Genomic DNA, 69,674 nt, shown 5'->3' on the forward strand with positions numbered 1-69,674 from the left:
GTTAGAAATGGGTCAAGTAAAAATTAAATATGGGTCTAAATGAATTATTAGGAAACCACTTTAAATTTTAAATCCATGACCTTTTTTAACTTTATAAAAATATTTTTATAAAAAATTGAAATTATAATTGTTTTTCATATTTTAATTTTCTTTTTCTTTTTCTTTTTTCTTTCTTCCTTCCTTAGCCGATGGCGGTAGGGCGGCAGTGGGCTGGCCGCCGCCGATGACAAGCGAGGCGAGGCTCGAGCTCGCCGGTGTCGGGCGGGCCTCGGCCTCACTGGATCGGTGAGATCGAGCCCCTCCCGATGCCGGCGAGCTCGATCTTGCCCGTGGCTAGTCATCGGCCGTCGTTGTGGCCGGCGGCCGGCCGAAGAAGAAGAAAAAAGAAAAGAGAAAAAGAAAATAAAAAAGTAATTATTAAAGATTTAAAAATATATTTTTAAAAAATAAAATAATTAAAAATTATATTTTTAAAAATGATTAAAAATTATATTTAAAAATAATTAAAAATTCAATTTTTTAAAAGATATTATTTATTTATTTTTATTTTATTTACTATTTTTTTAATCCAATTATATAGTAGAAGTGAGTTTTCTTAGAATATTAATAGGTTTTAGCAATATGGGTTGGGTTGGGTTAGGTATGGGTTGGGTACGGATCGGGTCGGGTCGGGTATAGATCACTAGATTTACATTACAAGAATATGGATCAAAACGGGTTAAATGGGTTAACTATGGGTTAACCCATTTTTGACCCGACTCATACCAGACCCGACCCACCCATTTGCCACCCTAGATCTCATCATGTACGATGATTTATGTCCATTTTGTTTTGATACGTATTAAGTTCATCGAACGGGTTTTGTCGTTTTCCGGCATTTTCATGCGGTGAAGGAGTTTTCCGACTCCCTCCACTGATATTGCGTAGAGCCGAGGCGCATGCATCGGCCCGCAAAGAGGGAATTGCGATGGAGACAAAGCGCATGCACCGCGTGCGAACGGAAAGTTGATCCTTAGACGAATTTTGACTCAAACTTCGTGGACTCGTCGGCGATGAGTGCGAAGGGAATATATGCGACGAATTCAAAGTCCGATTCCTCCTCTACGGGCCAGAAAAGTTGTAAGAGTCGATTCAATCTACTTTTCTGGTAAAACAATCACACGTCAAACTAAAAAAGGAGTTGTTGAGTACATCTAACTCAAAACATCAAAAGACCGGTCGAAATAGAGATTACGCCAGGCTTCACCATCTCTGAGGCGAGGCTTGAGCCTCGTCGGTCGTCGGCGACCTGCCGACATGAGCTCGAGCCTCGCCTGGCCTGTCGCCGGCTAAGGAAGGAAGAAAAAGAAAAAAAAAGAAAAATTAAAATTAAAATATGAAAAATAATTATAATTTCAATTTTTTATAAAAAAATATTTTTATAAAGTTAAAAAGGTCATGGATTTAAAATTTAAAGTGGTTTCCTAATAACTCATTTAGGCCCATATTTAATTTTCACTTAACCCATTTCTAATCCATATTTAACTTTCACTTGACCTATTTTTAACTCATATTTAACTTCACTTGATCTATATATGACCCATTTAACTAAAAATGGGTCATAATATGGGTTTATGACCCATTTTGCTGGCTCTAACTAAGAGAGAAGGAATGGAGCGGAATAATAAACTTCATACAGCATTAATAAAAAAAAACTATCACTAAATAAGAACCTATTTTGGAATTGCACACAAATGTTCAAAAACAGAACCGCAACAGAACCGCACACAAACATGCAAAAGACTTGTTCCACTTCCTAGAAAATAGCTAACAAACCAACTGCCTAACAAATAAACTTGACTGAATAAATAAAAAAATAAATAAATAAAAAAAAAAAAAACAAGATATCAGCAGCACACTGAAGACACATCAACAACTTGAGCAAGTATCCACCAAGAACGGTGTCTTCCTCACTGGTGGGGTGGCTTAGCCTCGTGCCTTGATCTGGCTCTAGACCATCGCTGGGACGAACACCAACTTCCCGACCTACTCATCGCAGCTCAAGCAAGTCTTCTCCATCTGACATGTCCAGCTCAACAACCTCGCCTTCACCTCCGACGCCGGCAAGCTCCTGGGGTGGTTCTCGGGCGTCACCGCGGCGCACCTCAGAGGTCGTCCTCCTGGTCGGGGGAGGGAACGCCCAAAGCTGGCCCATGATTAGGCGCAGGCTCTCCCAAGCCCATACCTCGCGTGACGTTAGGATATTCTTCATGAATTTTGCACAAAAGGAGTCGCCACTAGCCTATTGGGGTCGGCTAGAAACCAAGTGAGACATGGGAGCGTGCCTCACGTTCTACGCAACCAGAGAATTTAGGTTCGGGGACTTGATTACACTAATTAACCAATTAGTGCCCTTTCGGTACCTAATCTTGTTCATTTTAACAAAATGATTTTTGGCATGCAGTTTGAATTGATTTTATACTTATCCACTAACATATGAGGTGATCATGCGGGTGCGCAATCATTAAAGTAATATTCATAACTATCAAGATCTTAATTGCCATAAAATTAAACACATGCAATCAAACATAATTAGATATTCAAATTAAACATGCAACATAATTAATATACGAGCACATAAAGGTTTAACTACGCTAAAATGGCAATACATGGCAAGTCCTAATCAAACTCCATCATTTTTGGATTTTCGAATTTTTAATTAATTTTAATTTTTTTAAAAAAATTAAAGAAAATTAATTTTTTTAAAAAAATTTAAAAGAAAATTAATTTTTTTAAAAAAATTTAAAATTTTTTTAAAATTTTTAAATTTTAATATTTTTGGATTTTCTAAATTATTTATAAAAAATATTAAAATATATATATATTTTTTTTGACCGATCGGTCCGGGTCCTCCCACCCGACCCGGTTCAGTCCGGTTAGGAGCGAGTGGGCCGAATCACGAGCCCAACCCAAGAGGTCCCCTCCTCTCTTTTCAAAAGAAATTAAACTTATAAGCCCACACTAAACGGCCCAAACCCACAAGTCCCTAAGCCCACTACCTAAAACAACCTAAACCAAACCCTAAGTATAGCCGGCCCGATGTGAGCAAAACCCTACCCGATTCATGACTTTCGCCCGACCCGGTTTTGGAGCGGCATTGATGACGGCGGCGACCGGCTTGACGAGAGGCGGACGCGGCGGAGCGAGATGGAGTAAGGCGGCTTCGGCGCGTGCCGGGAGGCAGACGGCGACGCAGCCCGGGTAGAGGCGGCGGGCGGTGGTGGCGCAATGCTCGCGGTGCAGTGCTCGAGCAGGAGGGTGCAACGAGGAGGTTGAGCAAATGGCATCGTGGTGTGATCGGTGGTGGCACGGCTTGAGGGAGCAACATGGGCGAGGGGGGTTCCGGTGCGTCAGTGTTCGGCGGAGGAGCTTCGGACAGCTGCAGGACGGCCGCTGCGTCGCGACCGGTTCAGATCTGCTGGTGTCAGGGGACAGTATGAGCTCGCGGGCAAGGGGAATCCCTGTGGTGGCGCGGCACGAGCAGCAGAGGAGGCGCAAGCCGGTGCAGGGCTCGCTCAGTGGTGGAGCGAAGACTGGCTCAGATCTGCTGTTGTTGGGGCGCTCGAGTGGGAAGGTGATGACAGCGGTGCTGTCGCGGCACGAGCGACGGAGGAGGTGCGGACCGGCAGAGTAGAAGCAGCAGCGTCGACACTCACGGACGATGGAGATGCAGCGCGGATGCGCGGCAGCTGCAGGTCGCAGCAAAGACCGACGGATGAGCAGCGGCAGGGGCTAGTGACGCAACAATAGCGGTCGTCGGGGGGTTGCGGACGGACGGTTGCGGAGTCGCGTGGCGAGGGGGCTCGGTGACCCTCTGCCACCGGCGTCGGGATGCAGCGGTGGTGAGACCGGGAGGTCACGAGCAGCGGGCTCGGGGTCGGCGTTCCCGACGCGGTAGAACGGGCGGAGGCGAGGCGGTCTAGCCGGGACGGAGGCGGCGCGCGTAGGGGTTCGCCCCCGACAACGGAGGGGCTCCTCTCCCCGCCTCTCTTTTTGGCTCCCGGTTCTCCCCCTTTTTTCTCCTGCTTTTTTCGGTTTCTCCCCGTTGCTCTGCTCTATAGTTTTTTTTCTCTCCACCAGCTCCTCTTCTGTCTTCCTCCCTCTGTTTTCTGCCCTTTTTTTTTTAACAAAGAAGGAGGCGAGAGCAGCGAGTCACGGGTGTGGCCGGCGGAACAACGATGCAAATAAGGCGTTCGGGCAATAGAAGTAGCGGCACGTTGGGGGCTCGGCTCTGCGAGTCGTGGGCAAAAAAGAGGTAGAGCGAGACCAGCAGAGGTGGTGTCGCGACTTCAGGGGCGCAAAGCGGTGGTGAGGTTCGGTGGATTGGCTGTCGACGTTAGTTGCAGGCGGTGGGTCGTTGCGGGCAGAGGCGCAGGAGCGGCGGCGTCTGGCTTCGGAGCGGGGTGCGGCGGTGATGGCGGATGTCTGGTGCTTCGGTAGCAACGGCGCGAAGGATGGTGTCGGGCAGGAGGGCGGCGGCCGAGACGACGTCAGAGTTGAGGCGACGAGGCCTCCTCGCTCCTTGGCCGCCGTCCTCCTCTCCCCCTCGAGCTCTCTTTCTCTCTCTGTGTTTTTTCTTTTTTTTCTTCCTTCAAACTCTCTCTCTCTCTCTCTCTCTCTCTCTCTCTTGAGCTCTCTGTGCTCCGTCTCCTCTTTTCCTCTTTGCTTCCCTGTTTCTTTTAAAACCGCTGTTGGTTCCTTTTTCTTTGCCTCTGTCCGAAATGCCTTTTGCTAGTCCACGAAGCCAGCTCTCCTTCTTTTCCATCTTCAGCTCTAATTTTCCTCAGTCAGTCCAGCCTCCTTGCCTCTATGTATGCCTGCAGCGGGTTTTCTCCTTGGGACCGAGTTCGGTCTATTTTCAGCTACAACGGTTGCAGGTTTTCTTGGGCTTCATCAACTGCAGACGCTGCCACGCTGCAGCCAAGCTTTCATTACTTCCTTTTTTCTATTTTTTTTTGTTGTTTTTGTTTTCTTTTTCTTTTTTGTTCTTTTTTGTTTGTGTTTTCATTTTTTTTTTTAACGACTAGTTCCTAATTCTATAGACAATTAAATCCTAAATAAAAAAATGGGAAAATTTAGGTGTCAACAGGCGCGCTGCTGGGGCTCGTCAAGAACGGCGTCCAAGACCTCTTCGTGGCCGGCAAGGTCGCCTCGGTCTTGTACCTGGGGATGTTTCTCCTCTCCTTCCTCGCCGGGAACAGCGTCTGTTGGATCAACACAGTCTGCTATGTTGTGGCGATCAACAACTTCCCGCTCCACCTCCAGGTTGCCATTAGGCTCACCACCAGCTACCAAGGGCTAAGCGTCGGAGTCTACACGGATATTGTTGACGCCGCACTCGATAGGCGAGGCAGGACTGGGGCTAGAGCTCAAGCATATCTACGTCTCAGTTCAGTCCTGCCAATGGCCGTCTCACTAGCGACCGCGCCTTTTGTTCGTGTCATCGGTGCGGACAGTCCAGGGGTAGGCAAAAATGCACATGCCGGGTTCATAATCCTATTCATCATAACAATCGCAACAGGAGTTTATGCGGTGGTGAGTAGTAAGGGGATGGGTATCTTCCTCCTGAGCCCCATCGTTGTACCGCTTGCCGTATGCCTCAAGCATGTCCTCGCCCACACCGAGATGAAGGTACACGACGTGGTGACCGAGCAAAAGCACAGCGAACCTAGCCTAGACGAGTGGGATCAAGTGGGAGGACCATCCCCAGGTTGGCAACCAAGAAGAGGAGGTGGTTGTTGTGGTTCCCTCAAGCGAGGAAGCGACAACTAATGGTGTTAGAGAGGAGGTTGGAGCCTAAGAGATGGTGAAGTGAGTCGAGTTCTGACTCTACTTCTTCGTGTACCTGCTCGAGGCGATGCTCGGGCTCGTGTTCCTCAACAACCTGGGGCAGATCGCCAAGTCCGGGGGAGCTCAAAGACGCCGTCACTGGTCTCTCTTTCGTCATTGTTCGGGTTCTTAGGGCGGCTGATCCCGTCTTTCTTCGACTACCTCTTCGAAAGGTAATTACGACCGCCATTTCCTCCTTTTGTCAATGTTTCGATTAGTGCCGTTAGATTGATAGCTAAGCATGGAGTTCAATAATTAGTCCAGAGTTTGAAGTGGACGAACCATGGCATTTGCACGTAAATGTCTTCAGCATTAATTGTCCTTATTCCCTAACTAGTCAAAACATTGACAATGGAGCGCCGTCTCCAGACTCTCTACGCTCACGTTCTAGATAGGAGACTTCTATGCATTTGCATATAAGATATATGTTTAGTGCATTGTCGATTATAAGAAATGGGTATGGTGCGGCACTGCTCTACCGCAGCCGGCGAGGTGGCGATGGGAGGTGCATAAGGATGGAGTGCTACAGCACAACGTTCATCATCTGGGGATGTCTTTGCTTACTCGAGACTGTCCTAGCTCTAGCCTTGTACGCACGTAAACAGACATCGCGTAGAGAGTCTGGAGACGGCGCTCCCCAGAGTAAGCAAAGACATCCCCAGATGACGAACATTGTGCTATAGCACTCCATCCTCATGCACCTCCCATCGCCACCTTGTCGGCTGCGGTAGAGCAGCGCCGCACCATACCCATTTCTTATAATCGACAATGCATTAAACAGATATCTTATATGCAAATGCATAGAAGTCTCCTATCTAGAACGTGCCTAACATCGCGTAGAGAGTCTGGAGACGATGCTCCATTGTCAGTGTTTTGACTAGTTAGGGAATAAGGACAATTAATGCTGAAGACATTTACCTGCAAATGCCATGGTTCATCCACTTCAAACTCTGGACTAATTATTGAACTCCACGCTTAGCTATCAATCTAACGACACTAACCAAAACATTGACAAAAGGAGGAAATGGCGGTCGTAATTACCTTTCGAAGAGGTAGTCGAAGAGAGACGGGATCAGCCGCCCGAAGAACCCGAACGATGACGAAAGAGAGACCAGCGACGACGTCTTTGAGCTCCTCCGGACTCGGCATCTGCCCCAGGTTGTTGAGGAACACAAGCCCGAGCATCACCCTGAGCACGTACACGAAGAAGTAGAGCCAGAACTCGACTCGCTTCACCATCTCTTTGGCTCCAACCTCCTCTCTAACACCATTAATTGTCGCTTCCTCGCTTGAGGGAACCACAGCAACCACCTCTTCTTGGTCGCAAACCTGTGGATGGTCCTCCCACTTGATCCTACTCTTGTTTAGGCCAGGTTCGCCGTGCTCTTGCTCGGTCACCATGTCGTGTAACTTCATCTCGGTGTGGGCGAGGACGTGCTTGAGGCATACGGCGAGCGGTACAACGATGGGGCTCAGGAGGAAGATGCCCATCCCCATTGCATTGTACACCACCGGTAAGGCACCCGACACCGACCCCTTACTACTCACCATCGCATAAACTCCGATTGCGATTGTTATGATGAATAGGATTATGAACATGGCATGCGCATTCTTGTCTGCCCCTGGACTGTCCACACCGACGACGCGAACAAAAGGCGCGATCGCTAGTGAGACAACCATTGGCAGGACTGAACTGAGAAGTAGATATGCTTGAGCTCTAGCCCCAGTCTCGTCGCGCCTATCAAGCGCGGCGTCAACAATATCCGTGTAGACACCGGCGCTTAGCCTTGGTAACTAGTGGTGAGCCCAATGGCAACCTGGCGGTGGAGCGGGAAGTTGTTGATCGCCACAACATATCAGACCGTGTTGATCCAACAGATGCTGTTCTCGGCGAGGAAGGCGAGGAGAAACATCCCCGGGTACAAGACCGAGGCAACCTTGTCAGCCACAAAGAGGTACTGGATGCCGTTCCTGAGGAGCCCGAGCAGTGTGGCAACTAGGAGGACCACCCCAGGAGCTTGTCAGCGTCGGAGGCGAAGGCGAGGTTGTTAAGCTAGACCTGGGAGATGGAGAGGACTTGCTTGAGCTGCAACGAGTAGGCTGGGAAGTTGGTGTTCGTCCCAGCAATGGTCTGGAGCCAGATCAAGGCCACGAGGCTAAGCCACCTCACCAGTGATGATGGCACCGTTCTTGGTGGATACTTGCTCTAAGTTGTTGGAGATGTGTCTTAGTGTGCCGCTAATATTCTGTTGTTTTTTTTATTCAGTCAAGTTTATTTGTTAGACAGTTGGTTTGTTAGCTATTTTGTAGGAAGTGGAACAAGTCTTTTGCACCTTTGTGTGCGGTTCTGTTTTGGTTCTGTTTTTGCATGTTTATGTGCAATTTTGTTTTGCACGTTTGTGTGCAGTTTTGTTGCAATTCTGTTTTTGCATGTTTGTGTGCAATTCTGTTTTGCACGTTTTTGTGACAGTTTTTTTATTAATGTTGTATGAAGTTTATTATTCTGCTCCATTCATTTTCTCTCAGTTAGAGCCGGCAAAATGGGTCATAAACCCATATTATGACCCATTTTTAGTTAAATAGGTCATATATGAGTCAAGTGAAGTTAAATATGAGTTAAAAATGGGTCAAATGAAAGTTAAATATGAATTAGAAATGGATCAAGTGAAAATTAAATATGGGTCTAAATGAGTTATTAGGAAACCACTTTAAATTTTAAATCCATGACATTTTTTAACTTTATAAAAATATTTTTATAAAAAATCGAAATTATAATTATTTATCATATTTTAATTTTTCTTTTCTTTTTCTTTTTCTTTCTTCTTTCTTCTTTCTTTTTTCTTCCTTCCTTAGTTGGTGGCCAACCGGCGACAGGCTAGGCGAGGCTCGAGCTCACCGGTAGGTCGCCAACAACCGCCGGCCGAGCCTCGCCGGCGACTTGCGAGGCTCAAGGCCTCGCCCGACGTTGGCAAGCTCGAGCCTCGCCGATCAAGCGAGATCGAGCCCCTCCCAACATCGTGAGCTCGATCTCGCTCGTGGTCGGTTGCCACCGTTGTCGTGGCCGGCGGCCAATCGAAGAAGGAGAAAAGAGAAAAGAAAAAGAAAAGTAATTATTAAAGATTAAAAATATATTTTTAAAAATAAAAAATAATTAAAAATATATTTTAAAAAATAAAAAAATTAAATATATATTTTTAAAATAAAAATAATAATTAAAAATAAATTTTAAAAAATATTTTTAAAATAAAAATAATAATTAAAAATATTTTTTAAAAATAAAAATAATTAAAATTATATTTTAAAAAATAATTAAAAATTTGATTTTCTAAAAAAAAATTTTTAAATATTTTTATTTTATTTACTATTTTTTAAATCCAATTAGCATATAGTAGAAGTGAGTTTTCCTAGAATATTAATAGGTTTTAGCAATACGGGTCGGGTCGGTACGGGTCGGGTTGGGTCGGGTATGGGTCACTAGATTTACACTACAATAATATTGGTCAAAACGAGGTTAAATGAGTCAAATATGGGTCGACCAATTTTCGACCCGACCCAACCCACCCATTCGCCACCCCTAGCTCGAAGGAAGATTAAGAGATTTAAGATAATGGTTCTTGAAGAAGCACGGGCCGCAGGTCTAATGTAGATAATTACAATACTGAATTTTAAGGTACATTTGATTCAGTTTTTTCAAGAAACTTTTAGTCTTTAAATCCTTTTAGGGAAATATTGAGGTATTTGGCGAGTATTTTAAAGTAACTTTCGACCAAATTCTGACTCCTACCTAGCATCTAAAATAACATTTGTGAAATGCTGAAACTAAAATTAAAATATTTTTTCCTTTCAAAATTATCCTCACTAATTCTTTGGTTTTCTAATTTTGCCATTCTATTACTATTCATCTTCTTGTTAAGATTCTTTAGTTTGGCCAATGGTGAGGAACTAGTGAAGCCAAATCTGGCTAGCGAAAGGCTGACTAGGGTTGCGCAACCTAATCGACCGCCACCAAAGGTTGCCTAACCTCGGACCACCGTCACCAAAGGACGCCCTGACCTCGAACGACTATTGCCTAAGGTCAGGCAACCCTAGGAGGCGGTTGTCGAAGGTCAAGCAACCTCTAGTGGAGTTCGGGCGACCCTAGGTGGTAGTTGCCTAGGGTCACATGACCCTTGCAAGATCCAGCGTGTCGCCTTGGTTGTGTGACCTTAGGCAACCCTCGCCTAGATCTCACGACCTCAACCCATGGCCGCCAACACTAGATCTAGCTCACTAGTGGCCTACGCCCTTCATTGGCTCTAGCAAAGGGTTTTGAGTTTTTAATAACAAATATATAAATGATTTTTTTAAATAAAAATATAAAAATATATATAGTCAAAGCCCATTGCAAAATATTTTTACTAAACACTACGTGAACCCAAAATGGCTTTGTAAAAAGTTTTTACCAAACATAGTTTGCATTTCTCCAAAGGGCTTTAGCTTTCGGTATTTGTATTATAACAAAGCTGAACCAATCCCAACGTTCTTCAAGTGGATGTGCACATGAGAGTAGCCATACAAAAGGAGATGACAAGATCGAAGAGTTTCTACATTGAAGGTCACGGAATCTCTCTTTGTGTGCTTGCGTGCGCGATTTTAAGAGTTTCTTATCGCCATAGTCAAGCATTGCGGAGGTGCTGCGGGGTTCACTCAATGTGGGTGGAGCTCGTGCTTTGCGAGGCGAGGATTTTGGCTCAAATCGAGCATTTGATAGTCATAACTTAAAACGTATTGTCACGACCTAAATTTCGGGTGAACCACCTAAAATTTGGCTAATAAATTATTAAGCCTAGACTTAACTCGGGTTCTTCCAAACCCATACCATTCGCGACTTATGTTCAAGTTCTTAACATGCAGATAGATTTTATCTATGAGTCGCCACTAATCTATTTTTTAGTGAGTCGATTAGAAACCCAAGTAAAGTAACAAGAGTTTACTTTACTCCTACGAACCAGAAACTATGGGTACGGGAACTTGGTTACATTAGATTTCTCTAATGCCCTTTCGGTACCATTCTTTTATTTTCAAAATTTTTTTTTGGCAAGCAGCTTAAATTGATTTTAAATATATTTTCCTAACACGTGAGGCGATCATGCGGGTACGCAAACCACCAATTTAACACCCAGATAAGCAATGAATAAATTGTAAAAACTTACCTCAAAGCAGCCAAAGCATTTGCAATGTTAAATTAGAATCCACATCAACGACCTTGGACATGATTTCTAATTAACACGCAATTTCTTTTTTGTTTTCACTTGATTAATGAAAGTCATGCAATATGCAATGCAGTATTAACTAAACGACCTAATTCTAATGACATGCAATTTCTAACTAAACGGACCTAGCAATAATCATTAAATGGCATGCATTTCATGAATCTAATTCTAAATGACATGCAATGACATTTTTATTTCTTATAAAAATTCGTAATTAAAAATTACTAACAATAAAAATCTAACTAAAGTGAGATATTATCTATTTTTAAGTTAGGAAATAGACTAATCTAAATCCTATCTTAAACTTAGAAATTTGTCTCAACATGCAATTTAATTCCAAGATATTATCTAACCTAGATATCATCTAAACATGCATTCTAATATAATTAAAAAGGTATCTAACTATTTTATCATGCAATTCTATATAGGAAATCAAATATAATCTATATGATATGCAAATGCAATCTTTTTGCATTTTCGGGATAAATAAAACAATTAAAAGATAAGCACAAAATCATTCAGAATCATCACAGATATCGCACATCGTCCGAATTAGGAAACAATAACTAAATCAGACTTGATTATTTCACTAATAAAATCGATAAATTGATCTTAAGCCTTAAAGATCAAGATATCAATTTTATTCATGCATAATTAATTATTCCATCTAAAGCCTTATAGATTGAATAAAAAATCGGTATGTGGTTGCGAACTAGGAAATATATCCTAATTGAAAGTTATGTCTATTACTCATGGATATGAAACTAGATATAAATGGACATATGTTAGGCAATAAAATATCCAAATATACTAGAGATGTGCATCTTACCTAATTTGATGATATTCTTCCCAAATTTGGACCAAATGCAATCGGACCGGGATCGCAACCTGCTCCTCGAAGGGATGACGAGTGGCAAGAGGTGGCTAATGGTGGCCCGCGACTGGCACCACAGTCAGCGGGTTGTCATGCAATGCAGGGGTGAACACTTAGGAAATGCTTCTCATGTCTTTCTCCAAAAGACGAGGGGATGACCTGCAACACAAAAATTACGAGGAAAGAAAGTCTTCGTTGAAAGCCTAGCAGCAAGACTTCACCAGCCAACGTGAATAGTCTGCAAAGAAAAAGAAAGTGATCTTTTTATTCCTTTTTTATTTGCTCTTTATGTGCCCCTCTTTCTCTTCGTTGGTGGACTTCAGAAGAACGGTGATTCGCCGATACTGCAACTTCTCGGTTTGGAATGGTCAGGCTCGAGCTTGGACAGCAGCACGCCGTTATTGCTGGGGACTCCGCGGATGGCTTAACAGGCCGTATGGGTGTGGCTCACGTCGGGTAATGACAGCTCGGACTTGGAGGAACGTTACAGCTGCAACAGGATCGCCATGGCTCATGGGGGTGGAACTCAGCGTCAGGGCAACGCGGGCAACGGCTCCATGACAGTGAGCGGCAGCAACGGGTCAACAACGAAGGGTTCGGCCGCAGTGCAGAGGGCGACGATATGGCAATGGCACGGCGTCGGCAAGGGTGGCGCGTCTTGGTGCACCCGGAATAAAGAACGATGAAGTGCAACAAGCTTGGACGTTTGCGACTCCAGTATCTTCGTAGAGTGGTGGCCAGCAAGCAATTTGGACGATCACAGCAAAGTCATGGGTTGAGGTAGGTCAAGCACCGAAGAAGAAGACCACCTCTCGTGCTTTTTCTCTCTCTCTCGTCTCTCACTCACAATTTTTATATTGTGGCTGACCTAAATTCTATCGCTCTCTGTCATGAAAAATGAGCCTCTCTTTTATATTGATTCGAAACGATCTCTTTACATAACATTTCCCGAATTACCATTTCTTGTCACATTAAATCAAATCTGTATGATTTGACAATCAGCTCAATTCTTACCCATTTTTCACTTAATTTCAAAATTGTTGCTGCATTTAACAAAATCCGGACATCCATCATAATTTCATATTTCCTTGCATAATTCAATCAAATCAATTTCCCCCATTTTCATTTTTTTCTTTTTATTTGTTCAAAATGTAATTTTATTTTTCCAAAATTAGGTGTCAACACGTATATTTTTTTATGTAATATAAAATGTACATCTAGAAAGTAAACTGTTTAGAGAAGAAATAAAATAAATAATAAAAGAGAAAATCCCACCAAAAAGCTTGAACTTTATCTAGAGAGCCACAAAAGTATCTTCCTTTATGATTGCTTTGTAAAATGACTGTTAGAAATCAGATGTGGCAAATGAAGCTCCATAAATTAATTCCATAAAAAATAAAAATAAAAATCTAAATTTGTCTAGTGTGACACCACTATGGAAATTCCCTTTTCTAAGTGATCAATACCTCTGAAATCGTGTTGATGACCTGAAAGTACATTTTCCTCCAAGACGGTCAATGATTCGCGTCTTGTGTGGACAACGATAGGCAAACGAAATTAACGTAGCTTTAGTTAAGTCAAAAGTTACATGACGTGTGAATTTCCAGGACTTTAATAATTGCCAATGAGACACTGACTATCGTGGAGGTTTTTTTTATCTCTCTCTTCATCGATTGAGGGGTAAATTTGAAATTTGGATAGTTTGGTGAGGGTAAACGAAAATTTGTTAACCCTCTCATGTTGCTTTCACATAATTGCTCAAAACCAAAACGAAAACGGGTGGGTACTAATTGAGTTTTTGGGCTTTAAAAAGGCAGTTTTGGGTGGACCTCATTTCCACCTCAAGCTTTAAATTTAGCTCCAATTCTACCTTTATTTTTGTCAGAAAAAACCACTCACTTTCACTTTAGTTCCAAATCCGCCCCTGTTAGTCATCCATGCAAAATCTCCATTAGTTGTCTAACGTGACATTTTCATGTCAATAATGAATTTATGTCATATGCCTATGTGGATTTTACTTCATTGTTCATCATGCTTATTTGCTTCTTCTTTGTTCCTTGCAACCTCCATTAATAAAGGTGCTTGAGCATGGAGCCCAAATCATTCATTTTGAGCAAAACAGACATCATTTTTTTTTCGTAGAAAACAAATGATGACATTTTCCTAAAAATAATTACTTACATTGCCTGAAATAATTAATCGATGAAAAATATTTTTATTATCAATAATAACTTATATCTAAATATTTTCTGGCTGGTAAATTTATTTTTTGTTAATCCATTTTTGTATACAAACAATTATTTTCAAAAAAAAATATTTTAAAATCATTTGTTTTCCACAAAACAAATGGAACCTAACATTTGGAAGACAAATTCTCCCCTCTTTTTTCCCTCACTCAACTAGTAACGAAATATATTAGCAAAACATAATTATTAAATTATAAATAATATTCGTGCACGGCGTATGACTATAATTAATAGACTAATTATATGATTTAGATGAATGGGAAACAAAGCCAGAGATTCAAGTCCAGTTCCTATGTATAAAACAAACAGGACCTGAAAGTTCCCTGTCACTCACCTCATTGTTCATCAAGTTTCTCTCCTTTTGCTTTGATCAACAGGTAAAAAATTTCCTCTCTGAAATGGAGGCCGTCCTCACCGTGTTTGGACAGAGAGAGAGGCTGAATAGACCTGCCCGACGGTTCAAGTTGAATCACTTTGCAATATGCACGGTCTACAGTTAGACTCGCAAGCAGATCCGAAAACGTTCGGGAGGTAGACTTCAGAATAGAATGTCTCCATTTACTAAACCATGAATGTCACAAGCAATGAAGAAAACTTTCAAAATGGGCAACTTCCATATGGTACACCGGCCTTTGTAAGTGCTTCACACGAGTACCAGCGTGCTATTCATCTGCACATGAAAGGTTGTGAGAAGCTTCAGCACGTGCTTCTTCCAGTTTCATCACGAGTTCTCTCACAAACTCTGTATTCATCCCGTGAGTAACCCCTAGTATGTCAATTGCCTTGGTCAGTGATTTGATAGCATTTACTGTGTCGCCAAGTAACCTGCAGCATGTCAAATAGCAAGCTTGAAACCGAGGGAAAAGCTGAGTACATTCCATAAAGGTGGGGGCGAATTCTGAGGCCATTTTCATGCATGAAGGGTCATTTTTAATGTCGAGCAAGTCCTCCAAGCAGATTATGTATTTTTACTTCCACAAGAAACAACAGATGGATAACAGTTACAAAATTCAAACGAGAGAATTCCAATGAAGTCACGTTTTCAACTTCAGAAGAGAGCAGGAGAGGGCTTATGACAGAAAATGTGATGAACCTTGTTACAGCTAAAACAATTCTTGCCATTGCAAGAACACAATGATTGTGTTAAGAGTGCCTAATTTTTGGACGACACACGAGCTACGGTTATAGCTAAAACAGTTCTTGTGGTTGCAAGAACGCAGTGATTGTGTTAAGAGTGCCTCATTTTGGACAATACAAGCTATGGTTATACATTCATCCTGTAAAGCTGCTTTTCCATGTCCTAAAAATCCTCTCTATTTCAGGTGATGCTTTGTTAGCATTGCTCTTTGAAATAACATCACTAAAACAAATAACAAATTGGTGACTGAGCACACCAATAGATCTGCAACAGATCGCACATTGCTTGGTCTCAAATCTGTCATAAGTGCATGTAGCATGAATTTATGTGAGCAACTTCTCCAACAAAGTTAAGGTGAGGGATATACATCATTGAAAAATCAATGACTGATGTGAATTTCAACAGCCTAGAGTTAAAATATTAAATGTGAAGGAGGAAAAGGAAAAAGCAAGGAAAATGGACGATAACAATCCAGAAAGAAAAAAACACAGACCATTCAAGTTTTCCGCTGGTATAATATTGTAACCCAAGCAAAGGATGGTACCCTGGATAGACTCCTGCAGCATGAAGTCAAAGTCAGGAGTTTCAGAGGGAAAATAACAAAAACCAGAAAAATCATTTCAGCATTTCTTTTAATTCAAATAAAGACAACAAAAAATCTAGCAAAAATCTTTTGCAGACAATGAGGCATTATTAGTCACACAAACACCAGCACAACAACAGAGTGCCCCCACATTATATGGATCAAATTCTGATTAAGTTTAGTTACCTTAAGCTCATTCCTGTATGTTTGTTCTGATGATTATTATTAATATTAGTACCCATCAGGAGCATCACTCCAGGCAGCACAAATTGAACAAAAACCGCACATCCTTAACCAAAATAGTGGGCAATGCTTGATATGGCTCCCATTAATGTTTTCAATGCTGATAAGGACTAAAGAGCAAAAGAACAGTCCTCAGTCAATCAAATTCACTCATGGATCAAATGAATGTGACTTCATGTGACAAAAGCTCCTGCCACATGATTGGATAAAATGGGAGAAAAACTACCAAGCTAATTATTCAACACTGGACCACAACCAATCAAATGATTTTACTTCCAAAGTTTCCAACCAAATCACAGCTTAATGGTCTCAGTTGAAAATACTCTATCACCCTTATTCAAAGGATCTATCAAAAATCTAGTATGACACTTTATCCACAAGCCACATGATATAACTTGTTGGTTTTGGCCGTTCCTCGAGATTTTTCAAAGAAAAGCTAAAAGGAACCTAATTTCAAATAACCTGATTAACATTCTTAAATAGAGAGACATGATCGCTTACAATGAGCTTTTAGATTAAGGGGAAATGAAGATAGGTGGAAGCCACGCTTACAAACAAAAACTCTTGCCAACGGAAAAGAGGATTGCTCAGCAGAACTTGTTGTAGTGAAGCTCAATTGCTATTCTACTCAATTAACTCAAAGATGAATGGTTTCGCTATTTCTAACTTATATGTGAGCATCAATCAAGAATGACATGCAAACTTGACAAATATCTGTATCATGAATCTATAATTTGTGAACCCTGAATTGCTCAAAAAATTCTGACAATTCCCATAAAATTAAAAATAAAAATGGCATACTTTCATAAACTGGAATAGTTAGCTTGCAGTACACCAGAGCTTCCTTCCAATCTTCTAGATCCATCAAGATCTGCAGTTCACAAATGCTTTAAGTGTTAAGCAACTAACAGAAGGACAAGTCAGATCACAATTTGGAACCACATGAAGACTACAGACACATTCATTCTTCATGAAAGGATCAGATAACACCAAACTACAATTCACAGAAGCTAGCACCCTACAGAGAAAACATAAGAACAAGGAGGAAAATCAACACAGTCTATCTGATACAAATTCGTTTGCAGACCACTCTTGAGGAAAATGGAAACTGGAATTATTCAAAACTGTAGAAAGACATTTTTGACTACATGGAAATTTGAATATCACAAAATTTGACAAATCATATATTTCTTAGTTTGTGGAAACTAGTTCTCTACCACACACTTCTATAAAATGGCATATCTCCTAGTTTTTTAGGGTCAAGAGAATTCACTTCTGGTAGATGGACAGCAGTAAAGCATAATACCTTTCAAAAGTAAAACTGTTCACAACAACAGGGCTGCAGATGCTTTTAAAATTCTATTAGTGAGGGATAGAAGCTATAATAGGATTAATGAGAAAAAGAAACTACCTTCAATATCTTTTCTCGGGTTTGCAACAAGATGATTGAAGAAGGATGATATAGTTTCCCTTGGAGATTCTCAATCATCTTATAGATGGAAACAGCTTCTTTATGTATTATAGCAAGTCAAGTTTAAACATTTCTCAAACATGCAGCCAAATGGATGACTTGTTCTGAAATGGGAAAACTAAGAAAAAGGAAGTCATTCTAAGTGAAATTTTACACCATTGAAATGCAGTGAGAGAGATTCAGGTAATACAGACGATACATCAACATGCCACCAAAATTAGTTAGCAATGGCTGTGAAGAAAGGATATGACCAGGGGATGTAGACGATGATGTCCTCTCTGACATCAATTTAATTTCACTAGCAATGTCTCTTATCTCTTCTTTGTTTCTTACACATCCACACTGTTGGCACACAAATCCTTGTTTCTCTGCATACGCAAGGAAAACCATGTGAAAAACTTCAGCTATTCAATAAAAGTGCCGATCTTGATCCACATACCAGAGTCACGGAGCAGGAAACCAGAGCATCTGTCATCTTCACATCTGTAGCCTTCCAAAATTGCACTTTCTTTGATATCATCAGGTTGCCCCTTAACAATTAATTTTATTTTGTTAACCCAAACGGTTAAAAAAATGCACATTCTCACAAGTCAACAGAAAAGATGCAACACGAGCAATCACAATCAAACCCTTAATGTAGAAAATTACCAATTTCGCACAGCGAGGGCATGCGCAAGCAAAGTGGTATTGTTCTCTAAGAGACTTCAGTCTAGTTGTAGTGCTTCCAGCAGTTTCTATATAGCTTATCAAGACCTTGCAGAAAAATTATTTCTGGTCAGTATGATAGAATGAAGTATGAGTATGACATTGCTCGATGCCCCAAAGTATATCATACAGAGATATAATCATCAAAGCAATCTTCTACACCATGATATGTTGGAGTAATGGGAAAGGAAAACACAAAATATATCTCAAAATAAACAGCCTCATAATTCTGATCCATTATTATCCTACAACAAGAAGGTTGTGAACAGGCAATTTGACCAGATTTATGTGAATTAGTGCTACATAACCCACGATAAGCAATTAAATGCTTATATCGATACACTGACTGGAGCATTGCAGCTGGTTTGGTGTAAAGGTTTAGGTTCAGGGTCTTAAAGTCACCATCACTTAAAGTTCAGTGGTTGAAAGTTTCAGCACTCATTTCGCAGCTTCATCCAGCAACCTTTAGCTAGGCAATGATGATGAAAAGAAGGTAAGAGATACCACAGCCAATTAACATTAATTGGCTGGAAGGGTGGCTTCTCTTTATCCATCCATTGGAGAAGCACAATCCACTAACAAGAATCTGCTGATCAAACTCAATAGTGAAATGCACACTGAATACCTTTCATCTGGGAAAACATTTACAATTCCTTTTTTCCAACCTTAATTCTTCTGAAAGCTTATCATGGTGTCCAGCATTTGTTTCAGTTCCACAACATATTCAATAAAATTCTGCTGAATTGTACTATCAAATTTTGAACTCAAAATGTCCAAAGCATAAAATTTTCTATTGTAGAAGGTCCAGGTCGAGATTCCACATCAAGGCTTTGCATCTACAAAACCATGAACCATGTTTGACGACTGATCAATTTTTTTTTAAATATTCCTAAATTAGATAAGATATAGCTGAGTGCCAAGAATTCCCCATTAATCTATAAAAGATCACAGATTTCTGCAGCCTGACATCTAAAATTTCGTGCAGCATAATATAATTCAACATTAAATTATTGGGAGTTGGACAGACTAGAAGACGCATAAGCAATGGTCATCACCATGTTGGAATACTGGAAACGAAGTTTTCCGTCATTATTCCTGGATGTCATGTTAAAGTTCTGCTGAAAATCCACCAGCTACCCTATCATTAAGTAGGAATTCCAGCAGTGAACTGAAAAATGATGAGTCAGTCTCCAATTCATTTCAAGAGGGTAGCAGGGGAACCAAGAAAAAAAAGCATAGACTACCTCCGAACCTTGCGGTATATGTTGTACAGCACGAACCACAGCCGTCCTTCCCTCGAAGAGCAATACTGCATTTGGCAAACAGCTATACAAGCAAGTCAGCAGCAATATATTGGAATGGCAAGCATAGAAGATGTCAGACCAATGTGGCAGCTACCTGTGATTGATTATAGAGATGACAGGATAGAGTCCAGTTCCTAGCGGTCTTAGCTCACTGTCACAGATTGTATGTGCATTACATGAAAGCTGCATATTAGCTGGTCTTTTAGTGCATTGGCAGGTTAACCAACTTCAAAACTAAAATGATATTTCCAAATGTCACTGATTACAATTGCTTTGATGCACATTGCAAGTATAGAAAAGGTAACAACAGTACGCCGGCTAATCTACATGCTACATTAGACATAAAGATACAAGAAGCCTTATGTTTCCAAAATCATGGTTTGCCCACCGCTTTAAGGGACAAAAATATAAGATACAGAAAGCTCTCTAGAGAGCAGCACTCAAGCAAAACTAGAGTACACTTTAGGCTTTTGGGAGAGGGATAACTGCTGTTTGAAAGGATTTATATTTATGCTCTTAACAAACATCTATGCTTATGCGGCAAAGACAGTGGGCATGAAGTTTTAAAAAATGGACCTTGGAAAAGTTCTCTGCAACTTCTTTGATGTTGATCTCGGGCCACTGGAGTATTATATTAATGAGGTTAGCCATTTGGGCATATAGCACCAGCTGCTTCTCATTAATTTCCGACATGTCTTATCAGAGAAGGTTCAGTGAAAACAGTTAAGTGGATAATCAATAATGGGTAAAAACTATTGAACTATGACCAATGACCACACCAAAGAAGCCTAAAAAGGATACGAGACACCAATGCATCCACCAGACTATAATTGTCCATTGCAGTAGTTGAAATGATCTGCACGGAAGCAAACGAATCATTGATTAATGATGCGCTCGCCTGGATGCATGCCAAAAGTTATTCTGCATACTGACCAAACAATTTTGCAAGCATTCTCTCTCCAGAGAAGAACATCATAAGAACTGGGAACTCAAACAGTTTACACGAGAAACAGTTGACATTGATGCTAGGCACAATATTGCAAAGACACGAATCTTAACAGGTCCAAAAAGTGGGAATCAATACCTTCTGTTTCAGTTAAGCGAGACACGTCCATTGGAAGTAGAAATAAAAATTATCTCACCTCTCTCCCACCAAATATATTACTGTCGTTAACAGCAGCAAAATCGACAGCAAACTATGGATGCTTGTCAACTTACAGGAAATTTTTAAAATTAACAGACAGACATGTGCATCTATGCTGACTACGTCAGCAAAAACAAAAATTAAAATTATTTGACTTCTAGTTAACTAAAGATAGAGGTTCAACTTAAGAAACCTTCAAATGTCTATAACATCTCTCTAACCATGAATAAATAATCTGCTCAGTAACAAATAGATAAACTAAAGTGAAGTGCAAAGGGTGATTGTATTGATCATATCCTCCTGATAATATGGTTCATGATCTCCATCAAAAATACATGAGATCTCATTTTTCCTTTGCAAATATTTGACTTCTCTAATTTTTCTAGTTAAAGTTTATAGCAAGAGGTGCATAAACTACCCAAGAGGTAGTACAACAGAATAAGAACAATCATTTTATCTGCAAGAACGACACAAAAAATTTCCTCCAGAAGCATCTTCAAACGAAGATCGAGATTGAGGATACAAATTGCCAGCAAGACAGAAGTATAGCAAGTCAATAGCCAAGTCAAAGGCAAGCAAAATCAACAAATTCAATGGATGAAAAATGAAGTCTAATGAAATTGGAAACCACTGGGGAAGAACATAGGGGCAAAAGAACCTTCTCATCTTGCAGCTTTCTTCGTATGTAGAGCTTAATCATCAAACGTATGGAAGGGGTGACAGATTTCCTCTTTTCCTTATCAAGCCTCGCTAGAGCCATGCATTCAAGCCGATGCATCTTCCACTCTGATTTCTGCACACATCAGTGAACAGCAACTCAACACAATCAGCCACTACGCTCAACTCAAATTCGGGACTTGCAAACCAATCACTATCCACTTCCCAGAAACTTCTATCCCCGATTCTTTTTAGCTTCAAAGATCAAACCTTCACTCACAAGCAAAGTGCCGCATAGATGAATTTCACTACACCACCACCTGATTGCCCCAAAAAGATTGCTACTTGAGCATAATGCTACTGAGAGACAATGTCTAGACGAAGCAACTTCACCGAAATTGCCAGGTCCACGCTGCAATACCTGACACGAGCTCCCGCAGTACTACACCGCCTGACAACCCGAGCACTTCCTAAGGTGAGCCAAGGTGAAACGACGATCGCACCTCGGCTCTGCCCAGTCGGGCGTGAAGACTCGCAAACCGATCACTACCCACTTCCCAGAAACTTCTCTCCCTGATTCTTTCAAGCTCCAAAGATCAAACCATCACTCAAAAGCGAAGCACCGCATAGATGCATTTCACGATACCATCACGCAATTGCCCCCAAAAACGATTTCTATTCGAGCATAATGCTAATGAGAGACAAACGTCAGGACTGCATACCTGACAAGAGCTCCCGCAGTACCACACCGCCTGACAAGCCGAGCATTTCCTAAGCCGAGCCGAGGTGGCGAAGCAGCCGTCGCACCTCGGCTCGGCCGCGTTGGGCGCGAAGACATACGGCTCTTGGCTGAGAATCACTTGCCCTGCATCATCGATCAACCGACATTAACGCCTCCACAACACACCCCAAAAAAAAAAAGAAAAAAAGAAAGTCGGACAGACAGGACCGAAGTTCGCTTGGCTAGAGAGAGAGAGACCTGGGTGGAAGTCTGTGGCGGCGAGGAGGGAGCGGCCTTTCTCCGGAAGGGAGGCGACGGTGAGGCACCGGTCGCGGAGGGCGGCCTTCAGGTCCTCCATGGAACCGAACTCTCCGGGAGGGGGCGGCGGGATTCGGCGGGAAATTTAGTGGAGACGCGAAACGGATTTGGCGGAAGTAGGGGGGGGACCTCTGGAGCTCGAGCTTCAGTCATTCCATGGAAATGTTAAGAGAGAGAGAGAGAGAGAGAGAGAGGTGTTTCGTGGGTTGCCTCGAAACTTCGACGGGGCTTAGAAGGGGAGACCGTCGGACACGGGCGTGTCGCGGGCTACCCAGCGGCCCCATCGCGGGAATCAGGCCCGGGGATTTTTTGTTTAACCACTTAAACCGGACGATTTATCATTACCCATTTTATCCTTGGGATTGACCTCGATAACCATAATAGTTTAAGGTCATGCTAAAGACCAAGGTTCTAGTATGAATTAGGGATGAGAAAAACGCCTAGACTGGCCAATTTAGTTTGAAGCGAGTCCATCCAATTCTTGATTCTTAAAAGTAGAATCAATATATGATGGTTTGGTTCCCAATTGTTATAGGTGAACTGCTATCCTAGTGATTTGGCTCTTGATTTTGAGGGGGAGATCGGACTGGATTAGATGAGTTACATATACTTTTATTATTTTCATTTGTTGGAAAAATTAGTCAAAATCGGACAATAAAATATTTAAAGTATAGGATTTGTCTCAAATTCTAAATTTGTTCCTGATCATGCTTTGGATAATAAGAACATTTTTTTTTGTTTTATGATTACCTAGCTTTGTAATAAAGGTAAGCGGAAGGCAACACGTAATAAAAATCTGCATGTTTGGTAACGTCATATAAGAACATGTTTGGTAACATATGAAATAATGATTGATTCTATTTTTTTCTTCCTTAAAATCAAAAAAAAAAATTTCCATTTGGAGCATAATCAACAATTAAATAAAAATTGATTATTGTTCCTGCAAACAACTCTATAATCAAGTACTAGAAGTCAAAAAAAAAAATTAAGAATTATGCAAAATGATTTTTTTAAAATAAAAGTTTCATGTAGTTATCAAACAACATAAAATACTCGAAAACTCTTCATAAAATAAAAATTAAAATAAAAATCATTCCTAAAAATAAAATGGTTATTAAAACATCTTAAAAATATCCGGATGAAAATATTTAAAAGCAAATTAGTGATCAATTTTATTGAATTGAAATCGAACCGAGCCGGACCAATCCTCGATTCCCAATTTTAAGAAGTGATCCTCCTGATCAGACTCCCGATTGCAATGGGACCAATGGAACCGAAAAATCAGATCGAGAATCGATCACCCCGGTGCAAATTAACATGCCTCGAGCGATCTCGCCGGACCTGACCATTAGGCCGATGGGCCATGAAAACGTTAGAACTCCAAAAGAAAGCATCATCCCTCGTTCCCATCATTTCAACATGCACTTCAATCTCCATTCGATGCAAAAGTCATTCCCTCCCAGAGCAGCAAGCAAAGCATAGGCCAACGCGACGTCCTTCGCGCTCCCCTCCATGTCGAATCCGCGCGAACCCGAGAACGAGAAGAAGAAGAGGACGAACCCCATCGCCGTCTTCATGGCCTTCGGCACGAAAGGCGACGTCTTTCCCATCGCCGTAATCATCATCCCCCCGCCTTTCCCCTGTCATCTTGCAAAGCGCTCGAGTCGTTCTTGATTTTTTCGAATTTTGTTCATTGCCATCTCCAGGCGATCGCCGCTGCATTCGGCGGCGAAATGAAGGACTACGGAGTGTTCTTCGTCACTCATTCCGCGCACCAGGTGACTTTTCTTTTAGCTCTTAGGCTTATCGATTAGTTCTGGGCATGAATTTGTCGGAAAGTTCGAATCTTGTTGCTGTTTCTTGCAGAGCTTGAGTTGCCATCTGGCCAAAAGTGGGGTGACCCATGTGCCCATTTCGTCGCCGCCCGTTCTTGCCGTGCGGGAGGACAGCAGCCCCGCAGGTTTTGGTCGCTTCACTTCATTGTTAATGGATTCAAGAGAAAGAGACACATGGTTTATCTGAAGTTCTCTAATTGATTTATTTAGGATCGTCGGAACCGTCGTTTTCTCTACAGAAGAGGAACGTTACCGATGCGCACAGACAAGAATGCTTATCGGCAGTCGAGAGCATCTTCGGAGTCGAAGAAGTCATGGCCGGCGACTTTATTTTGATCAACTTCTTTGCTCTGGTACTTGGCATTTTGCGCATGGAAGATGTATTTGTCTGGGCAAAAGCTGTAACTGTTGCTGTTAATATGGAACATGCTCTCATGAGTTTCCAAAAGCAGCACTATGCTGTGCAAAGATATGGCTTCATGTTGACTTTTGAAGATAACTTCTGTTTAGTGCAGCATATCATGATCCAATTGGAAAAAAAAAAAGAAAAAAAAAGAAAGGAAGAATGCCCGTCTTTTTATCTGCTTTAAGCTTTCTAGCTATTATAGAGCAATTACTATAGTTAACTGGTGTAGCATTCTAGTCATCCATCATTCCTGAAAAGGGTGTAGATTATGGGAAGTGCTTATGTACCTGAAACTGAAAGAATTACTTTCCCTGACAATATAGGAAGGATGGAACCTTGCAGAGCTTTTTCAGGTCCGCTGTGTGGTTGCTGCTCCATATGTCGTTCCTTATAGGTAATGGTGAAAAATACAGTAATTATACTCTATCTTGAAATTTTAGTCTCACTTTTATAGCTCTTTGTGGTTGTCATTGCTGACATTGCCATTTCCATATGATTTGTTTAAGTCAACCTTGTGCTTAATTCTTTCCCGACTTGTGAGAATTTTCAATCTCAACACAACTACTTAAGCTATAAGGGGTTGTGTGAATGTGTCATTAAACTTTTAATAATGCGGGTAGTGTGTCAAACCTTTTCATTTTCCTTGAGATATTGCCTTTCCATTTCCGCTTAAGAAAATTTCTTATGCATCCTGGTTATTATTGTGAAGGGTCCTTAAATTTATAGCTTCATCTTTCTTTCTTCATGATGTCTTGCTTCACAGAACCTATTAGATCCTCTATAAACTTAAAAGGCATCAACTTGGTCGGTATTGTCATGCCACACTTTTGCATCAAAAAAATTGCGTATAGTATTTCTGGATGTCTGTTCAGTATTTGATATTATAAATATGTGTTTGACTTTATTTATTCTTCCCTGCATATTGCTGTCCTCTATGATAGGTGATTAAACATCTAAGTTTGACCATAGAAAGGTTCAACTCAAAGTTGTTACTCTACTCTTGAATGTTGCTGCTACCTGAACTTATGGCTAATTGATCAAGTTACTCTTGATCTCAGAAGACCTAAAGCAAGTAGTATGGCTTTCTTTATGAGACATGAGTGTAGAACTTGGATTTTCCACCATAAATCTAATTGGTTTCAGCATACTGGGATTGTGGGAGATTTTACATCAGGACAGGGACCTCTAAGTAGCGTTTTCCCATTGTTCTATGAGAATCAGCATCAGATTTTTTAGGGATATAAAATGTAGTGGTCCTGTTTCTCACTTTTCTTTCAGCATCCCTTTTCAGGAAGTATTTTGATGTAGTTTTAATTCCATATTCTACTGGTACCTATCCGAGAGTGAATATTCATCTGCCCATTTGTCATCTGTTGTATAGTGCTCCTTCATCATTCGAGCGTCACTTCAGGAAGGAATTTCCCTTGCTGTACGATTATCTCCAAGAAGCTCCCAGTGGCAAGGTATCCTTATCATGATAACTTATAAATTGATGTTACAAAATATTTCGAAAGTTTTTCTTTAATAAAAACTTGAGATGGGTTGTTATTGACGTGAGCAAAGGTTTAACAATATTTACCTACTTCCTATATTGATTCCTTGCCCCTTTCAAGTTCATAGGTCTGCTGGAAAGATGTGATGCACTGGATGTGGCCACTTTTTTCTGAAAGTTGGGGCTATTGGAGAAGTGATGTCTTACATTTAAGTTCCATTCCTTTTACAGTCAGTGCTCTCAACACTTGCAAACTCTTTCGTGCTTTTATTATTGGCTTCTACATTTTTGTGAATAAGCAAGGATACCTTTTGGCTGGGATGCTGGTGTGAACCTCTTGGCAATAAGACTTCTGTTCGACAGTGCAGGATCCAGTGACGAGTCTTCCAAAGTGGCACGAGAGAGATCCATCTCCTCTTCTCTTGTAAGTCTTGGGGTTTTTTCCTTTTTTTTTTTGGTTGGTTTTTTCCACTTGAAAGCTATATTATAGGCACTTTAGTGATTAAGCAAGAATGAATGTCTGGATCTGAATGGAATATCTCTTTTCTGGATGATTGTGTTTTTGTTTTTTTTTTTTTTGGGAAACTGCTTTTATACTTCAGAGTCATAAACTTATCTCTAGATTTGTGCTATCAAGATCATTGTACACATCCAGGATTAGCAAACGATCTACGGGTTTGAAACTGATTCATGTTTGCTGATGGAGGGATTTTGAGAGTGCAACAAGCTTTGTGCTGCATGATTATGTTCAACAAGTGTGAAATATTATAAGCATGGCCTCTGGACATGTTTGCCTACACCCTCATATGTCCATGACCACATCTTTACCCAAACAACACCAGAGGGAGAGAGGGAGTTATGCATTTACACTGTGAGTAACCTGTTGGTATAAAAGAACCAGTAGTCTGAAATGTAATTCCAGAAACTCGTCTTTTTTATCTCTCTAATGATGATGGTGTTAGTTTTTTTAAATTTCAGTCCCTATCCCATTGATGGTACTTGGAAAGTTGAATACAGATCTCCTTCAATAGACAACTTCAAGTAGAACAATTTTTGTTGCTGCAGAATGCAAATTATGGGGTTGATTACATGGTCTGTCATTTCGATTTGCAGAACTATATAAACTACAATGAATTATTTCCTGATGAATTTCCCAAAACGAGCAAAAGCTTCTTGTCTAATTAACCACAAAAAAATTGTCCATCATATAATTTATAATAAAATGGAGCTTAACTATACTATCGTTTTTTTAAAATTTAACTTTCAAGCTGCTGCCCAATTCATCAAATGCCTTTTTGATGTAATACTGTTTCTCCAATTGGACAATGTTTAAAACGCGTTTATTATATTGTTTGACAGGTATGGGTTTAGCGAGGATATTGTTGAACACCCTGGTATAATACATTTTGGGAGTCGCTCTTTACATGCTAATGGTTCACACAGAAAAGATTAACTTCTTCTCTTGGGCTGCCATTTGCTTGAAAAAATGCTTAGGCGTCCATGAGTAAGGGGACACCTAACAGTTGTAGAGCCGTATCATCTAATATTTGCTTGCCAACAACCTTCAAACAAATTCTCTGCTTAGAACAAGTTCTCAAATGTTGGCTTTTTTAATGATCATGTGTATCTTTGGTTTTCACTGACTAAGGCTAATTGAAAACTCTGGTGCTTGGTTAAAAAATTGAATCAACATGCCATGCTTAGAAAGCTGTTACATGACTCTTCTTTCTATCGTTGGTCTGCATGGGTGTTATCTTTTGTTATTTAATTTCCACCTCATGGTTTGATTTTCTCATCAGTACAAGTATATCAACAGATTATTGGCCGTCAAATGTTCGTGTTTGTGGATTCTGGTTTATCCCAATCGAGTGGCAGTTTTCCTGTCAACAGTGTCTTCAAGTTGCAGCACTTGATTCAGAAGCACATTCAAAGACAGAATATCCAACATGTTCTGTTCATGTTCAATTGCATTCTTTCCTAAGGACAGAAACTTCAATGCCACTCGTTTTTGTCGGCCTGAGTTCAATTGGGAGGCAAGTTCTTTTCAGCTTGATTTAGCCTCTTTCTATGTGTACAGATGAACAAAAATGAGCTGGAACTTCTTATAAGGAAGCAAAAGAAAAACAGTTATGGTAACTGAACAAGTAAAGTGTATGTGGTGGAATTAGAAAATTCCTTAGCCAAGAAACTCTCAACTGTTGGTGTCAATACTAGCATTTGTAACAGTCTCTCTTGCAAATCATTAATTTTGTATGGTATCCAAACCACTTTTAATAGATATGTTATCCTTTCTAATAGTTTGGTGTTGGTGCCTACTGACTGTATTTACACACTGTCTGTTTGTGTCTCTAAATGTCTCTCTACAATGTGTGATTATCTGCAGTATGGGTTTTATGCAAAACCCTCGAGCTTTTCTTGCTGTACTGCAAATTGTTGCCAGAATTAAAAATTACAGGTTCATTCTTTTTACTGCTGGTCACGAACCCTTACAAGCAGCAGTTCTTGCCGCTGCTACAGAGGAATCATCAAGTTTTAGTCAAAGACAGTTTGGTGAAGATGGGATAATACTATTCAATGGACGAGTCTTCTGCTTTACTGGGTCAGTTAATTTTATTATATTTATTTAAAATTTTACATTAGTGTCAGTGAGTGAGAATTAAGAAGAACCTAGAAGGATAAAATGATATCAAAAATAGTTGATCGGGTGATATGAGGGTCTTATTAGAAAACTTCAGAGTCTGGAAATTGTAACCAGGCAATGGAAAAAGAGTGAAATTGTGAGTTTATCCTTATTATCTGAGCTTTTTGAAGTTTTGAAGTTCAAACCTAATATCTGCTCAGTGTCATTTGAATTCACCTTCGGCTTTGTTTTGGGAAATTTAGCCTGAAGCTTTGAAAGAAAAATGAGAAGATAAAAGATGATTGATTGGTTTCCTTGGCTAATCACATTTATTTTTCTGCATCTTAATTTTTCATGCATGTTTGTGTTAAGGGATAGGACCAGCTACCTTAACTGGTCTATAATTACCGTCTTTCCATGCAAGTGTATAGATTTCCAATTTGAAAGTTTATTGGGCTTCTTGTTGTGTATCTTAGAAGCATTCCATACCTCTGGCTGTTCCCAAAATGTGCAGTTGCAGTTCATCATGGGGGAAGGTGAGGTGTTTTATCATTATCCACCAGTTCTGTCTTTACAGTATTTGTGCTACCAGCCCCTTCTCTCACTTGTGTTGCATTATTCTCTCTTAATGAATGTTAGTGGGTCAACCGCAGCAGCACTTAAAGCTGGTATACCTCAGGTTGGTTGTGATTTTAATGTCTTACTAGCTCATATTTGTCGTTTCAGAATTGCTTCATTGCATGATTGACTTATTTGTGAACCATACCTTTGAAGTGGCTTGAGGTTCTTGAGAAATCAAGCGTGTGCCCTTCTTATATGGTGGATCATGAAAAAAATACGTCATGGTAATTGTAGGAGAAAGTGTCAACTGGAATCTCTGCAAAGGATTTCTGTGATTGTATCTGCTATTAGGGGCTGCGCGTGTTTAACTTAATACTTAAAATGATGACATCGGTGACATGACCAGGGTGTCAATTATTCTGTTTCGTTTGGGGAACACATTGGAGTTATTACTTGCTTTTTATCATCATGAATGCAATGATAGTATTGTCAACATGTAGAGGATGGGAGATTATCCTAATTTTTGCCCGCTCTACTTAAGTCCTGAATTAGCGCAATCTCTTCAGATAGGTCATGTGAAAAAATTGTAAGATGACCTGGACAAGGTCAAGGACAAAAATACAAGAAGTAAAAATTGAAGGATTACAACTTCAATTTTCCGCGCCTCCAGGCTCAATTGGGAATTATGGATGTAATTTCCACAATGGTAACATTTCAATCTTAGTTTCAGCCACAATTAAAAATAAAAGTCAAAAGGAATGCTGAAATCTTACTGCCTCTTCAGAGCTTATCAGTTTACATCAAATATAAAAGATCTAGTGCACCATATCTTGCCTGCAATAGGATTTGTCGCCTTAAGTTCTTTTTCTGGTTTGTTGATTTGGATGTATGAAGAGCAATGCCTATTTCTTGGCTCCGGCTTCATGCACCTTTTCATTTTGAGTGATTGTGCTCTCTCTCTCTCACAATCTTAAGGTAATTTGTCCATTTCTCCTGGATCAATTCTACTGGGCTGAGAGGATGTTCTGGCTTGGGGTAGCCCCTGAACCACTTAAAAGGTGCCATTTGCTCCCAGAAAGTACTGATGGCACGTGCATTATGGAGGCCACAGATGTGTTTTCAGGTTCCATTCACACTGCACTTTCTGCTACAGTCCAAGCACGTGCGTCAGAAATATCTTCAAAAATTGCTCACCAGGTAAATAACTTTCATGCTTGGGTATCCTAGATGCATATGTTTATCTGCTAAGAATGTTCAGGATTCACACACTGGCTTGCTGATAATATCACTGGCCTAGGTCCTGTCATGAGATCAAATGGCTCTTTTTTGTGGCTGGGTGGTGGTGTTTCCGCCACCCTAAGTTGGATGTTAAGTTTTGCCACTTAAGCCTTGTTTGATGTTGTAACTACTCGGGAAGGAATCAAAGACAGTCACACAAATTGAGCAAAGTGGAAGATTTGATTGCACAGAAGAAATTTTTTTATGATGAAATTGAAAAATTGCAAGTCAGAGGACCAACATTCTTCTTGAGCCTTATTATATGTTACTTTGCCACGCGTTTCAATAAAATATGATTTATGAAGTTTAATCGTCGTCAATTCTTAGGATGGAGTCTCGGAGGCTGTGAAGATTTTGGAAAGGGAGATATGTTCTTAAGATGGAAGGCTCCTTGAACTGTACTTTATGTTGTGATGAGGGTTTTGACCATGTAGTTCACAGCACATACACTGCAATGAAATGATTTGTGTTCTGGACAGTTATATGCAGATTTGGGATTTAGTATTTTCTTCTCATGGTGGACAGTACATGCAGGGATGGAAACAAAAGGTAAACCCAAAAATAAGGGCAGAAGTTATAGAGCACACTAGACATGAATTGCCATTAGATCTTGAAAAGCATTTTGAAAAGGACCAACTCTGTTCGGATGTCTAGAATACTTTCAAACGATGAGAAATATCGTTGTGGTGCAATTACTAATGGCTCTAGACAGAATAAGATTCGCACAAGAAACTGATTTTATGGCACTTTTAAATGACCACAAGAATCAACTCCACAAGTTTCCTTTTTGGCCAACAACCACAGAATTGACCTAGAAGGGACAACGCAATCCTCCAAGCTCCACACGACAACGTTAGTTCCACAGCAGGGATAGGAAAGTGATGTCATGATTCGGCAACACATGAAAAATCTCCATGGAAAAAGATGAAATCAAGAAAGTATTTGGAAAGGAACGGCAAAGGAATCAAAATGGAGCCTGAAAACTCTATTTCTATGCCTAAGATGATGATAGTGGAATCATCGAATTTACCTGGACAACCACCTAAGACCTATTTAAGGTTAAGGTCATGAACGTGAAATAGATTTGAATCGAAAATCTTACTTTTATACAAGACCAGTGAAGTGACGACACCATTTGAATGAAGTGTATCTACAAGCGAGATGCCTGCTCTATGCCCAGATTAGGGAAAATGGAGTACATTGTCATTATTTTAATTTGCAATGTCATTTCTGAATTTTTAATTTGTTCAATTCTATCCCTGAATTATTAATAAATGTTCAATTTAGTCCCTGAATAACACAAAAATATCCGATGTCATTCTTCTGTTAGTTCAAATTAACGGAATCACCTTCTAATCCATAAAGTTTGAACGGTGAAAAAGAAATTTATACGTGAATAATATTCTAGTATTAATCTCGAATCATAAAATAAATTTCAATTTGGGATACTATCACAGTAGAACTCAAAACGAAATCTCTACTAAAGAAAACCAATCAAATTTTATCAAATTTTCCACTTCACCAAATAACGCCGATTGGTCGTTTGTGAGCATACACAATCACTTTATTGAATATATACCCATAGTTCAAAAATCACATTAAATAAATTAAAATCCAGAAACAATATTGCATTTTGGTCTAAAGTCAAGAGACCATGTGTCATTTTCCCCCAAGATTAGAATCCTTGAACAAAGATTTGATAGACAAGACTGAAGAATCTTCACACCAGCACAAGAGGATCAAGAAAGCGCTAACATAGCATTAATCTAAGAGTTGCATGTTTGCGTCATCTGATTTAATCCAACTGTGGACATTCTTCCATTTAACTCTTGACGGTCCAACATTCTCGCAAAATAGATTTCTGTTGCCACTGAAGTGTAGAGGCAGCAAATCACACTTCAACAAAACGGAGAAAATCTGAAATGTCCATTACTAGGGAAAAAATCTAGAAAAGAGCTCAACCTTCTGTTGCAGATGATAGATCAATGTGGCTTACACATTAGAAAATAAAATGCAGATGGAAATCAGACAAAAAAAATTGCAGACTACAGTCAAATTCTGACTCCAAAAAAAATTGAGCTTTCCCTGAAAAATGGACCTACATTGTCTGATATTCTTTTGTGTTATTCTTATCCCCTTTACGAGCTTCTAGATGTCACTTAGTGTAGCCACTACTGTACAAAACTATGTGCTATATTGTTTTACCCCCTCAATTTGCATCTGATATTACTCTACAAGAAAGAAGAATGATCTTGTCTGCCAGTTGGGCACAATGCAACTGGATTTACAGGGGTGAGGCATAACGTACGATTCTTAGCATCTTCTATCAGGATCGGTCCAAGCATCTTATCAATCAACTGTACTATGCAGAACTATTTTTATCAAACGGAAAATTATTTTCAACTACTTCTGCAACTGGGTTCTTCTCAGCCCAGACCACAGCATCAAGGTACCCAAGCTCAAACAGCCTGTCAAGGATATCATCTTCTGCAGGTTCGAGCGCCCAGTTGAAAAGCTGGAAAAATCCTATTGTCAATTATCTTCACCGAGTATAGTCAAAACTTAGTGCAGAAACCAAGATTACCTCTCTAGAAGTCGCCCTATTTTCTGGATTGCAATCTGGGCTGATCCCAATCCCTTCCAACCCTAGTTGAGTGGCTGGAAAGGCACACACCCGAACCTGTAGAGGGAAAAACTAGGATAAAAATGACTAGTTCATGAATAGCTTTTATGACCAATATGAATGGTTTAGCTTGAAAATCACAGAAATCTCACCCAGTGGAAATAACCATCGTAACCAAGTACAGGCAAATAATACTCTCACAAAGTACTAAAGGAATCCTTAGAATTTTCACTTTGCCGCTTTCCAATACCGGCAAGTGCAATTTGCAATACTAGTATTATGGCCAAAAACACAACGATCCCTCCCTTAACTAGATGCTTGAATGCACTGCACAGGAGGGAATGATACTTTACCAGTCACAAAGTACGTTAAAACAAGAAGATATATCTACCAAACAAGCATGCACCATGCATGCGAGTTCATGTGAACCACATTCACCAGTTACCAACAGGGAAAATGGGCCAAGGTGGAAATACACAAAAAAGAATACTATATAGAAGGGGATAAAACAAGCCTAGATAAACACATCGACAGGGAAACTGCTTGAAGAAAGGATGAGAAAAATTAAAGAAATGCTGAAGATGCTAAAAGAGTTAAGAGTATGCAAAGAAAAGTTCAAGAGCCTTTTCATACTACCAAACAACAAAAATATGTCTCCTTTAGGATAAATATGTTAATTCCAAAACTGAGAGTGATCATTGATGAAGATTAAGTAAACAACTCGAGGCAAGCACCGACACTAAGTTACAGGTTGCCAAAACTAGTCATGACATTTCCACTCCCAACTGACAGATAATGGAATGGACCTAAATAATTCTCACCAAGTAATTAGTCCACCCTTCTCCCTAGTTGGTCTACATCACCCGACCCTGTTCCATATTTTAGATGCTATGATGTAGAAACATGTGGTTTTTTCGGATGCCAGCTAAACAGAGACAAGTTCACATGATTTTCCAAAACAAATGAGCTCTCGCTCTTTAACATGCTAAAGAAATGTAGTATCTCAAGCACATACAGTTTGAGCAGCAGATGTAGGTGGCATGAACAATGTCAGACCCCCGTCAATGCACAGTCGATTACGAAATAATGTGGCTGGTTGTGGTGCGAGATATCTGCACCATATAATATCTCTCCATAAGCTGCATTGGATAAGGCAATTTACCACAGAAAAGAAATTTAGCAATTGTTCACCCCGGGATGAAGGAAGAAGTGACTACTGCATTGATAAGATCTTCTCTGGAGTCAAACTGATCCACCAGCAAACCCCTAGGCCTCCAAAGGATCTGGGTAACAGCAACTGCAACACCAAAATCTTAAGAAGATGCTGCAAGTAATACTTGCGTAAAATTTAATACCTCAACAAAAACTCATTTTAAGTGGCGACTTTTATGAACTATCACAGACATAAGCCACTAGTCGAGTTCCTCTAATTGCATACAGAAGATTAAGCTTAACATTCAGAAGTCTTTCCAATCTAGTCCTGTAACCCCTAAAAGTCCAATACAAACTTCTACGTAGAGAAGTCTCAGCTACCAGAGAAAGGCATAGCTGCTGCAACAACCAACACATGTTCCAGTCACGGATACCACTTCAGTTCAAGACTTATTCTATGAAGAAGCAAAATCTGCAACTGTCCATGAACTGCTGCTGGTTATGAGAAATTCAATGCCCGTGCTTTGCGAGACAAATACTAATCTCAAACCAAAGTAGGATGGACAAAAAAGGGACCAAAGAGAGGAGCTTAAAAACAAGACATCATGCTTATAATAAGAGGAAATAGGGGACTACCCATAACTCCAGGCACCACAAGCCACCAAACACATATTCTTCCCATCACCTCCCTCCCCTCCCTCTCTCTCGCAGAAGTACACCACGTCTTGAACTAGAGACTTTGTGTGTATCCACATAAGTGTGAGTTGTGTGTCAGTAAGTTCATATAATATACCCAAATTACTGCTTTTTTGTGCATTGCAGCAAGTGTACAACATAAGCAGTATGAAAGGTACTTGAGATTTTACACAGGAAGGCCAGGCATTGCACTTTTAAGGATCATTAAGAGTTGCAATTAGGTTGGGATAGGCTCCGGCATAGTCATTTGTCAATTAAAATATACTAATACCCCAATATCTTTGTCTACTACTCTATCAAGCATTAGCATTCATGTTTTGGTCCCTTGATTTAGTCACTAATACTCTTCAACAAATTAACACAAACTCAATATCATATTGTCAGAAAATCAATGGCCATTCACACAACAACATATAACTGCTAGATAGAGCATACAGGACAGCAGGCACAGAGAGAGAAGAGAGGATGAAAGATGGAATTTGCACTTACTGCGGACCCTTCCATTGGACCTGGTATGAGCATCTTCAGGAAGGAAATTATCAAGCACTTCACGAAGAACAGCCTAACACAAGGAGCATAAGAAATGCCAATGTTTATGGCGAACATAGTCTAAAACTTCATACTAATGAAAACCAATGTCATGTTCCATAGAGCTAAATGTCTCTGACAACAAAATAGCAACCTGCAGAAACAGTGGATAATGACAAAAGCAGTATGTTTTTGGTCTGCGCTAACTTTTTGACTTGTCATTTAACAAGATAACTGAGAAAATGTTATGCCTATGACTACTGGGAAAGATGATATGGAGATAAATAAAATTAAAGAAGTATCATGTAAAGAATACACAGTCCATACCCCAAGCCGAAAAGCAGTTCCTCTTCTCCGACAATCCTCAGCTAGTACCTTAGTAGCCACCAAAGCCTCTTCCATGCTGGCTCCAGAAGCAATCACTGCACATACAATGGCACCAGCTGATGAACCGGCCAATGGTGTGGTTTCCTGATACGGAAAAGACAATCTTTAACCTAAGTAAAGACTAAGTCGCTAAGTGGACAAGTGACATCACATGTACATAGAAACCCATGCAATGCATAGCGAAGCTACTGGATACACAATATATGAAAATATAATCTGTTTTTTTTCAATATCAGCAAACTACTTGCTCATTCTCAGTAATTAAAGCAGACTGGGGTAAAGAACACACAAGAAAGGAGTTAACATTTCACAGTTAGAGGCACATCAAACCCATTAAGAGGATCATCTTGCAAATGTTCAGCAAGTACTCTCTCCTCATTGTCCTCATTATTTACAGGCACACCAAACCCATGAAGAGGGTCATCTCATGAATTGAGCCGAACTAACCAAGACATACGAAGCCACGACAAACTTCAGACCAAACTCAACTTCCAATGAGCACACTTCAATATCATTTTACCCTCCAATCAGCCAAGAATAATCTACCAAAGTGACCCAGAGTTGGAAAACAAAATCGAACCTTGATATAGCCCTTCTCGATGAGGAGCTGCGCGACCCCGAGATGGTACGGGAACAAGAGCCCGGCAGCCGAGAAGCTGAACCCGGGACTCGTCACCACCCTCCTCCTCTGCTCCGCCTCCACGTCCTTAATGCTCTGCTCCCATATCACGTCGGGCTCCACATCGTCCTCAATCACGATGCTGATCCCCCCCTTCACGTCATACCTCCCCCGCCCCCACGCCGGCGCCGACGCCGACGCCGACGCCGACGCTCGCGCCGTCCGGACCGTCCCCAGGCTCCGACCCGGCACCCGCTTTCTTCCGGCTGTTGCGCCTCTTGATCAGCCGCGAGGCGATGCCGAGGAAGAGCTCCCCGGTGGCGATGGCGAACGATTTCTTCTCCGTCTGAGACGAATCCACCTTCTGGGTCTCGTCCCCGTCCTCGTCCTGGTCCTGGGTCCGGGTCTGGCCGGCCTGCGCCTTCCGGGTCGGGTTCTGGTTCTGGGTCGAAGCGGAGGAGGACGGTTTTGAGGAGAAGGCGAGGGTCTGGGGACGGAGGCGGAGGCGGGCGGAGGTGGGTCTGGAGATGAGAGAAGGGAAAGAGCAGGCGTGGTGGTGGTGGGGAGCAGGAGGAGAGAGATAGAGGGAGGAGAGAGAAAAGGGAGGAGCCATGGAAGGAGGGGGAGGAGAGAAGATTTTTGCAGAGGAGAGGTGTTGTGGTTTGGCTCCCCACCACTGTGGCTGTTCTTCCTCCTTGGGGAAGAAAAAGTTTTTCTTCAAGTGTTCTTGATTTTTTTTTTTTGCCCTTTTTCTTGTCTTTTTTTCCTTTTTTAGGTTGAATGATGAGTGATGTAACTAGTTTTTCTTGGTCCTAAAACTATATTAGTTTTTCCGATTTTGTATTTTTAATAAGTCGTGTTAATAGGTATCTGATAAAAATAAATAATTCGATTTTAAAGTATCAAATAGGTAATGAATACTTAAAGCATTGGCCACATACTTTTTCTGCTCAACTGTTGCCGGCCAAATCCTTGTTTTTAACTCTAAAAAGGGCATCTTGATCATTACGCATGCAATCGGATAAATGATAATTTTCCTTCTCGGTTAATATATTAAATATTGGATAAGAAAGAAAAGACCTACTTAAAAATTACATGACTAAATAAGGAATTGCTCCATACATTGTCTAACATTTATAAAATTCCTTTACTTTACCTCGTGAGTGGTTCTCAAGACACTCATTTATAAAATACATTTGAAAGAATACATTATCTCAACCGGATCAATGTCCCTTGCTATTTATAGAATTTCCTTAATTTTCGTAGCAAGCGGTTTTAGAAGTACTCATATAAGAATCCATTTGAAAGATTCCACGATTTCAGCTTGATTAGTATCCATTGCAGTCCACAGAATTTCCTTAATTTACGTTATTTTCAAAATGCTCATCTATTCTAATCTAATCCATGATTCAGCTTGATTAGTACCCCTTGTGATCCTACTATTAAAAAAAGTTCAGTTTTTGCAAATGAGATGAGAGTCTCGTTTGTTTCGGTTGGTGTTTTCTTGAACATCCGCGCGTGACTCCCGTTCGTGCTTGGCCGGCAGGAGAGAGAAGAGAAGAGACGAGGGGGGCAGCGGCGGATTCCGCCAACCGAAATAACGGACATAACCGTCAAATTCCAGAATTTTGAGTTTATTTTATTCGGATCGGACTTTTATATTTGAAAACCTCCTTTATGCCCTTCTCTTTTTGTGTGTATCTATCAATATATCAATTCCACGACGGATCCTTTCGACATCAATCACACCTCCTCCACGACATCATCGAAAACGAGGAACGGACACATCAATGTTTTATGTGTCTCGGGTTGGATACCGGTATCAAAATTCAATGCACGTAGCGTGGACTCGCGTACCCACCAATTAGTAATTAAAGCATGGGCCCGACGAAGACGTCGACCCATCAAACCCCTTCCCGAAATGATATGAAAAAACATGTTTTTCTAACGTAAGACACGTCGTCTCCTTCTCAAAGCAGTAAAAAATTTGCCCTGACCTTTTTAACTGGAGCATTTCAGTTCATCTTCATGTTACCTTTATACTTACACATTTTTTATTACAAAAAGGATGAAAAAAGGAGAGAAGAAACGTTGGACATAGAGCTCTTCTTATGATTTGCAATTTGGGGGATTGAGCAAGGCTAGTGATACAAGTCTCTATAGCTCAGCAACTCAGGTTTGTCGCAGATAAGAAACCTGCAGAGAACGATAGACTCATCGAAATGGAACCCGACAGTCACGTCAATTTTTCCCGAGTACTGATGAGTCGAACGAATCATCAAGATACATTGAAAAAATTCAGTTTAACATTGTGGAAAACGATTTGAAATCCTATATACCCGAAGTATAGGCAGAGTAAATTGAATGTGAAGACCATTTCACATTATGCAGGTCTTACAATCCATTTACTAGTCAAGCAGCCTGATCCGATTTAAGAGAACTTCTGTACCTTACTATCTCGATGCCCAAGTAATCAAGAGGACCAGGAACTGCAACATGAGGCTTCCCAACTTTCACTCGAACAGCTGTTATCTGGGGGAATTTCTCCAAGGTAGTCGACGTGATGTGTTCTGCCACTGCCTCTAGAAGATTCTTGGGCGGTCCTTCCACGACCCCCTTAACTATGCTGTCGATTAGCCAGAAAGTTAAACTGGGAATAGTTGAGACAATCAATGAACTCAAGATAAGTATAATACTGCTATATTCCTCACGATAAACCAAAACCATGGCCCACATTAATTAGTTCAATGGAACAATAACACGTAAGTACATTTAATGAGTGGGACAACAAAACATTGGTTCAGAAAAGGGAAAGTATTTGAAGGCAAGAACATGGCAAGCAAATCAACTTTCACACTGATGACACTCTTCAAGGCATTTCGACAGTGCGACGAAATAAGCATGAAGTGACTCACCGATAGATGTCGGTGTAACTGACAGTATCAGACAACACGTCTGACTTTCCAGCTGCCTGCAGATCCATCCAAGCATCAACATCAACCAAAAATTTCTGACCCAGTTTCCTTTCTTCCACCTTCACCCCATGGAAACCATGGAACAACAAGCCTCTCAATATGAGCTTGTCACCCCTCAACACCTCATCCATCGACATTCCTAACAAAAACGACATCAATAGGCTTACCAGAGAAACATGCTAATAAAATCATTAAAGAGTAAGGTCATTTCTACTTGAGCAACAGACAACAAAAGAAAATTAAAAAATGGTAATTTGCTTTAACTTCCAAATACTCATCATCATGATATTGACTAGTTATCAGCAATCGCTACAATCTTCGGCTTCAAAGCTTGCCCTAGAGATATGCTGAGGAGTATAATCGTGCGAATGCATCAGGGAGAAAAAGAAACTATGTAACATCTCTAATTTCCAAAATCACTGATAGAGGTTCTATATGAGTTTATTTAGCCTCATTTTCCCACAGAGATACAAACTCATAGTACTTACTTCAACAGAAGAACTGAACTTTGACTTTGTCAACTAAAATTGATCAACCTATCCTTCGGCATCAACACCCATTTATTTAGCTTTTGCCAATTCAGCTGCCATGAAGTTCCAACAAAATCACGAGTTATTTTTGGCACAACCACGAGGTCCATGAATCCACTTAACTAGCTCAGTGAATCAAAAAGAGAATAAGACGTTCAAACCTGATGGCCACCAATACCGAGGGGCGCTTTTTCTGAAAGAATATTACTCCAAGAAATTTGCAACAAGAAAGAGGAGCCCTTGACCCACCCACGCTCGTCTCTTCCATACAGGAAAGAAGCGTCAACTAACCACCCGACATTTCCACAAACACGTGGTGAGCATGAGAAGGCTCCAAACAGAAGGAAACAAAAACAACCCGCGAGGCACCGGAGCAATACGGAACAGATAACGCCACGCTTTGACGTTCGGAAACACAAAAATTAGAAGAGAAGGGCAAGACCCATTACGTAAGACCGCTGGGAATGGCAAGAAAACGAGCAACCCGGAATCAAAGAACGGCGAATCAAAAGCAAGAAAGCAAAGCAGACGCACTACACGGACACCATACCCAGCAACGAGAGTTGCAAAAGGGAGGACGTAGCTACTTACTGATGTCGGAGGAGACAGATGAACCTTGCAAATCAACGATGATGTCGCCACCAACATCCACCGAATTGCCACGCTCGTGCTTGGAGGAATGAAGACTACCGCGCCTGGTTTTACCAGCTTGGGGAGTAGAAGATAGAGGCCGATCAGATGGGGTGGTGGGCCGGGCCTGGGATGATCCATGGGGATGATTATGACAAGTTTCGATCATTTCCAAAAGACCCCTCCAATTGGTCGCCTTATTTGCAAAAGACCCCCTTAGAGTGAGACTTTCCCCAAAAATACCCCCAAAGTGAATCATCGAGCTCCAATTGATCCGCTCCCTGACCTCGCCACTGTGCTAAGTAGGGGTGTCAAAAGTCGAACCGAAAACCAAACCGAAAAATTCAGTTTTTTCGGTTCGGTTTTCATTCAATTCAATTCTCATTAAAAATCGAATTTTTTTTATTGGTTTAGTTTTTATTGGTAACCGAACCAACCGAACCGAACCTTAATAAGAGCTTATTTCTTGGAAATGAAAAATATATACAACTGAAAAAAAAAAAAAAAAAGGAGAGATGCAAATGCAAAAACCGAAAATTGAAAACTTCGGTCTGAAAACCAAAATCGGTTCATAAAAATTCGAACTCAACCAAAATTTCGATCTTGTTTTTTGAAAATCAAACCGAATCAAACCGTTGACACCTTTAGTGCTAAGAACCCATCGTCCAATGAGCTCATGACTATCGAGTGCCTATTTCTAGTAAATAGGCTGGGGCATTTGCAACTATCCAATATAATCTATTATTGCACATCTTGAAGAAAAGAACTTAATGTCATAGTTGGTTTTCATGGGCTCTCTATCTTCCAAGGAAGAATGCTAGATCATTCTCCGAATCTGTGGCTCTTTATGTCCAAGCCAATTGACTTGGCGATGGTAATAAGTTTCAATACTGGGTTCCACTTCACCAATTTGATGCCAGGCCTCTCTCTCCTTCACTCGCTTGTCTTCCCTGCCGAGGTTCATTTCTCTAGCTCATGTGATTTCTTCCTCTACACCTTGGAGTGAAAAGATATCATGCTCATACCTATTGGCCAGTAGACCTTTTCGAGTAGGGGGTTCTCTCATTTCCTGTTCTGATCGAAGGTCCTTCTCGGTTCATGCAGCTGAAGAAGGTGCCGGTTCAAATTTTTGGAAGCTTCTCTAGTGCAGTGGGCAGCTGTCCTACCATTCCTACATTTGTATTCATCTCCCTGCACTTGTGTAGTTGTTGGGATTCAATATTTTTTTGTGATCCCTATGTAGGTTTTTGCTTTGCCATTGTTTGGCTTTCCTCTACTCCTATGTAATTGGTTTTCTTTTACTTGACACCCTTCCACTCACTCTGACTTTTGTCCTTGTAAGTGTAAGTTCTTAGTACCGAGTTTTTGTTGTATAACGTTCTTGTTGCTTTTGGCTTAAGTGAATATATATCTCTTACCTTTACCAAAAAAAAGAAAAAGAAAAAGATATCATGCTCATCAATCATGTACTTTTTTGGGTGCATTTGATTACTCACGGTCAGACTTCTCATTTCGCTCGTGCGCTTATTCAATGATGGCTTTGTTTTGAAAATTTTGTTTGAATAGGCATTTGAGGTGAGACCAGTTGATGATAATGTTGAATTTTAGAAGTGGGCTCTGCTTGGTTGGACATAATTCAGTGGAAAGAACATGTCTTGCCGGTGTTATGATTGGTGACCCTCTCCACTGTTCATATTGGAAACTCACTTTCTTTCAAAACATTTCGTTGTTACAAAACTGTGGAGGTTGTTTGGTGTTCATTTGAAGTTTCTTAAATATTATTTGCATAATTTTATCGAACTATATTATTTAAAATACTTGACCTTGTAAAACTTAGACTTTTTAATCAACTAATTTTAGTTAGGTTGAATCACGGGGATTGAATTTTTAACAAAGAAATATCAAGGCCATCCGTTCGGTCCAATTTCTAAATATTCGTGATCCGACACTTTTTTTATACCAAACCACACATTTTAAATCATCGCCACACAGACTTTTCGTAGAAGTAAAAGTTGCATCAATTGGATATCGCATGTTATGTGATTTAAAATTTGGAAAAAAAAAAACACAAATATCATTTTTCAAAACTTTCCCTATTAAATGATTTTCATTACCTCCTAATAGTCATCTTAGATTATAAAGAAAAAAAAAAAGGTAACCCCAGCTTAATACATAAGCTTCAGTATATTTCGCAATCACGATAAAAATGACGCATAACAAGCAAAGAGTTAAAGAAAACACTAAGAGAAGTTGCACAAAAAAAAAAAAAAAAAAAAAAAAAAAGCTTTTCTTGGATGAAATTATCATGCCATACCCAATTAGACTACCTTGATTATTTGCTGTTAATGAATCTTAGATTGATAGCATTTTTCTTGCTAAAGAAAGTTTGAACAGGTATGACATGAAGTATATCAACCCTCCTTAGATTAGGCCAAGTCTATGAATCATAAGGTATAATGCTCCTTAATTTCTTTAAGACTTCGAAATGATATATACACCGATTGGCCGATCCAAATTGTAAGGTCAACGTTCCACATATCCCCAAAGAACACGACCACCCTCATGGCCAAGGAGAAGAGGAGCAACCTATACGAAAATTGGATAATCAAGTCAAAACCACAACCTTCGTCTCATTAGACAAGCGAACTCGCCATGGATAGATGTGCTCCCATTAGATTTAGGCCTAGAATTTAGGGATGCTTTATAGTGACAATCTTCTTAGTTGAATTGAGACTTTCGGACCGACTTTTGTGTTTAAATTAATAAAAGTTATTTACTAGTGTCCTCGAGATGTCAAATTGCAGAGCAATTGCCATGGATCACTGCTTCGAAACAATGTACTCTCTTACAAAGAAGATCTAGGCAAGAATGTATTTCCATAAAGGCAAAGCTCATGGAAATTTTTTTGGCCTTTCCTTCATTATATTAAACAGTGTTGTCCAAAGGATTGTATTAATTTTGTGAGATTGTTATTCACGTTGATTCTTTTGATCAGGTAGTTTCAACGCGGCTTCAAGGCGTTCGCCTATTTAGACCCATTTTGTAGCTGCAAGGATCAATAGAGAGGAACAAAATGCTCGATTTAACATATTGGATAATAAAATCACTGAGTTAACCACCCAATTTGCCCCATCCGTGAACATAGATCGAGCTAGTCTTATGACTGCAACCCCAATAGAGACACGCCCGTGGCTACTCCTGAGTCTATAATCCCAACGTTAGAGGGAAATTCACCAAACCAACACTCGTGGTGGTCAAGCTTGAACCCATCTCGGAAGCCATCTCTGCCCGAATGGAAGAAGAGAACAACAAAAGATTCACCAAACTTAAGGAGAAGCTTCGAGCCATTTGGGGATATAAGGCTAACATGATTGAGGATCTGTCTAGATACACCAAAATAGACTTTCCTGAGAAGTTTAAGGTCACTGATTTAGCTAAATACGATGGCGATGGCGATTCAAGATTCTCAGACACAATGATGATCTCAGTTCCCTAGATGCTCAAATGCAACAATTGGGGTAGTTGCTCAATCAAATCATTTGAAAATATCTTTTCAACTCTGTGCAATTATACGAGGTTGAACTAATCATTTGACCCACATTTTGAAAAATCAAGTGACGAGCTTCTCATAGGTGCAAAAGTCAAATCGATAGGACATTAAATAGAAAAGTTATGATAGATCTAATTTATGGATGAAAAATTGCATGTATAATGGTCATATTTGTTCAAAGAATCCAATCTCTCAATGTTAAACATCTCATGGCCGAAAATTGCATGTGCTATGCACATGTAATTATGACGTGTAATTTTCGGTCACCATGGTGAACGGATGGGCTTGGCTGAATTTTAGGGGAAATTCCAAAAAGATGTCCAAAGGACTTTTACTTTTTCAAATAATGACCCAAAAATGGATCTTATTTCAAATAAAAACCTAAAGTGCCATTATTTTCTTAAATAAAAGTTTGAAGTAGATTTTGTTTCAAATGAAGACCTAAAATTGTTATGTTTATTTCAAATGAGGGTATGAAATGGCTATGTCTATTTCAAACAAACACTTAATTTTCCGGCGGTCAAAGGTATTTTCATCATTTCTCATTTTCACCTTTTTTTTTTTTAGTTCTTCTTCTTCCTCTTTACCAATGGTTGGTCGCCCACCGACAATGCCCATAGAGGGCTAGGCAAGGGTCACCCTCACCAAAGAGGGCCACCCATGCCGGCCAAAAGCAAGGGATGGCCTCGCTTGGGCAAGGCAACCCTCGCCATGGGGCCATTTGCGAGGTTGGCCCTCCCCGGTCGCAAGCAAAGCCAACCCTCGCCTGCGACCAACAAAGGTTGGGCAACCTTGCCGGTCGCTGGGAAGGGCCGACGAGACCACCCTCGCCAAATTTGGTAAGGGTCAACCTCATTGTCGTCGCTCACTAGTGAGGGTCATCAAGCCCTCACTTGGGGCAAGCCGGTTAGCCTCACCCATCGCCAATGAGGGCTTGTAGCCCATCGCTGGCCCTTACTAGCAACTAGCGAGATCGCCCAACCCTCGTAGATGGACCTACGGCGAGGGCCACCTCATCCATGCGAGGTCGTCCATCACTTGTGACTAGCCTGGGTGGCCCTCGTTAGCCTAGGCGACCCTCCCTCACCTAGTCAATGGCCAGCTGGCCACTAGCGAAGAGGAAGAAGAAGAAAAAAAAAAAATGGAAAGAAGAAAGAATAAAGGAAAAAAAGGGAAATGGGAAATGGGAAATGGCAAAAATATCATTGATCGATCGGAAAATTTAGGAGGTCGGGCCCTTATTTGAAACAACAAAAGTCACTCCAGACTCTTATTTGAAATAACCAAGGTCACTTTAGTTCCTTATTTGAAATAAAATTCATCTAGAATAATTATTTGAAAAAATAGTGACACTTCGGATTTTTTTTTGAAATTTTCCCTGAATTTTATGCTCTTGTGGATTTAATCCTGAAAATTCTGTGAAGTTTAGGGACTCTACGGTAAAACCCATTCAGCATTTCTATGACTAGGCTAATTTAAAATGCAATTTATGTGGGCCCGTTATTATTTAATGCTACTAACACGCAAATGCAAACTATCATACTTGTTTTTACCAGTCAAGGACAAACTCCTCAATTTCTTATACAATATGAAAAGAGGTAATTAAAATTTAGGTGTCAACCTCGTGGTTATGAAAAAATAACTAGAGTTGCAAGAGGCCACTCTATTAATTGCAACAAGAGAGGTTTAAAACGAAGTTCTTCCACATCCTATACTTTTGAGTATCCTCACGGGGATCTATTTAAGAAAGTCATGTCATCGAATCAAAATGTACCCCAAGCCTTAAAGGATGTCCCACATGCAACTTCAAAACCACCCGCTTTATTAGTGCGACAGGGGACATCAACCTTCTATCATTTCACTTTTGTCAAAGCTGTCGGACTCTTCTAAAGACGCAGCACATCGAATTCATGTGTATCAAAATATTTAAATATTAAACTACTTGTTCATCTAACAGTTTAAATTTTTAGAACGGTCGACATCGGTCTCACAAAAATCTCACAATATGTCATAATAGAAGCTACTTCTTTTCACTCAAATCTATAGGCATGTCTTTCCAAATTAACTATTTATGGGTATTGTAAATGCTTGAAACCCTTGATGATTCCGGCCAATCAATGTTGATCTGTCTTCTATAGGATTCGGAATTTCCTTTGGCTGAGTAACTATCCTTCTATCTTTGCGAAAGGTAATCTAGATCATTGACCAAGACTTTAATTCTCATTCCATAGATAGGTTGGGAAGACCACGAATACTTTAATACTTTAATATCTATTACAAGTAAGATTGACTCATCCAATATTATTTCACACTCATCCACGCTTAATGTAATTTGTTCGATCTTAGATAACAAATATTTGGCATTTGATAATGTGCCAAATTTAGATTCTTCGAATTAAATTAATTAAAAGTTTCTTTTTCTAGAATATGAAAAAAAAAAAAAGTGATAAATAACCACAATCATCCATGTGTAACGCTTTCTTCAAATTGAAGCGTCAACCTTAACCATTGTTTGAATTAAGAGAAGAAGTGTTTTAGGTGTTAAACGGAAGAGAGAAGAATGGAAAAAAAAAAAAAAAAAAAACATTTTAAATTAGGTTTACGTTCAATCAGCCAATTATGCCTCTTTTTTTTCCTCCCTCCTTTTGCTTAACAATAGGTTGACCAGGTCGAATGAATCGGCAGAATTTTTCAACGCAGCTTTTCAAGAGCGACCCGGAAGGAGGCACGGGCAACGAATGCGGGAAGCACGTGAAGAAGAAATGGACAGAGCAGTGAGCTTGTACTTTGGTCTGTCTGTCCTGTTTAACCTCTTTAGTTCTCGTGACTAAAATCATTCGAGTCATTTCTAGACGCCTAGCTAAGAACCGAAAGATTTTCGTTCGACTTCAATCTCATTCCTGAAAGTTAGTAGAGCACTTGTGTCCTTATTAGTACATATATGTTTCGCATATATGTTTATTGGACAAATTTATAGAAGTTACTTTGTAAAATAATTTTATAGATTTGTCATCTTAATTTTCCGACCATGGATTTTGGGCAGATTTTTTTAAATTTTTTTTGTTTATTGCATATATAGAAAGATAAAAGAGCTGGTGAGTGGGCAACAATTAATGAATACATGCTATTCTATATGTCAAACTGATGAACCGCGTTTTTACTACATGGTCAAAGCAACGATCTAGAAAAGATATTGACATATCAGGCTGCACAATGGACGAAAGCTCCTCTTTACAGTGTGAACTTCCTGAGCTTCTGAAACAACCGCCTCTCCTGAGTAACTGGAAATTAGCATTATCATGATTCTCTGGCCAATTTGTTCATCTGCATCATTAGCAATCACTATTCTCGTCTCAGAGAATCCTCTGTGTCATTTTGGTGACATGTCAGGTAAATCTGTTGCCTCTCCATTATTAGTCAAGCATCGGCAAGCATGCCTACCAGAATGCCTACCAGTTCATCGAGTTGATTCTCCTGAGAGGGCGTCGCGGTCGGCGACTTTCCACGACCGGAATGAGATTCTTCACCAGCTGCATGAAACAGGACTCAAGTTTATCTTCAAATCAAAATCCAAACCAAGTGCACCTTTATGCCAGGATGAATTTCAAATTCAGGGAAACAAACAAGACAACAAAGTCACAAGATTATGAAGTATGTGCTGCACCTTCTTTTCTTAGGATAAAATTCAGAATGATGAAAACAAACGATGCGACATTTTCACACGATATTCAGTATATATTAGACAAAAGAAGAGTCCTTTATCACGTCCTATAAATGCAACACTGGACCATCAGCACAGAAGTCAACATAAAAAATAAATAAAATTCAGAGGATGTGAGGACTTGGCATTCAGTGATGCAAGAAGAACTTGGTTTTCCTCCCTTTTAGGTGTAAAATGATAAAGTTCCCATATAATTTATCATTCTTGGGGAATGGATTAGTGTAACACTCAACCACTGAAACACACAGACAGGATATTATGCTCGTTGTTGCCTTATTTCTGCTAATCCTTTCCACACAAGGAGACACTAAAACCTCTAGCAGCATCAGCTTCATTTGAGACTGAATCAGTAGCATCCAGTTTCGTTCAAGAAGATTAAAGGGCAATTAATTATATTTATGTATGTAGTCTATATCAATATCTAGACAGAAATGGCACATCTTGTCTGTGTTATCGCGATTCTCAAACTTTTGAAATATGTCATGATAATAAGTAAACACAAGAATTTTTTGAACATTTTAAACAACATTTCGCTAGAGATAGCAATGCTCAACACATGCTCCAATTGTGTAGAAACTAGAAATTCCCTTAACCAAGGGAGAAAATAAACTCAGTGTTACAGTGGCACACCAACATAGTTTCTCATATAGAGCATGATAAGTCAGTTCTTATGTCAACAGATGGTACCACCTCTATATGACAAGATAAATTGTTCAGAGGGTATTTAAATCAGTGACCATGAATCCAGGGGAGACAAGGACCGACAGGTCATCTTTTCTCAGGATAGACACCAAAGCATCAATAAGAGGGCATAGACTATCGGTTTTCATGCAAGAAACCTTCCAAGCACATTATCCATCACTCTATACTTCCTTATTTGAACAATTGTCTTAACAGTGTTGCCATTATTTTCGCTTTACAAGGTCCACCAAATCAAAGTTAGCTGCACTTTTTACCAGGTAAAACTATCCAACATTTTGTAAAAGAATGTCAAGCAGAAGAAGACACGGCAGAGTCTTAAAAAACTCCAGCTTAAAATGATGAACAGATATTGCCATGGCATTTACCTGTTTAAGCCGCTCTTTGCTCTTCTCAGCCTGCATATAGTGCACAGACTTCTTAGAACTCTCTCAATGAAGAATACTTACACTTATCTACATGTGTCTTTTTTAAGAAAGAAATTCATCTGCTTCATCATCACTAACCAATGATGAGTATGTTGTGGATGCAGACAACCTAAACTGGAGCATATATGTTAAGGCCGTCACAAGTTTCTCCAAGTGCCATAGTCATATATTGCTACTACCTCATAAGCTAGTTCTTAATTTCCCAGATAAATGGTCGTCCCTTTCAAGATTTTCTTTTCGACCCAAGTTCCTTCCCCATTTACAACAAATTAATCATCATAGCGTCACTGTCTGTTTCTGCTGAGGCTCCTAAAATGGCTGGTGTTGACTGAAGCTCTGATGGAATAAGAAATCGGTGATGGAACATAATCCTGTTAGGTGCTACCTTTTACAGTATGACTATGAAAAGAGCTGCCATCAGTTGAACGAAAAGAGCCCCCCAATGAACTTTGTATGAATATTTTTACTCAATTTGATCAGATGGCCAGAATCGATGGGAGCCCTAATTTATACAAAGCATTACCTCTTCCCTCAAAAGGCGTGCCTTTTCCTCCTCCAATTGGGTCACCAAAGATTCTAATTCAGCTGTATATGCCTGAAAAAGCAGAAAGAAAATTGTCAGGATTCCTCTTCTGAAATTAAAACGACCGCAGAGATAAGCAATCATTCACCTTAGACAAGAAAAAAAAATTAACAGTCCCAATGTTTCTGGCAACGAAGGCCATTACAATGTGCGTGACAGATGGAAGAAAGACAAAAAAGAGATGGCGAAGGCAATGACATCAACCAGCAAGCAACTTGTCATCGTGTGTATACAAAGTTCACAGCAGAAAAATAGGAATTTAAAAAAAAAAACAACAACATTGGGAGTCGGACCAATTAACATAAATGTAACTGGATTTCTCTGAGGCTGAGCGACCGTTTCACAACGAAAGTCACACTGACCAGACTAAAGAAACGAGTTTTTCACCAACGCTGGATCCGTGTGAAATTGGAAGAAGCAAGAAATGCATAAAGGAGTAGGGGAAGACCAGATAAAATTACCTGCTTGCGTTCCCGGGACCTCGCCGCCGATTCTCGATTCTTGATCATCCTCCTCTGCTTCTGCTGCGTGGCCTTATCCACCGGTTCCTCCACGGCCCTTCTTTTTCCTCTTCCGACCACCACTCTCCCCTCAATTCCGCCATTGTTGTTACTAACGCCGCCGCCCACACCCACACCCACACCCATGCCCACGCCCACGCCCACGCCCACGCCCACGCCCACCGGCCCCCCACCTGAATCAAATGTCCGTTCAAGTCACCCGTAGCCTCCCCGCAGTAACCCCTGCTCCTCCGCCGCCGCCGCCACCAATCCTCACGTCCTCCTCCCTCACGGCCCCGTTCTTCGTCAGGAAATCCTCCAGCGTCATCTCCTCCTCTCCCCTGCCGCTCGCCCCATCGCTCCCCGCCACGATATCCTTCCACACCTCGTCCACCGTCTTTATCCCGCCGCCGTCCCTCCCCCGCCGCCGCCCCCGCCCGGCATCCCCGCGCCGTCGCCGACGACCCCGACGCCGCCGTGGCCGAACAGCGAGTGATCGGGAGTGGCGGGGCTGTCGTCGGAGTAGATGTTCTTGAGGAGGTCGTCCATGGTGACCGTGCCGGAGCTATCCGCGGCGCTGGCGTTCGTGCTGGCGGCGGCGGCGTGGCTGCTGTTGCTGTGGTGGTGGTCCCGGAGATCGGAGATCAGGGCGGAGAGGGAGGATGATATAGAGGACTGGAGCGGCAGATCCTGATTCCCTCTCGACGACGTCGTCGAGGTCATCACCTTGGACGACGCCATGGCCGGGAAAGGCTGCGCGTATCGCTCGGCCTCGACTCAGCCCGGCGGTCTCCCGATTCTGTTTCCCCCCCGGGCGACTCGGTAACGAAGCCCAAACACTCGCCGGCGGCGACCTCGTCCCCAACGGCCGCGAAGGCGGCGGCGATTCCGATTCCGACGGCGGCGCGGCCGATCGCCGCGGCGGAGAGATTTCTAGAGAGAGAGAGAGAGTCGGGAGCAGTTGGAACGAGAAGGAGAGAGGAAGTTGCGCCTTGAGGGGAGTTCGGGTTTTCGCTTGGGAAGGATTTATAATAAGCACGAGAACGGCGCCGATGCTCTTTGCCGCATTTATCGCCTTTTTTTTTTTATTTTTTTTTATTTTCTTTACTCTCTATTTTATGATTTTTCTTTTTTCCAAACAAATGAAAATAAAAATTATTAATTTTGGAAAATACTCTCTTTTTTTTTTTTGTGACCGAGAACCGCTATACAAACAAGCGTAGACGACGTAAACCGAGTGGTGAACGAGGGACCCACCTCCCACGGCGTCGCAAGTAAGTCGCGTAACGAGGGCGAGAAATTTCAAATCTCTATCCTTCCGACTGAGGGGTCAAGATGCGAACCAACTCGTCCACCACGGGATGGGTTGGAAAATACTCTTTTTGGGTCAAGAATTTTGAGTGATTTTGAATTAATAAAATCAAAAGTCTAACGGCTCCATAAAGAAAAAAAATCGAATCATGAATTTAAAGTGAAAGTCGATTCATATAAGCACTTACTAGATCATTTTTGAGTATCAAATACGAGCAACGGCCATTTATAGCTTTGACATCCCTTTCTATTGATTTTATGAGTAGAGATATACTTTGCAAATGAGTCAGCAATTGATCGTTATCCTTCTTTAAAATGTTGTGGTTTTCCAAAGATATATATGTATATGACAAAGCACTTTAAGTTCGAGCAATACTGTCCTAATCATATGGCTCAAATCATCTATAGAACACGATTGCTTTGTTGGGAAATAGATGGATCTTTTAATGACGCGTGGTATTTCACTATATGTATCGATGTATTTCAATCATCAATACACATCCGTAATACTCATCGATGGTTGAGAACTAGTGGTGGCATCAGCAAGAGTGTCACGTGGCACGCGGCTAGAGAGCATGTCGATCGATGATGAAGCATTGACACAATTCATGCATTTTGGAGCAATGTGCAATGTATATATACAATATCATCTCTTAACTTTTAGTGTATAGTTAATTTAGCTCCTTAATTGCATGGAAATATTTGATATTGACGAGCTTGAACTTATGGATTAGATTAAACGTATTAAAAAAATTATAAATTATATTAAACAAACTGAAAAAATTCAGATATCAGGTCACTCGTTCTCATCGATGCACCGACTTCTGATACGTGCAATCGACGGTTGAGAATTCGATCGGCGGAGGGAGATCCCATCCGGACGGAAGGGCGCGATGGTAATTTCGCCGGGTGGCAGCAGGGGGAGGGGGCCCCACAATTTGAGAAGAGTCTCGGGGAGACTTTCGGCTAGGTGCGTCCTTTGGTCAAAGTCTGGTTTTACACGGAGTCGGCAGGATTGCGGATGAAGACACGACCCGGCGGTGCTGCTGCTGCCCGTTTCTTTACGGTGAAACCAAAAAACAGTAAAGGCGAAAGCGCGTTTCGCATTTCTTTATTCATTTTCTTTCTCTTTTCTTTTTCGAATTTAGGATGATAAAGAAATCGAATGAAAGAGATTGTCCATTTCGAAAGAGTCAAAAAGAAAATATGCTATGATATGTTAAAGAGGAGAAGGAGGAGTTTTTATGGGTTTTTGTTTGTATTTGTAGCTTGGCAAAAGAAGTAAAAGGATTTTACACGTTTGGTATCTTTTTGTTTTTTGAAATTTGTGAACTCTAGTTTCTTTTATTCAAAATTTTGTACATTGGAATTGTAGTAGTGACTAGAACTCCAGGCTTTCGTAAAAATAACATTGATTCAGGTAACATGGGTAAAAAAGATTATATCTTCATGTAATGTTCTAATAATTCATGTTAAAGCACCACACACGTGACGTTTCTATCGGTTATTTGCTCCTCTACAAATTAACTTAAAACTTTCATATCGAACGTTTTAATAGGATATCAAATCCTTTAAACGTCCTGTCCTATATGCCGTTCCTAATTTGTTCTTTCAGCCCATTCTAACAAGATATCAGAGCTCCCGAACATTGATTCTCACTCATTGTTCCTAATTTGACCTGCATGTGCAGAGGATTTCATGTGGGTTTCAAGTTCCTAAAGCTAATATGCCTATGAGCTTTATATTTTTTGTCATGTTAGTTTAAGCTTTCGAGCTAGGCATTTTAAAAATTGGGTTTGTCCATGAAAAACTTAAGCAGCAAGGAAAAGGCCTGCACAAAGGGGAAAGTGGGGGTTTGGAGAAATCGATGCGAGGATAAAATGGTCATTTCAGTATGGAAAGGTGGACAAGAAGATAAGACAAGTAGGAGAGAGAAGGGGTGCGTTGACTTTTAGTGTTGACTTTCGTGGCCTCGTTGAGATTGCCGCCCGTCTGGTGACGCAGCCCCTTTGATTCGTTTGGTTTCATGCGGAAAGCAATGGAGTGACATCGACCGCGGTCGTTGCGGTCGGTCTGTGGGCGGACGGCTGCGATTGGAACTCGCCACCAAAAAGGCAGATTTCAACTGAAGCGACGACGTTTTCGACGAGGCACGCCAGGATCACGTGCCGAGATGCCGGGCTTTGTTGGGTCCGAAACGGCGAGAAGGGACCGGCGAGCACCAAATCTGATTCGATTCGGAAATTGGACTGGATCATCCTTGGATGGACCAATTGATCGTGGGTTCTTGAAAAGAATAGTTTGATTCACTATTTGAGCAAAGATTAAGTTCGATGTGATTCTAAATTAAAATGTCTTTCAACGGGTTTTGAAATCTCTTTTTCAAAGGGAAAAGAAAAAGCTTTTGCATCTACCAAGAATCGAATCACGGTACACAACATTAATAAACAATATAAACACTTAGCTAACATATGTTTTTGTAGTGAATTGGTGCTTTTGTTGTTGTTGTTATAATCGTAAAATGATTCAATGTTGATCAATTTAGTTCCTAATTTCAATCATTTGAAATCAGGAGTTATGAGGCTAGTTCTTGATTGTAATTCTGCAATCCATTTGCCTGAAATCAACCACCCCGTGAAGGGAAAAGTAGTGTAATACTTTCTAGAGTGATACCATAAGAGTGTCATAATCTTTACTTAACATGTGAATCCAAGATTAAAGAGAGGTTATCACTCGGCAGCACTTGCGATTCAAGTAGACGAGCCTTGTCACTATGATTTCAGCAAGGTGCTAAAGGTTTAAAGCACATTCACCAAAACAAGACACACACACTTGGGATATGAAGTTATGAGAAGTTATGAACACTGCTTGACACATTAGCGAAAAATTTTCCGAATATAAAACTAATTCTTGAGAATTGTCAAAATATTTATGTTATAAATCATGCCTTCATTTAATAGCTTTTGAAATAATTAGTTACTGTCCTACAAAATTTAACATAATATCAAAGCAAGAGGTGCTGAGTTCAAATTTGTTAGGCTTCTAATTGCATCCCCACTCCTAGTTACATATTTTCACATTTTAGACTTAATCTAAAAAACAAAATTTTAAAATAGTTAGTTGTGATCCCACAAAATCTCATTAGAATTTTATAAGCTACTCCATTAATAGTTATGCCAACCTTGTAGAGCACACAACCTGCATACCATCTCTTTCAAGATTTTCCTTTGAAACGAGATTTTAGTGATTTTCCTTATTAAGGTATTTAATTTTTTCTTCAAAGATGCGCGCCAATTTATCAGCGTTGGTAATTGTGATTAGGCTATCTGATTAAAGTTCAAGGGTTGGACTCTGTTAAATGGGCCAATTAATTAGTGATTAGCCCTCTAATCTAGGGAGAGAGAAACGCTCTTTCCCAATAAATCCGTTTTTGCTAGACCTTCTTCCTTCGCCTATACCGTAAGTAGAAACAATGTGGGCCGTGGGGTGGGGCCCAGAGACATTTCATATGTCTATCACGTCTAGAATTTGGACCGATTGATGGATTATATATATCGGTCACATCAAGGATTTAGACCAATCAGCCGATCAATCGTATTATTTACAAAACACATTTCTCGTCTCGTAAGACGCTTTGATAGATATTGCATGAAATACCATCTCCCACTTAAGAGTATCGTGAGCACCTTGGGAGTTCAATTGGCATCCGCTTCATCCGTGGTAAATAAAGGCATGATGAGATTCACTAACAAACAATCGAACCGATATACGTGTAATTTACGTGCGATAAACGTGCAACATACGTGTGATATACTTCCTCGAAGAACATGATGAGGAAGATGTGTTTGAAGCAGTCAATAAAATTGGTTGGAAAAGGGTAGAGAGATGTCGAAATTGAAATCGAAATCGAATGCTTGAACAGATAGACCCACCTGATGTAGAATCTAAATCGAAGGTCTGCGTGTCGCTGTATCTATGCTTCTCGAAAAAGCGAGAGCTACACTAAGTTGGCTACACCTTACATCTAGAAGCTCGTAAAGGGGATAAGAATAACACAAAAGAATATCAGACAATGTAGGTTCATTTTCCAGGGAAAGCTCAATTTTTTTTGGAGTCAGAATTTAATACTCTACAACTTTTTTATCCGCAACAAGAATGCCCGGTAGCTATCATCCATTTCAAAAGGCGCTCAATGTCCATGGCAACTACTATATGGAAAATGAAAAGTCAAGAGAGCAAATCAGTATGGACATAGGGTATGGATAACTATACATAATACACATGAAATAGAGGAAAAGATAGTTTTAAGAATCGACTATTCTCAAATAAAGCTATTCAAAGGTAAGATCAAGCAAGATTAAAACAAAAGGATGAGCACGACATCCCGAAACTAAACATAGATCTCGCAAACAAAAGAAGTCAATGCTTTGAAGAATCGGCATAGGCTGTGCAGTCTTCATCATTACAGCCGGGACAAGCTAGGTTCCATCACCCAAAAAAAAAAACCATTTATTCTCTTGCCTACTCCTGCCAGGATCATTTTTACACGTCAGTTGTTTCGATTTTCAAAAAAAGTGTTGGGATAGCAAATTTTTAAAATCAAACCAAATACGTGTGATAAATGTGCAACGTATGTGCACGATTGAAGAAAATGATAGGGAAGATGTGTTTGGAGTAGTCAATAAAATGGGTTGGAAAAGGGCAAAGAGATGTCATAGTCATATGCTTGAATAGAGAGACCCACCTGATGCAGAATCTAAATTGAAGGTATGCATTGGTAAAGTTGTTGTATTTATGCTTCTCGAAGAAGCAAGGGGCGAAGAGCATTAGAGTGTCTATTCTACATGCCTATTGGACAAACTAGATGACAACATCGCACAATAGCATGTTATGGATGCATTCGGTTGGATAGAAGATGTCCCATCACGCACCAATGTTGTGGTTGGTGTTCACAATGTCATCGTCACACTCATCAGGTATGCTAGCATCGTTCTTGATTTGGGCCAGCCGAAGTGCAGCCTCCTCCCCAGATATGGAGGTCTTGGTGAGGATGGGCTTGACGAGGCCTAGGTGTCTACGCATGATGAGCCTGTCAGGCGATTCTAGCATGTGGAGAAATATGAAAGCAAGCACGAGTACAACCGAAGGGATTGCTTCCATAATAAGCATCCAATGCCCTACATGGTCGAGGCGGAGATTGGAGAGAATATAATTGGATAGATTGCCGAATAGGGTGCCAATGCTAATACACACCTAAACCGTGGAAACAAAAAAATGAAAAGATGCCAGAAAATTAGGGAAAAATAAATTATTCCTTTAGTTAGGGGGTCAAGATGCCATTGGGCAATATATTAAAAAAAAAAATTTGAAGAAAGTGGGGAAATGATCATTGCAAATGGCAACTCATTACCTAAAAAGCTAAGTTTTTATTTTTCTCGGCTGGTTCCCACCTATCTGCTCCATCGCCGCCCCCTCTATTCCCCCCCCCCCAAAAAAAAAATAAAACCCTTCATTTTCTTGCCCTCTCTCGCCATGATCACTTTTGCACATTATTAATTTCGATTTTCAAAATAAATGTTGGTATAGCAAATTTTTAAAATCAGACCGAATACACATGCAATGTACGTGCTATACACTTGCAACATACGTGCGATAGTAAATCTATGAAGTTATACATGCTTATTATTAATTAAGGATGAAAATATATCAAACTTTCGAATAGCTTGAAGATATTGACAACCGCCCTATTAATCAAGAAATAACTAATGGGAGCTGTGAAGAAGATGAACTGCATCATGAAAAAAAATTGTAGAAAGGGAAGATACATAACACATTCCACAGCGAGGCTAATGAACTTCAATTTCAAGATGTCAGCAACTGAACCATCTGACAGTTCTTGAGCTCTTTCACAGACTAACTGCAAAGCATGAAGGATCAAAGCAGAACTTGTACGAAGAAAGGAAACTCACAGTTCCTTCTAGCAATTTCAGTAATGCCTAACACCCTCCCCAGAAACATCTCAGCCAATATCTACGTACTCCTGCACAAAAGTTCCACTTAGATAAGCAAAATCTCATGTATGTTATAGTAACGGTGGAATATCTATAACTTAAATCTGTGGGGAAAATTATCAAAAAAGTCATAAACCTATTGCAATTGTGCCACTTCAGTCCTAAACTTTTTTTTTTGGCCAATTTAGTCCTAAACCTTTTATTTTTGTTCTAGTTCAGTCCGTCCGGCCATGCATAACCGGAAAAATCTGATGTGGCATCCTAGTCAGCGCCGGTCGGCGTTGCCGACGCTAACATGGCACCGGAGAGCAAAACGTCGTCGTTTTTCTTTAAAAACAAATAAAAGCCAAAGAGAAAAAGCAGAAGAGAAAAGGGCGTGAAGAGAAAAAGGCGTGAAGAGAAAAGGACGTGGGGTTGGCTGGGTTATTTCCCAAAATCAAGCAGGAACCCTAAATTGAGAGGATCTTCCTTTGATTCATGGTGCCCGACATTGATTCTTGGTGGATGCCTCCGTTCAACACCTCCGTCGAAACCCTTTGGCCTCCGCTCACCCAACGCCTCTGCTCGACGCCTCCGTCCAACCCCTCCAGCCAACGCTCGCCCAACGCCTCTGTTCGAAGCCTCCATCCAACCCTTCTGGCCGACGCTCGCCTGACGTCTCCATCCGACATGTGCGTCAGCTCGACACCTCCATTCGATGCTCGGCTCACCCAACATCTTCGTCCGACGCTCGCCCGATGCCTACATCCGACGCTTGCTTAGATTCACCTGCTTGCTTGACGCTCACTGAACGCCTTTATCATCTTCTTGAAATTGCGGTGCTTTATATTTATGTTGTCTTGATTTCACTTGAATTTTTTTTTAAATTTCATTGACATGGGGTTTGTCATAGTAATGGGTTTGTGGTTGTTGAACTGGATGGCCGGGCAAATTGCTAACATGAGTTTGTGGATGGTCTCGCGTAGAACGTCTCTTTCTCGCCTAGAATTTTTGGTATTGTTGCTGCTTTTGGCTCATTTGGGAAGAATATATTACTTTGAGTTGGTGCATTTGGTTCAGATTGACAAAGTTTGTTAGGTATATGGAGTTCCTAATATACTTCTCGTTCAGATTTTCCAAAGCTCGTATGGATCACCTAAATCTCATTGCAATTGCAACAATTTTGGCCTGCCTATGTTGTGGATTTTATATTTACTTGGAGGAATTTTGTATATATCATCCATGAGCACAGATGTCATATGATTTGATCATGTTTTGAATTCAATCTGCATTAGTTCCTTCCAGTCCCAGATGTCATATGATCTCGATCATGTTTTGAATTCCCATACTGATGCGCAGTCATTCTTATAAGAAGACTGAGAGCACAATTATTCTTTTATTGTTGGTATATGACTATGCTTTTTGTTGTGCTGATCATGTCCACGCTGACTGATGTTTTTAGTTGGTTGGCCGGCTCGCCAACAGTGCTGTCTCATCAGTCGGTGCCAAGTTGGCATTCAAGTCTAATGAAGAAATAGAACTTCAAGTGAGGTCCATCCCACTGGATGAAGTGATACCAGAGTCAAAACCGGTTCTTCTCGTCAAAATAGATGTTCAGGGCTGGGAGCATCATGTTCTGAAGGGGGCCGTGAAGTTGCTATCGAGAGAGGTAGGCAAGGCACCATATTTGATTTATGAGGAGGATGAACGGTTGTTGCAGGCAAGTAACAACAGTTCTAAAGAGATTCGAGAATTTCGTCACTCTGTTGGGTATCGTCATTGCACCCAAAGATGGTACGACGCAAACCGCACCAAGAACAGCTGATAGTGGATTAATTTACCTTAACCTTGTCAATGTAAGATCACCGAGTCAAGCATGAAAATGGACAATTCTTTAGCAGACTCCTTTGTGAGAGTTTTGCCTACCCTTAAACAGAACTTCCACTCAGTTCTAGATGGAGAATTAGATTTGGAATTGTAATGAGACACATTGTCCATTGAAGGAGCCAGTTATTGAGCAAGTGAGGAAGCACAAATACATTATGGTTTTCTCTTGGAGTATAGTTAGGGTTGTATCTGTCACCATTAGATCTGCCACACCCAATTTGTTATTATGTTTATTTATTGCAATTCATGCTTTGTATTTGTAGCAAATGACCTTGTGATTTGCGAGCAAATTAACTAAAGAACTCACCTTTTGTTTGTCACTAATTATGACCCAACCCCATCCATATGTGTCAAAAATATTAAGATCATACATCAAATTTTGTAAGAACCACGTCCAAATGTTGCTACTCTCAACTCTAACAACCGCCCAAGCAATTGGGAATATCTGATTATTTGCATCCCTTCCAATAGCACATAAGATCTGACATTGACAAATTCCTTTCAAGAAACAACCATCTAACCCCACAACTTGCCTACATCCACTAAGAAACCATTTCTTACAAGCAGCAAAGCAGATACACATTCTTTCAAACAATGCCTTGGAGTGCATATCTGGCTTTTCAACCTTCAATGTAATAGTACTCCCAAGATTTTTCTCCCTAAGCTCCTCCGCATAATCCCACAGTTTTGCATATTCCTTTTTATAGTTTCTCATCAACACTTTATAAGCAAACAACTTAGTCTTCGTACATTGAGCTATGCTTACATCTAAACCCAACTGTTCCTTGATTAATTCCTTGAAAGCAATAGTTTTAATAGTTGGCATTGCTTTTATTGTAGGAAGATAATGATTTGCCAACCAAAAACTTGTCACCCTCATATTTTTGAAGCAAATGTTACAAGTATGCTCTGAATGTAAGGTCTTGACATGAAATGATCCAGAACAAACATCAACAAAGCTAGAAATCTTCCAAGGACAACTCTCATTAACACATTTTGCTCTAACAAACTTCTTATCATTCTTTGTAAATTTTATCTCTCTACGTTCAGTCACTGAGTACTTTTTCAAAGTATCTTTAAATTGGCTACTACTATCAAATGTCATAACCACAATAAACATGGGCACAGCACAATTAGGATTATATCTTGAAAACCTACTTCTCTTTCTAGTAAAATCATCTTCTCCCTCTACATCAGACCCCAAACTGTCATAGGTATCTCAGATCATAATACTGCCTCGTAACCAGCTTCAACATCAACTCCACTATTCATATCTAATGGTTGAGATGATACTAATGCTGTGGATGGTTCCCCTATAATCAAATCCTTTGTAACCCTCCCACCAAACTCAATTATATTCTACCTTGCTTCTAGAAGCTCTTCATTATCAATATCATCATCATCAGTCCAAAATCTTACATCGCCAAGAAAATTTGTCTCATCATCATTGTCGTCATCCAGAATATCTCCCTCTATGTCAATAAAATTACCTTCATCAACTAAGTTATTAGGATCTAAGTCATCCTCGTGCTCAATAATTGTCTCATTCGCTAAACCAATATCATTGCGAGCACCCACACTAATCCCTTGACCAACACCCTCACTTGGGCAAGCATCCTCACCCTCACCACCCCCGTGACTAAATTCCTCACTCGGACTAGCACTCTCACCATCACCCTCACCCACACCCACACCCACACCAACCCCTTGACCATCACCCTCAACTGCCTCATCGATTGCAAAATTTTCTCCATATATCTCAATTAACCCACGATGCAAATAACTGAAAAGTAAATCAATGACATTGCTCTCATTCCATATATATCTCAACCCATCTTCTAGAGACTTTCCAGGAAACTTAAAATAAAGTTTTTCAAATTTACAATTTACCCCATTCTCAATATCTCTAATGAAGCTTTCATAGCTCCTTGAACCGATATCAATTTTTACCAAATCAATCTTACCCCCAACATATTCAAGCATTGGGCGACGGTAAAAAATTTCACCATGGAAAAGGCAAGCCCATGCCGACTTGTCACTCATCTCAACCCTACACAAAAGAACGCAATATATGTTGTAAGAAGCCACATAATGGAGATTTTAACATGAATGGCCAAAAGTGCTAAATAAATATAAAGAGTTTGACTTGAGCATAAGTGCGAAATCCTTCCCGTCTCATAATTACAAGTGAAATTTCTCTCTAATTTACAGGAATTAACTAGTTCAATAAATATATAGTACCTATGATACGAGAGTTCAAGGTGAATAGTGGCATAAAATTAGTTTGCTTTCAAGTTAGATATTTGGTTTGTATAGCTACTTGAAGTCGATGCCAAAAATCTTAGGGCTAATAAAAGAAATTTTTCTCCCATAGTAGATGTGATCTTGTTTTTTTGCAACTAATGAAGGAGAAAAAAGACCATGATGCTAGGTTCTTTGTATATAGATATAGCAGGTCAATGTATTACAAGCAGCATGGATCACAAGGCTTTAATTTTAGAATGTTACTTCATATTATCTCAATTCTTTCCTACCATCACTTCCATGGATATCGTCTTTTGGCTTTTCAGGATTTTTTACAATAGTTTCATTGTTTAGGTAGCTGAAGAGTGTACTTCTATGCTTAAACTTTGAAATTAATTTGCTCAGAATCACTAATCTACTTTCAGTTTAAAACCAAACGGTTGGTTTGTTCAACGCATGCGAAGAAATAAGATAATTTGGGAACACGACAAAGACAATCATAGAGACAAAATAATTTGGGAACACGACAAAGACAAACATAGAGACAAAACATAGTTTAGGACCACGACAATATACCTTTTGACAAATTTTGATTGACTTCATGACCACCCACCGCGTAGATCACCACTTGCCGACAACACAATCAAATTGGGACCACCTCACTTGCTTGTGTTTGCTGTGGATGAACGAATCGGGTCAAGTTGTGGGTGAATCGAGTCTTTGGGTCTTCGGGTCTCTCATCTTCTCAATTGTAGCAACGAACGAATTGGGTCAAGTTGTGGCCGAATCAGGTCTTTGGGTCTTCAGGTCTTCTCGATTCGGGCAAGAAGCGATGAACAATGGCGTTGGCCAAAAAGGGGTTTGATTCACGAAGGATATTGAGGAAATCGCAAGATGATATCAAATCAACTCAAAATCTACAAGAATTTCGGAGGAGATCTCACTAGGGTTTTTTAGATGATTTTGGAAAGAAGCAAGGAGCAGCCACACGACTTTTCTCTTCTGCCTTTTCTCTTTGGCTTTTATTTTTTTTAAAGCAAAATGACGACGTTTTGCTCTCCGGTGCCATGTCAACATCGGCAACGCCGACCGGCGCTAACTAGGATGCCACATCAGATTTTTCCGACTATGCATGGCTGGATGGACTGAACCGAAACAAAAACAAAAGGTTTAAGACTAAATTGGCCAAAAAAAAAAAAGTTTAAGACTAAATTGGCACAATTGCAATAGGTTTAGAACTTTTTTTGTAATTTTCCCTAAATCTGTGATATCTAAATGCAATACACAACTCGGACAAGATTAGAAAGGGCAAAGAAGCCCAAAATCCTGATTACCAAGAAGATGAATAACGCTCAACTCGAGATTCTCATCCTCAGCTCGTAGATACCGATGTTTTGGCTCTGTCAATAATATCTTGCGGCATGAGAACCTTGTGATGATTCAAGCTTTTTCCCCTTGTAGCCAGTGAACCCTCCCCAATGCTCCCACACTCGGATCTGGAAAAGCACTACACAAGTGCCTGATTTTTTGATGCACAAGTGCCATCGCACACCTTAAACAAAATGAGATGCGACAGAAAAGCTCTATATTAGGTAATTCATCACTCTATTTCATAAAATCTACAACTCTTAACGCTTGTTTGATTGCAAAAGGTGGGAGAGGAGAATGATCAGACTTAATGTGTGCATGGTACATTAAAAATAGTGATTTCAATCAACTAAGCAACCCTTATTCTCTATAGTTGCGATTCATAAGCAACCATTACGCATGATGAGGATCGCAAGCTCAGTTATTCCTTAAGAGTAACTTCCCTGGTTTACATATGACCCAAAACATGATTTATAGGTTTAAATGAGTTTTTGACCTGTTTTCCCAAAATACATAAAGTACACAACTCAGACTTTTGGTACACCATTCTGGGAAGATTACGAACTAGCTTCTTAGACGATAGTTTAGCAATCTATTTCATACTCACATGTTCAAGCTTGCAATGCCGGAGATATGCTTCATCTTGAATTGATATAAGAAATTGAGAGCTCTCTAGACTTATGTTCAGAAGATAAATATTACCATGTCTTCGCGCAGTGAAAGATTGAGAGAAGTCTCAACTAACTAGAGAGCAAACATTTTCTTGGAAATTGATTCTAAATCTTGTATCATATAGCTGACTTATGCTCAGAAGACTATAATTCAAACTTTTCATCAAAGAAACATTGTTGATAATCAAACTTCCAATTCTCATTGTTTCATGTCAAATAATTTTTCTTTTGTTGTTCCCACTAAACGAAACATTTTCTCCTTTTTGTTTTTCTAATTTTACAAAATTGCTTAAATCTCCAGTCATATGTTAGAACAGCCACTGTTCAAGTATCATTTGCTTTTCCTTTTAACAATAACCTATAATAAAAAAGAAATCTCAAATTTTCTTTAGTACCCAAATTTTTTTAGGTCCTGGTGAGTTAGTTTTAAAAACAGCCTTTGTTCAATTTTTCTTAACAGGTTTCCAAATTTTAGGATATTCATTTTCAAAATATTTTGAACTGTTATACTTAGTACATTTAAGCACTCTAGCCAACAAGTTCTACAAAAACATTTTGAAAATGATTTTTGTAAAATTTTAGAAGTCTCGTGTCTAAGTCTCTCCTTAACTTTAGGAAAATCAATCAAAAAAAAATACTTTATTTATTCATACCCAAACCGGATTTGTTATAATAGGTATTTGAGTGAAAGGATTTTCTCTAAAGTTTTTGATCATTTAGAATACTTTATAGAAATATCGGAAATCTTCTTTTTCAAACATTCATTTTCTTTTGAAAGAGAATTAGTATGTTCTTTCAAATCATCAAAATCTTTTTTTAGATTCTCAAACTTTTTCTCCAAGAATTATCCTATTGCCTGAGTTTTGAATTTTCCTTTTTTTTTTTTAATTTGGAGATCCCTTTAAAAGAATATTTGAGGTTCAAGCAAAGTTCATCTATATATTTAGAAATTGTAATTAGAATTTCTAAATGACTTACTTCAATTTATTTGTCGATTCTAAGTTTGTGTTTGAGTCGACTGATTATGAATTTGATTCTAAGTAAGCCATCAAACAAATATTTGCAAACTCCTCATCACTTTCCTCGCATTCTATGTCACTTTAGATTTCTGTTTTTAGGGTTTTTTTTTGTATTTTTCATACTTTCATTTCTTTTTTTTTTAGCAAAAGACAATTAGGCTTGATGCGTCCCTTCTTCTTGCACTCAAAGCATATCACATATTTTAGTTTCAACATCTTCCATCGATCTATTCAGGAAATTTTGCTTGCTTTGCTTTTATGTATTGTATAATCAACATGTAAGGCATCAAAATATTCATTATCAATTATATGTAACAAGTTTTAGTAGGCATCCATTAACAACATCTAGCTCTATGATTGTTTTTTAAGCATCTATAATATATGGATCCTAAATTTCCAACAACTTATGTTTGTAATGCCAAATTTTCATAACTATAGATCCACAATGCATGATTTTGAGTTAATAACCATGTTCGCAATTGAAGCCATGATGTAGAAAACCCTAAATCATCGAGCCCATCATCTCGATCTCATTAATCACATGTAAATCGCAGCTCCCCTTTTCAAAATTTGGCTACATTCCTAAAATTCAAACTCATGCCCTCGAAAAAAAATAGGCAATTAGCAAAATTTGAAGAGCTAAAAACACTATATTTGGAGATGACTACCGGATAAAACTTACATGGAGTCCCGACTATCAGAAAGCTCGAGACTAAACCATTAAAAATAAAAATTAAAAAATAAAAATCCAGTTCCCGCCAAATATATATAAAAAATAAAAAAGAAGCTCTGAATCCACTAAAAACCGAACAAACCGACCCAACGGCCAGCGTAACAGAACCCGATTCAAGTCGGGTCGAACCGTATCAAAAATCAAATCACCTGCCTTCATCTTCGACTGAGCTCTCCAAGAAAAGCTTTCAAGAAACATGGCGCCGCCCCCCGCCGCCGCCGCCCGCCGACGCGGAGCCGCCGCCCTCACCGCCCTCCTCGGGACGCTCGCCCTCGCGCTCCTCGGCCTCCCCGACGGCGCCGCCTGCGTCCCCGTCGAGGACCTCGACGCCGCGCTCGCCGCCCTCCGCGCCGGCGGCTACGGCCTCGCCGCCAACGCCGTCGCCGCCTCCGACCTCCGCCTCGACCTCCTCGCCGCCGCCTCCGCCACCCTCTTCGCCCCCGTCGACTCCGCCCTCTTCGCCCTCGGCATGGCCCTCCCCGCCCCGGCCTACCTCTCCGCCCTCCGCTCCCACGCCGTCCCCCGCCGCCTCTCCGCCGCCGACCTCCGCCGCGTCCTCTCTTCCTCCTCCTCCGGCCCCGCCGTGGTCGTCCCCACCTTCCTCCCCTCGCGGTCCCTCCGCGTGACCGCGGGCCGACATCCCGACGAGATCGCCGTGGACGGCGTCGAGGTGGCGGCGCTCGGGGTTTTCTACGGCCGCGACGTGGCGGTGCACGGGCTCCGCGGCGCGCTGAGCTTACGATCTCAGCCGACCGACGGCGGTGCTCTTCCTCCGGTGCTCCGCCGTCACTCCGGTTCGATCTTTGTCCGGGTCCCCAAGGTTGCTCCGCCGTCCAGCCACGTGAATGATCATTCAGGTCGGCGCTCTGCCAACCTCACTGATTCGTCGCCTCCGGAACGGCAAGAGAGCTATCCGCCGTCGCCGGAGATTCGACCCTTGTCGGCCCCTTTGCCCGCCCCGGCGGAGATTAGTTCTGTTGCTCGAGTGGGTGAGGACGGCGACAGCGACTGGAGAGGAAGATATGGGCTTCCAGCTGATCCGGCACCGACCATGATGCCGCTGTTTGACGACGGCGTCGGCGAAGAAGAGGGTTCACTCGAGATATCCGAGCCTTTCGACGATGAGGAAACCATGCCCGCTGACGAATTCTTCGACGACGATGATGAGTTTTGGGACGAAGATCCCCTTCTGCCTTGATGGCCCGCCGGGAAATGGGGGATGCATCCCGCCGACGGCGACCGGTTACCTCTGGATTTTGTCAATTTTTTGGCCGAGTTTTTACGTAGGATTGATCTTTTCTTGTTCTCATTTTTTTGGTCCCTTTTCACAATTTCCCTTTCCTTTCCTGGGGACAGAGGACTGATTGTGCATAGAAATTTCTGATCACAGAAGAATGTAAATTTCATTAGAAAGGTCGCGATTCACAGCTTTCGGATCTCTTTCATCGACCCTCGATTCATTTTGAATCCGATATTGCATAAGACACGAGCCAAGATTCACGAGCCGTGTTTTCATAGTTCCGAATCCAAAATTCTATGTTCGATTTCACATATATCAGGAGAAAGACAAGGGTGTTCCTCAGATCTTCTCTTCTATTGATATTGAACGTTTGATCAATTCACTTTGGCCAATCTAATTTGTCAAAAGATAAAAAAGGGTTGTAGCACTGAACTGCGAGCGTCGCACAGAGACATTTTAGGTTTGAGTTGAAAACATCGGCGCGATTGGCAAACCCACCTCCCGGCCAACGACGGAATATCAGACATCCAAGCCGAATGCGAGATACAAAGCCACTCCTATGCCGGATCCATCGACCGGCAGATTGTACAACTAAACAAGCGCATGGATATAAAACCCACCGATCAGACCCCTGCACAAGGATCAGGGGAAGAAGCGGCAAAGGTCCCTGAAAGATGCCGGTGCCGCTGGTACAGCTCAATAAAGGATGGAAGAGAGCTAGGCAATTGAAGGCTAGGTACCATGAGAATGCAGGAATGGCAACATCAGACGCTTGCCAATGAATTCACAACAGGTTCATATACCGCCTGCACTTAGAAAAACTAGCACTTTTCTTGCCAACTACTAAGACAAACCCGGAAAATGCGACGGGTTGTGCCATCAGACAGAGTTTGTTCTTCATGTAAAAGCATCATCATTGAGACTGAATGCTTAACAAAAAATATAACCCTGATATCAAAAGTACAATGCTGTTCACATCGAGATGCAACTGACAGCATTGCTAAAAGACTTATGTATCACTCCGATCTCACACCAATGGAAGTACTGGCTTGATCTAAATCTCACATGGGATACACAAGGCATGATTCATATCCAGGGGAAACTTAAACGAAAATAAAGCAACAATATAAGCACTACGAAAAGAGTACCTAACTAACCAACAAAAGGCATGGTGAAAGGGAATTACTCAGAGTGAAACGGCACGGTAAGATACTGGCTTCATTAGCTTAGTGATTAGTATTATCGGGTTGTGGACTGGCGTTACCTGCTTCAGCCTTGGATATTTCATCACCTCTGCGGGGGTTCTCGTCGACATCCAGCACATCGTCCATCAGGTCATCCTCTCCAACGTTAATGTCTTCAACGTCCTCATCCTCATTACTACCTGCACCGGGGATTTTCCTGGTCTTGGGTCCATGCTCCAGCCTGTGGGTTTCCAACTCTTTATCCATAGTTTCCTGTAAGTTCAGATCATCATTTGCTTTTCTCGCTTTCCTTGCATTTTGCCACCTCTCCAACTGCTTCTCGACATTTGCAATATACTGATCGCCAATCTGTTTCTGATATTCAGATAGCTCCTGTCGCCTAGTGTTCTTCCACTCCAGGAAATCCTGTTTCATAGATAAAGCACAGATCGATAATGCACACCAAAAGGGCCAATTGAAGAAAAAGGGCATGCTGACTTAATTTCGCTTTGTACAACTTGCTGACATGTAATGAGGTAAACATTAGGTGTTTCTCCAATTGTTGTAAACACTGACAAAATGATGAAACCATTTTCAGTGCGCTATGTATCCATGTCTATGTTCAGATCAAAATACCTAAATATCTCTAAAGATGCACATGCACCTACTTTCCTTGAGAATAACAGCAGAAAGAAACCAACCTGCTCCTTTTGCTGCTCGATCAAGGTTGCATCTTTCTCAAATGGTTTTGCAGGTAGATAGTATATGGACGGCTTTGTTTTAGTCCTGCAAGATAAGCATAGCACCACCCCTTAAGCATGTAAAAAGCAATAAGCAAATGATAGTTTTTCTACCTATAGCAATGAAAGCAGAAATTCAGCATCCAGTTGCTTTATCACGGCCATCATATGAACAGAAACTTATCTTCGTCTCAATAAAATTGTGAATAGGGACACTTTTGGACCAAAAGGAAAAATAACCTGCAGCAGGGGAAATATTAGAAACCATGAATACAAAACTTAGTAAGAGATATTGAAGGATAATTGAAGTACCTGCAAACAAGATGACTTGGATGAAATCACTGATCTGAAAGAACATTATAATGGTATTCAAGGAAAGTGAGAAACCAACCTTATAAAATTGCTAAGTTTTCTATGGTGCTCAGTCCAGTGCAAATACAGCAACTCCAACTTCTTTTCTTCTGCCTTGGCAGCAATTCGTGCCCTAAGAGTCTGATGCGAATTGCGGTAGTAGACAAAAGAGAGTATATGTCAGCTGCTTCATTAACTAACAAGACAAGAAACAAGTACTTTGCTTCTCTCTCTTTCTGAAGTGATATAACTAAAAGAAAAGACGAACCAAATCTTGCTTTCTCTTTTCTGCAATTTGCTCACGCTCTTGCTGCCTCAGCTTTTCACTTTCTTCACGCGCTCTTTGCTCAGCCTACAAGAAATGTGATGTTTAGGACTAGATGATGAGAAATAGCCACCTTGCTTGCACCAAGTTGATTCTCTGATAAGTCACAAAAGATAAATCAAGCAGATTCTGAAGTTTCATGTTAGATTGGAACTGCAATGGTCCATACAGAAGAGCCATGATCTCCTCAGATGCCTAAAACATGGACAACTTACAGTAGCGAAAATGCACCTCTTAAGGCTGTTATGGTCCAGGTCAAGAGCATAGCCGTTAT

The 69,674-nt window shown here is 40.6% G+C and overlaps 8 protein-coding genes across 11 annotated transcripts in view; 2 read left to right on the forward strand and 6 right to left on the reverse strand.

The window, feature by feature from the left end:
• Window positions 1-14,514: 14,514 nt before the first annotated feature.
• Window positions 14,515-22,736, reverse strand: LOC104452730 (histone-lysine N-methyltransferase ASHR1). Its single transcript, XM_010067200.3, has 14 exons — window positions 22,465-22,736; window positions 22,208-22,350; window positions 21,487-21,621; window positions 20,486-20,540; window positions 20,261-20,379; window positions 19,779-19,867; window positions 19,625-19,706; window positions 18,324-18,428; window positions 18,115-18,205; window positions 17,924-18,043; window positions 17,616-17,719; window positions 17,006-17,075; window positions 15,872-15,935; window positions 14,515-15,065 (listed from the first exon to the last, which is right to left on the reverse strand). Exons 1-14 carry the CDS (start codon window positions 22,562-22,564, stop codon window positions 14,903-14,905), a joined length of 1,440 nt encoding a protein of 479 aa, XP_010065502.2. The 5' UTR covers window positions 22,565-22,736; the 3' UTR covers window positions 14,515-14,902.
• A 1,137-nt stretch (window positions 22,737-23,873) lies between these two features.
• On the forward strand, window positions 23,874-32,005 carry LOC104455016 (sterol 3-beta-glucosyltransferase). The gene is made up of 15 exons (XM_039316321.1): window positions 23,874-24,138; window positions 24,231-24,302; window positions 24,391-24,484; window positions 24,570-24,712; window positions 25,089-25,159; window positions 26,147-26,228; window positions 26,386-26,487; window positions 26,626-26,681; window positions 27,617-27,651; window positions 28,074-28,290; window positions 28,641-28,856; window positions 29,354-29,413; window positions 29,517-29,556; window positions 30,414-30,635; window positions 31,044-32,005. The coding sequence occupies exons 1-15, from the start codon at window positions 24,037-24,039 to the stop codon at window positions 31,092-31,094; spliced, it is 1,563 nt and encodes a 520-aa protein (XP_039172255.1). The 5' UTR covers window positions 23,874-24,036; the 3' UTR covers window positions 31,095-32,005.
• Window positions 32,006-32,625: 620 nt separating this feature from the next.
• LOC104452734 (patatin-like phospholipase domain-containing protein 2) lies at window positions 32,626-37,419 on the reverse strand. The gene is made up of 8 exons (XM_039318332.1): window positions 36,939-37,419; window positions 36,683-36,874; window positions 36,043-36,186; window positions 35,677-35,749; window positions 34,531-34,636; window positions 34,355-34,451; window positions 33,301-33,396; window positions 32,626-33,231 (listed from the first exon to the last, which is right to left on the reverse strand). Exons 1-8 carry the CDS (start codon window positions 37,332-37,334, stop codon window positions 33,079-33,081), a joined length of 1,257 nt encoding a protein of 418 aa, XP_039174266.1. The 5' UTR covers window positions 37,335-37,419; the 3' UTR covers window positions 32,626-33,078.
• Window positions 37,420-38,940: 1,521 nt separating this feature from the next.
• Window positions 38,941-40,963, reverse strand: LOC104452735 (dihydroneopterin aldolase 1). Of its 4 annotated transcripts, none has more exons than XM_039316682.1 (5): window positions 40,818-40,934; window positions 40,388-40,487; window positions 40,185-40,279; window positions 39,637-39,835; window positions 38,941-39,347 (listed from the first exon to the last, which is right to left on the reverse strand). In XM_039316682.1, exons 4-5 carry the CDS (start codon window positions 39,831-39,833, stop codon window positions 39,134-39,136), a joined length of 411 nt encoding a protein of 136 aa, XP_039172616.1. In that variant the 5' UTR covers window positions 39,834-39,835; window positions 40,185-40,279; window positions 40,388-40,487; window positions 40,818-40,934; the 3' UTR covers window positions 38,941-39,133. The 4 variants fall into 4 exon arrangements, with proteins under 4 accessions (XP_039172616.1, XP_039172617.1, XP_039172618.1 ...); XM_039316683.1 differs by having other exon boundaries at window positions 40,388-40,512; XM_039316684.1 differs by lacking the exon at window positions 40,388-40,487.
• Window positions 40,964-47,506: 6,543 nt separating this feature from the next.
• On the reverse strand, window positions 47,507-50,523 carry LOC104452736 (bZIP transcription factor 12). Its single transcript, XM_010067204.3, has 4 exons — window positions 50,299-50,523; window positions 49,778-49,849; window positions 49,195-49,224; window positions 47,507-47,936 (listed from the first exon to the last, which is right to left on the reverse strand). The coding sequence occupies exons 1-4, from the start codon at window positions 50,482-50,484 to the stop codon at window positions 47,856-47,858; spliced, it is 369 nt and encodes a 122-aa protein (XP_010065506.2). The 5' UTR covers window positions 50,485-50,523; the 3' UTR covers window positions 47,507-47,855.
• Window positions 50,524-50,557: 34 nt separating this feature from the next.
• LOC120296421 lies at window positions 50,558-51,346 on the reverse strand. Its single transcript, XM_039318383.1, has one exon. The coding sequence runs from the start codon at window positions 51,076-51,078 to the stop codon at window positions 50,737-50,739; it is 342 nt and encodes a 113-aa protein (XP_039174317.1). The 5' UTR covers window positions 51,079-51,346; the 3' UTR covers window positions 50,558-50,736.
• A 14,329-nt stretch (window positions 51,347-65,675) lies between these two features.
• On the forward strand, window positions 65,676-66,989 carry LOC104455019. The gene has a single exon (XM_010069881.3). The coding sequence runs from the start codon at window positions 65,757-65,759 to the stop codon at window positions 66,756-66,758; it is 1,002 nt and encodes a 333-aa protein (XP_010068183.2). The 5' UTR covers window positions 65,676-65,756; the 3' UTR covers window positions 66,759-66,989.
• A 741-nt stretch (window positions 66,990-67,730) lies between these two features.
• The window catches only part of LOC104452737 (pinin), a 5,040-nt gene continuing 3,096 nt past the window's right edge, over window positions 67,731-69,674 (reverse strand). Inside the window, exons 7-10 of the mRNA XM_010067205.3 lie at window positions 69,344-69,427; window positions 69,116-69,216; window positions 68,686-68,770; window positions 67,731-68,410 (exon numbers count right to left, since the gene is read on the reverse strand). Coding sequence (XP_010065507.2) covers window positions 68,027-68,410; window positions 68,686-68,770; window positions 69,116-69,216; window positions 69,344-69,427 — 654 coding nt within the window. The 3' untranslated portion in view covers window positions 67,731-68,026. The remainder of the gene's footprint in view (window positions 68,411-68,685; window positions 68,771-69,115; window positions 69,217-69,343; window positions 69,428-69,674) is intronic.

Source organism: Eucalyptus grandis, chromosome 7 (genome assembly GCF_016545825.1).
Source record: "Eucalyptus grandis isolate ANBG69807.140 chromosome 7, ASM1654582v1, whole genome shotgun sequence".
Taxonomy (NCBI): domain Eukaryota; kingdom Viridiplantae; phylum Streptophyta; class Magnoliopsida; order Myrtales; family Myrtaceae; genus Eucalyptus; species Eucalyptus grandis.

Coding starts and splice junctions, on each gene's coding strand:
- LOC104452730 (XM_010067200.3), bottom strand. CDS start 22,564: ATGGAGGACCTGAAGGCCGCCCTCCGCGACCGGTGCCTCACCGTCGCC. Junction 21,622..22,207: donor ACTGCGGGAGCTCTTGTCAG/GTATGCAGTCCT, acceptor TGATGTGTGCAG/AAATCAGAGTGGAAGATGCA. Junction 17,720..17,923: donor ATCGTCTACATCCCCTGGTC/ATATCCTTTCTT, acceptor TTGCTATAATAC/ATAAAGAAGCTGTTTCCATC.
- LOC104455016 (XM_039316321.1), top strand. CDS start 24,037: ATGTCGAATCCGCGCGAACCCGAGAACGAGAAGAAGAAGAGGACGAAC. Junction 26,488..26,625: donor TAAGTTCCATTCCTTTTACA/GTCAGTGCTCTC, acceptor TCGACAGTGCAG/GATCCAGTGACGAGTCTTCC. Junction 28,291..28,640: donor GGCCTGAGTTCAATTGGGAG/GCAAGTTCTTTT, acceptor GATTATCTGCAG/TATGGGTTTTATGCAAAACC.
- LOC104452734 (XM_039318332.1), bottom strand. CDS start 37,334: ATGGCTCCTCCCTTTTCTCTCTCCTCCCTCTATCTCTCTCCTCCTGCT. Junction 36,875..36,938: donor CTGGGGACGGTCCGGACGGC/GCGAGCGTCGGC, acceptor TATGACGTGAAG/GGGGGGATCAGCATCGTGAT. Junction 34,637..35,676: donor GTCCAATGGAAGGGTCCGCA/GTAAGTGCAAAT, acceptor TTGGTGTTGCAG/TTGCTGTTACCCAGATCCTT.
- LOC104452735 (XM_010067203.3), bottom strand. CDS start 39,833: ATGTCGATGGATGAGGTGTTGAGGGGTGACAAGCTCATATTGAGAGGC. Junction 39,348..39,636: donor AGTTACACCGACATCTATCG/GTGAGTCACTTC, acceptor GCTAATCGACAG/CATAGTTAAGGGGGTCGTGG.
- LOC104452736 (XM_010067204.3), bottom strand. CDS start 50,484: ATGGGTGTGGGTGTGGGTGTGGGCGGCGGCGTTAGTAACAACAATGGC. Junction 49,850..50,298: donor GGTCCCGGGAACGCAAGCAG/GTAATTTTATCT, acceptor CTGCTTTTTCAG/GCATATACAGCTGAATTAGA. Junction 49,225..49,777: donor CACGCCTTTTGAGGGAAGAG/GTAATGCTTTGT, acceptor CACTATATGCAG/GCTGAGAAGAGCAAAGAGCG.
- LOC120296421 (XM_039318383.1), bottom strand. CDS start 51,078: ATGGCGTCGTCCAAGGTGATGACCTCGACGACGTCGTCGAGAGGGAAT.
- LOC104455019 (XM_010069881.3), top strand. CDS start 65,757: ATGGCGCCGCCCCCCGCCGCCGCCGCCCGCCGACGCGGAGCCGCCGCC.